The 72,089-nt window shown below is 43.7% G+C and overlaps 2 long non-coding RNA genes across 2 annotated transcripts; one reads left to right on the forward strand and one right to left on the reverse strand.

Annotated features, from left to right (window-relative positions):
• The first annotated feature begins 1,374 nt into the window (after positions 1–1,374).
• Positions 1,375–25,971, forward strand: LOC148136042 (uncharacterized). The gene is made up of 3 exons (XR_015754671.1): positions 1,375–1,635; positions 22,610–22,677; positions 25,901–25,971. It is a non-coding gene; the product is annotated as an uncharacterized LOC148136042 (long non-coding RNA).
• Positions 25,972–64,442: 38,471 nt separating this feature from the next.
• LOC148136043 (uncharacterized) lies at positions 64,443–65,602 on the reverse strand. Its single transcript, XR_015754776.1, has 2 exons — positions 65,560–65,602; positions 64,443–64,875 (listed from the first exon to the last, which is right to left on the reverse strand). It is a non-coding gene; the product is annotated as an uncharacterized LOC148136043 (long non-coding RNA).
• Positions 65,603–72,089: the final 6,487 nt, after the last annotated feature.

Here is a 72,089-nt window from a genome sequence, read left to right on the forward strand (position 1 = left end):
AGCTCAGCGAGCTAACGTACGGACTTAGCATCAACATGAGCTACAAATCTTCCCAGAAAAAGGAGTTGCTTTTCTTTTACATAAATTTATTCATTCCGTCAATGCTCAAGAAAATAAAGCCTTAGAAAAACTTAAAAAGGAGAAAAACATGGTTATCCTACCTACAGACCATGGGAGCATGACTGTTAATTGAGAAAAAAAACTACCTCTGACTCTACTGGCAGATTTATTATTATTACTGGGCAGAGTTTTGACATTGATGTAATCTTGGCCAATTGGTTATGCTCCCAACTGGGACAATGAGGCTTTTTTCAGACTTTGCAATATTACCGGATATTCACACCCGTTAATCTTGGGAGGAGATTTTAATTGTTGATTGAATCCTCCCTTAGACCGTTCTTCCTCTGTTCCAAGTGCCCAGCCCAAATCTGCTAAAATAACTTTTATGGAGGAGTTTAATGCTGTTGATCCCTGGCGGTTCTTTAATCCCTCTAAAAAGGATTTTTTTTTTGCATGTCCACCACACTTTTACGTGTATTGATTTTTCCTGGTGGATGACAGACTGCTCACATCCATTTCTGGTTGCAAATGTGATTCAATTGTTTTATCAGACCATGCATCTGTCTCTATGAATGTTTGTTTTCAGAAATTTCTTAATACATGCTCACAATGGTGTCTCAATACACACTTTCTCTCAGAGGGAGAGTTTGTTAATTTTGTCTTCAGCAGATCGATTTTCCAAAATAAATGAACAGAGCCCCATCTAGTACAGCTTCCATGCTGTGGGAAACCCTGAAGGCATTCACCAGGGGTGAAATAATTTCTTATGCAGCACATAAGAATAGACTTAGGAAAGAGAGATTGGCATGGTGAGCAGGGTGGCTGTCGCTATTAGACTCTCTTTATGCAATCTCTGAGTCTTTAGAAGTATCTCAAGAATGCATATCCCTCCAGGCCGAGGATGATGTTGTAATGTCACAATACACCACCAAGCTTTTACTTCACTCTAGGTCTATGTTTTATGAACAAGGAGATGGAACTCAGAAATTGTTAGCACATCAGTTGCACCAAATGTCCTCATCTCAAGTAATCCCATTAATTAAGGCTAATTCATGTATCCTGTCAGACCCATTAGAAATCAACAAGACATTGAAGGAATTTTACATTTCACGTTGTTCATCTGGATGTTACTCTGCTACAGCAGATTTGATCCTTTTTTGATAAGATTAACATTCCTACAATTGATCAAAATGTGGCAAAGGAATTAGACCAACCAATCACAGCAAGAGAACTTGAGGCTGCGGCTCGATCACTACAAAGTGGGAAAAGTCCTGGAACCGACGGTTTTCCGGTCAGGATTTATAAAATATTTCGGAAGAAGCTGGCTCTGCTTTTGGTAGATATGTTTGTTGAAGCATTTAATTCTGGCTGTCTTCCTCAAACTTTAACTCAGGCATCAATTTCTTTGCTTTTAAAGAAAGGCAAAGATCCCTGACTGTGTGGTTGATATTGTCCTATACGTCTGCTCAATGTTGACTTTAAATTATTGTCAAAGTTATTGGCCCACCATTTGGAAACCATCCTTCCATCTATCATATCCTTGGATCAACAGGCACTCCTTTTTTTCTTAGCCAGGTAATTTAACATTGTTTATAATTCTTCCCCATCCACCCTCCCTGTGGCTTTGATATCTTTAGATGCTGAAAAAGCCTTTGATAGAGTGAAATGGAATTAACTTTTTTTTAAATTTTGGAGAAATTTGACTTTGAGGAAAATTGTATTTCTGGGATCAAACTGCTCTATGCATCACCACAGGCCTCTGTTGGGACCAATTACATAAATTCTGATTATTTCTACCTTTATTGTTCCACGAGACAAGGTTGTTCTTTACGTCCACAGCTGTTTGCTGGTGTAATTGAACCTCTGTCTATTGCTCCACAGACCCCTCCTGATTTCTCTGACATTACTAGAAATGGGGTGGAGTTGAGGTGACCTTTTGCTATTTATCTCCAACTTATCTCTCTCCATTCCCACCACACTCTCAATTTTAGAATCTTTCAGTAAGGTTCCTGGGTATAAATTGAATTTTAGCAAAACTGAGATATTTGCTATCAATAAGCTTGCCAGCGAATACCCACTTGATAATTTACCATTTAAAATCGCCAACTTTGGTTTTGTTTATCTTGGTGTAAACGTGGCAGATACACAAGGCAATTTGGACAGGAAACATTTTGAACCACTACTGGTACAAATTAAATGAGACTTTGAACGATGGTCTCTCCTTAATTTGTCTGTTGCTGCTAGAATTAATTCCATTAAAATGAATATTTTTTTCTACAATTTAATTATTTATTTCAATGCATACCAATTTTTCTTACTCTTGCCTTTTTCCAAAAAGCAGATGGTCTCATTCTTGAATTTATTTGGAATAAATAAAACTCCTAGGTTACAAAAACAGCTGTTACACAGGCCTAAGATATTAGGTGGAATGGTGCTGCCAAATATTTGTTTGATTATTGAGCAGCAAACAGAAGAAATGAGAACTATTGTCTCCAACATGAGAAGCTTGATGCTTTCCCAATTTGGTTGACTATTGAGGCAACTCCCACCCACCCGGTAACATTGAAGGCTTTATTGAATTCACCTCTCCTTTCTTCAATCTCTATTTACACGAACAATGTAATTGTTTTATCCTGTCTTAAAATTTGGTTTCAATTTAGACGTTACTTTTTATTTCAGTCATTTTCTACAAAGGCGCCGTTGATGGCAAATCATATTTTTCCATCTTTAGTGGACAGTGCCTTTTCTGGTTGGGCTAAGTTAGGAATAAAAACTGTGAAAGATTATATGTTAATGGTGTTTCTGCATCTTTTCAACATCTTAGTCGGTACGTTTTCAGTTCTTAAAGGCCGCATCTTTAAATATCTCCAAGTTCGCAGTTTTGGCCTTAGTTCATAATGATTCCTAATGATTCTGATTTTGATATCTTTCTAGAACCACTTTCTTCATTAAAGGAGGTTATTTCAGCTAGTTATTCAAACATTCATAAAGTATTGTTATGATACGGGGTAAACTCTCCTGCTTTATTTAAAACCAGCAATACAGAAAAGATTTATCCCATACAGTAATATGTAAAACTTCGACTGGCCAAGAACTATTCAAAGTAAAAGATAAGTACTTTCTTAAAGTATAACAGAGAATAATTAACTAACAACTATGTATAAGTCCTTACTCTAACCTATCTTTACCTTCCCTTCTATACTAGTCCAATAAAACTCCCAATTAAGGTTTACAAAATAACACTTCTTAGCTCAAAACCAGGCAGCTTTCTGTTCATCTATTGGGATCTTCCTGTGACTTCTTAGGAATTTCTGCTTCACAGGTTACTGACTGATAAAGTTCCGTTTTTTAAGAGAGCTGTTTTTCTGGGCAATGTGCAGATGTTAGTTGTTGGCTTGGCAGTTGTCCTATCAACTGTTCAACTGTCCCAAGTCTTATATCCCAAAGCATCAGATTGTGTCATTGGCTTTTAAGATTGTCAATATATTCAATTCAAACTGGATTGGAGTTTGATATTTTTCGGGATATAATTGACACTGATTGGCCAAATTCAAATTTGTGTTTTTGTCTCCAGGCAACGAGCTAGTCGAGTTGTTCGAACGAGTGTTACGTTGTTACCTTACTGAGAACACTTGGTGCTGTGTCTGATAGTTCTGCTGCTTTTAACTCTCTTAAAGTACACCCTCATCTTCATAACACCTCCCCCCTTAAGAAAAAATGAATCATCATAATGAAAAGATGGCTTCATTTCTTTTTCTACCTTTTAAACACATTATCCGAACATACAGATAACTTTTATATCAGTTGACCTTAATTTATTCCCATATACTGATATATAAAACATTAAATAAAGACAAATCACATCTAAAAGCTATCAGTTAAATCCACGATAACGCATCTGTGATTACATTCTTCCGACCACAACATGTATGATTTTTAAATTGAAAGTCTGTAACATGAGACGACAATGAAATAGTCTCCGATTCTTATCTTTAAAACATTCCAAGAATGTAAGTGGATTGTGGTCAGTGTATACAGCCGTCTCCAGCACATTGTTCATGACATCCACATTAACATGTTGGAAGGCCGTACCAAACTCAACAGTTCCTTTTCGATTGTGGAGTGTTTTCTCTGGTGGATGGTGAAAAGTAACCACCTGGCAGTTCAATCCCATCCTCATCTTCCTGGAGGAGTACAGCTCCAACTCCACTGTCACTCACATCGATGGTGACTTTAAAAGGTTTTGAAACATTTGGTGTAGCTAAAGCTGGTTTGGTGGTTAATATCGATTTCAAATGGTCGAATGCCTCCTGGCATAGTTCTGTCCACTGAAGCTTTGTGTTCTTCGTCAGTAAATCGGTTAACAGTGCCACTACACTGCTACAGTTTGGAATAAATTTCCAATAGAATCCGTTGAGTCCAAAGAATCAAAGCATCTCTTTCTTCAAGGTTGGTTGTGGAAATTCCTCGATGACCATCGTCTTTGCATTCTGTGGGGTCACCTTCCATGACCGATGTTATGTCCCAAGAATGTCACCTCTGCTTTTGCAAGTTCCATTTTATTTCAGTCTGTCACGAGTTTTGCCTCTCGTAGTCAGAGAGTCACAGAGTCAGAGAGATGTACACCACAGAAACAGGCCCTTTGGTCCAACTCGTCCATGCTGACCAGATATCCCAACCCAATCTAGTCCCACCTGCCAGCACCTGTCCCATATCCCCCCAAACCCTTCCTATTCTTATACCCATCCAGATGCCTTTAAATGTTGCAATTGTACCAGCCTCCAACATTTCCTCTGGCAGCTCATTCCATACACTTGCCACCCTCTGTGAAAAGGTTGTCCCTTAGGTCTCTTCTTTACCTTTCCCTTCTCACTCTAAACCTGTGCCCTGTAGTTCTGGACACCCCCACCCCAGGGAAAAGACTTAGTCTCTTGATCCTATCCATGCCCCTCCTGATTTTATAAACCTCTTTTAGGTTATCCCTCAGCCTCCGACGCTCCTGGGAAAACAACCAGAGCATATTCAACCTCTCCTTACAGCTCAAATCCTCCAACCCTGGCAACATCCTTGTAAATCTTCACTGAACTCTTCAAGTTTCACAATATCTTTCACAATGTCATTCAAAGTGCTCTGCCAAATGTACCATGTGATCTTTCCAGGAATTACTAAAGATCACTACATCGTTCAAATAGACTGCACAGTTTGTGAATGTAGCCACAACTCTGTTCATGAGTCTTTGGAATGTGGTGGGCACATTCTTCATTCCAAAGTGCATCACTTTAAACTGATATAGGCCATTTGGAGTTACAAACACAGAAATTTCTTTCACCAACTCTGATAAAGGTACCTGCCAGTAACCACACATTAAGTCCAACTTGTCTCTGATACATAATCTAAGTGTGAGATCTCCAACTTTGGTCCTGTCAAATTTTCTTTAATTAATTTCAAAGGGCCTCTCACTTCATGACTGAATATTAACTCAAAGGGAGTAAACTGAATAGATTCATTTGGGGCAGTTCTAATGGCAAACAACATGAATGGGATACCTTTACCCCCATCATGCAGGTAATCCTGACAGTATATGCTTTCAACGTGGTCTTCAAGGTCTGATACCACCTTTCTAAAGCTCCCTGGGATTCAGGATGATATTTACTGGGATTAAAGTGCTGTATACCGAAGCTATCCATAACCTCCTTAAACAGCCTAGCAGTAAAATGTGACCCTTGGTAGGACTGAATCTCTCAGGGTAGCCCATACCGTGTGAAGAAAGATACTAACTCCCCTACTACCCTTTTTGCCTTGATACTCTGTAATGGAATTGCCCCTGGAAATCTGGTAGACACATCCATTATGGTTAACATCTACTGGTTCCCACTTTTAGTTCTCGGGAGGGGACCTACACAATCGATTCTAACCCACGTGAAAGGTTCTTCAAATGTGGGAATTGACAGCATGTGGTTTTATTACTGCCTGTGGCTTACCTACCATTTGGCATGTATGACAGGTATGGCCAAAGGTAACCATATCCTTGTGCATTCCAGGCCTTAGCCTGAGTCTTTCGTACCCCCACATGACCCCCTAAAGGTAGTTCATGTGCTACCCGTAACATCTCCTGTCTGTATACTACGGGCAACACAAGCTGGTGCACTTCGGCCTATTTCTCCTCTGCACTAAGCTGCCGTTTCTGTCTGAGGATTCTATCTTTTAGATAATAACCCTCCGGAATATTCTCTGCCTCCTTTTCAGAGTACGCATCCACATGTATATGTTTTATCATCTTGTCTTGCTATTGCAAGTCTCTTCATCTTTCAGGAGTAATCACGTCTGTCTATCCCTCTGGTCAGGTTTTTCCTGCACCATTACATCAAGCAGGGTATCCGCAAACTGAACCTCAACTCCTTCATCTTTCTCTTTACTTTTTGCTTTGTGCTGTGTTTTATGAGAGTGGGATCTGGTTACCACACAGACTGGGAAAATACCAGGATATTTCTGCTTTAACTCCTCAGTTTCTTGGTCTTCCTTGGGCTTCTCCACAACAAAGGGTGTCACTCCCACCTTGGATCCTGCCAAATCATTCCCAAGAACACCGTAAGTAATCTAATCTAATCTAACAAACTGAATTCCTGGAACTGACACTCTGTCAATCACTCCCACTGTAACTTCCCCAACCTTGGGTTGGCACTCCAACCTGATCTTACTCAGGGGAACACTAAATTTCTGTCCATCTATCCCCCAAATTACCACAATCTCAGGTAACAGATCAGAAAGAATACATATTCGCTCATCCCTTATTATCAGTGACTGGTTAGATCGTGTATCTCATACAAAATTATAACTTCTTGTCCTTCTCCCCTGTTCTTTCTGAGTAACCTTTACCCACAGAGGTGAAATTTTTGTGGAGATCCGATACGAACCCCATACCCAGCCCCTGCCTCGGCTGTGCACTCTCCTGCAGCTCCTCGGCTCTTATTGGGGTCTCCTTTTTTACCTTCACTAAGGCCACTGGCTCAGCTTCTTTTCCCACATCTTTTCCCATAGTGCCTTTCTTTAACAAGCAGCACTGTGTCTGTATGTGTCCTGCCTCCTGGCAGTGTAAACACCTTTTCCCAGTGCCCTTCTGAACCCACTGGCACTGTCATTTTCTGTGTCCCACTTCATTACAGTGAGGCCTTTCATCTCCTGTCCACCCTCTTGGGATTCTTTATCCTGTGGGAAAATCATACCAGTGTGCCCTCTACTCTGGGTTTCGTAGTGTACGATCTTCTGTTCTCCCAACTTCTATCCCTCACTGGACAAAATTCTGGCCAGAAGCTTGTCTTTTGCACCAACACGTACTCATCTGCTAATCCTGCTGTCGTTCTCACTTCCTGAACTTTCTCTACCTCCACGTGAATTCTTACCATCTCTGGAAGCAGGAGAAGACAAAGGCAGTCTGTATTGAACTATTTCTCTGACATCATTCCGTTTCTTTATTTGTTCCTTTCCATGAACCAGCTGATGCGTTGCCGGGGAATCCAAGCCCAACCAGAGGGATTTCTGGACTCCCTCCCTGCACCCATCCAATGACCCAGCTCCCTCCCCGATTTCAGATGCACCTTCAAATCTACCTCTTCATATAAGTTATTGTCACCTGACCCAATATCACATTCAGTGAATCAACATGAACTCTGTTTAATTTGTCATGATAAAGGTCTTTTTAACTGTATTTGGGGACTGTGTTGTGGTAAAGTGTACGGTGCTGGTGCTCTCGTGGTTAGTGTAGCTGTCCTCCAAGCAGGTGACCTGGGTTAGATTCCTGACAATTGCAAATTGAGATTTTTTACAATAATCAATAGGAAACCACAAAGACAAAAGGAATTTGATCAGTTTGAAATATATTTGGCTTTCATTCCAAGACAATAAAATGCAAAGCAGGAGTAGACAAAGGCAGAATGGATGAAACTGTTTACCTGCTGCATTCTCTCACACCTCCACCCTCCCTTCCTCCCTCCCCACTGTGATCCCACTGAGATGGCTCTGGCTGTGCTCCAGGCCTGGGGGGGGGGGGGGGGGGGGGAGGTATGCCCTGGGTCGAGGAATCTGGGACTTAAGCAGAGAGGGGGCTCTGAGTGAGAGACCTGCGGATGTTTCAAACAGGTTCTGGCAGCCATTGTCCCTTTCACCGGGTGCACTGAGCAGGGGGTGAGTATCGGTGTGTTTCTGTCTGTCTGTGTGTGAGAGTGTGGGCAGTGTTTGAATCTCAATCCCAGTTTTGATCCTTTAACCTCACCCCCTCCCTGAACCAACCCCTCCTAATGCAAGCCCCTGAAGCAGAGTCTGTCCCAAATGGGAGAGAGGAAGTGTGAGAGACCATCAAGAGAGCTCAGACCAACCGGAATGGTGAATATCCCCTCTTTAATCTCGCCACATCTTTCCTTATCTCCTGGTTGTACCTCTCTGATTTTTCCTCTTTTCACTCTCTTTGTCTCTCGCTTTGCCTCTGATTCTCACTCACTGTCTGTATCACTCCATCTCTCTCTCTCTCTCTCTCTCTTCCTCTCAGCCTTTCTCTCTCACATTATCTCTCTCTCTCTCTCCTACAGACTCTCTTTTTTTTCTTTTTCTCTCTTCCTTCTTCCTTTGTCTCTGTTCTTTCCCTCTCTCTTGCTTTCTTTCTTCTTCTCTCATTCTCTCTCTGTCTTTCCCTCTCTTCTTGATTTCTGTCTTTCAATCCTGAATCTGCATCCCACCCCCCCTTCAATTTTGGACAACCCCCCCCCCGCCACCGCAAATTTGGCCCCTGTCCCCCTCCATGGCCCATGTCCCTCTCCATGGCCCCTGTCTAATTGCCCTCCCCTGTGCAGCTCCATCTATCCTGATCTGTCCCTCTGTAGTTCCTCCATTATGCACCCACTGCATATAAAAACCCCTCGGTATCTCCGTCCATCAACAATACCCTTCCCCCCTGCTGTGTCCCAGCCCCTGGTATGGAGGACAAAGTGAGCGTGTGCAGAGACTAACGAGTCGTTTGACTGTGTACCATAATGTCATGGAGTCATAGAGTCATACAGCACGGAGACAGACCCTTCGGACCAACCAGACCACACCGACCATGTTCCAAAAGAGTTATCCAGAGTTGTTATCTCTGGTATGTTACCCGTGGCACATGATAGCAAGGCAAGGAATAGGGAGAGATATCAGCTGAACACGTGGCTGCAAGGATGGTGCGGGAGGGAGGGTTTCAGGTACTTGGATAATTGGGGCTCATTCTGGGGAAGGTGGGACTTGTACAAACAGGACAGTCTTCACTTGAACCAGAAGGATACTAATATCCTGGGTGGGAAATTTGCTGGTGCTATTTGGGTGGGTTTAGACTCGCTCAGTACGGGGAATGGGAACCGGAGGTTTAGTTGGAGTGCAAAGGAGGATGAGAGTAGGAAGGACAGGGACAGGATTTCAGGGTCACAGCAATGTGCTGGCAGACAGCAGACTGGTTTGAAGTGTGTCTACTTCAATGCTAGAAGTATCTGAAATAAGGTAGGTGAGCTTGCAGCATGGATAGGTACCTGGGACTTCAATGTTGTGGCCATTTCAGAGATATGGATAGAGCAGGGTGAGGAATGGATGTTGCAGGTTCCAGGGTTTAGATGTTTCATTCAGAACAGGCAAGATGATAAAAGGAGGGGAGGTGTGGCCTTGTTAGTCAAGGATAGTATAACAGTGGCTGAAAGAACTTTTGATGAGGACTCGTCTACTGAGGTAGTGTAGGCTGAGGTTAGAAACTGGAGAGGAGAGGTCACATTGCTGGGAATGTTTTATCGGCCTGCGCAGAGTTCCAGGGAAGTGGAAGAGAGGATTGGCAAAATTATTCTGGCTAGGAGTGAAAAAAACAGGGTAGTCATTATGGGGGACTTTAACTTCCCCAACATTGACTGGGAAACGCTATAACTCTGGTACGTTGGATGGGTCAGTTTGTGTCCAATGTGTACAGAAGGGTTTCCTGACACAGTATGTCAAAAGGCCAACAAGAGGGGAGGCCACACTCAATTTGGTAATGAACCAGGCCAGGTGTTTGATTTAGGGGCAGGTGAGCACTTTGGAGAGAGTGACCATAATTAAGTTATGTTTAGTTTAGTGATGGAAAGGGATAGGAACACGCCACAGGTCAAGAGTTATCAATGGGGCAAGTGCAATTATAATGTGATTCGGCAAGAATTAGGATGCATAGAATGGGGTAGCAAAATGCAGGGGATGCAGACAATGGAAATGCGGAGCTGGTTTAAGGAACAGATATTGCGTGTCCTTGATAGGTATGTCCCTGTCAGGCAGGGAGGAAGTGATAAGGTCAGGGGACGTGGTTTACCACAGAAATTACATCTCTTGTTAAGCAGAAGGAGGCTTATGTGTTGATGAGGCTAGATGGTTCAGATGGAGTTGATGGAGAGTTACAGATCAGCTGGGAAGGATTTAAAGAGAGAGTTAAGAAGAGCAAAGAGAGGACACGGGCAGTCTTTAGCAAATAGAATAAAGGATATCCCTAAAGCTTTCTATAGGTTTGTGAGAAATAAAAGGATGATGAGGGTAGGAAGAGGGCCAGTCAAAGACAGACGTGGGAAGTTGGGTGTGGACCCTGTGAAGATTGGAGAGGTGTTAAATGAACATTTCCCATTGGTTTTCACTCAGGAAAAGGAGAATATTGTAGAGGAGAAGAATGAGGTACGAGATATTAGACTAGAAAGGATCAAGGTTAGTTACGAACTGGTGTTATCAATTCTAGAAGGAGTGAAAGTAGGCAAGTCCCCTGGGCTGGATGGGATTTATCCAAGGATTCAGGGAAGTAGGGAGGAGATAGCAGAGCCTTTGGCTTTGTTATTTGAGTCATTATTGTCTACAGGTTTAGTACCAGAGGACTGGAAGATTGCAAATGTTGTGTCCTTGTTCAAGAAGGGCAGTAGAGATGACCCAGGTAATTATAGACCAGCGAGCCTTACTTCTGTTGTAGGAAAAGTTTTGGAAAGGATTAGAAGAGATAAGATTTATAATCATCTAGCAAGCAACAATTTGATTTCAGATAGTCAACATGGTTTCGTCAAGGCAGGGCATGTCTTGCAAACCTCATTGAGTTTTTTGAGAAGGTGAACAAGCATGTAGATGAGGGTAGGGCAGTTGACGTAGTATATATGGACTTCAGTAAAGCCTTTGATAAGGTTCCACATGGTAGGCCAATGGAGAAAATGCCGAGGCATGGAATTATGGGTGATTTAGCAGTTTGGATTAGAAACTGGCTTTCTGAAAGAAGGCAGCGCGTGGTGGTTGATGGAAAATATTCAGCCTGGAGTCCGGTTACTCGTGGTGTGCCACAAGGATCTGTTTTGGGACCACTGCCGTTTGTCATTTTTATAAATGACTTAGAAGCAGGCATAGGTGAATGGATTAGTAAATTTGCAGACGGCACTAAAGTCGGTGGAGTAGTAGACAGTGTGGAAGAATGTTACAGGTTGCAGGGGGATTTGGATAAACTGCAGAATTGGGCTGAGAGGTGGCAAATGGAGTTCAATGCAGATAAATGTGAGGTGATGCACTTTTGGAAGAATAACAGGAAGACAGAGTACTGTATCAATGGAAAGATTCTCGGTAGTGTGGATGTGCAGAGAGATCTTGGAGTCCATGTACATAGATCCTGAAAGTTGCCACCCAGATGGATAGTGCTGTTAAGAAGGCATACGGTGTGTTAGGTTTCATTGGTAGAGGGATTGAGTTCCAGTGCCGCAATATCATGCTGCAACTATACAAAATGCTGGGGTGGCCACACTTGGAATATTGTGTACAGTTCTGGTCACCATATTTTGGGAAGGATGTGGAAGCATTGGAAAGGTGCAGAGGAGATTTACCAGGTTGTTGCCTGGTCTGGAGGGAAGGTCTTATGAGGAAAGGCTGAGAGACTTGGGTCTATTCTCATTGGAAAGAATAAACCGACCGACTGACCGAATCAACACGGACATTTACTATAAACCGACCGACTGACCGAATCAACACGGACATTTACTATAAACCGACCGACTCCCACAGCCACCTAAACTACACCTCCTCCCACCCTGCCCCCTGTAAAAACGCCATTCCATATTCCCAATTCCTTCGTCTCCGCCGCATCTGCTCCCAGGAGGACCAGTTCCAATACCGTACAACCCAAATGGCCTCCTTCTTCAAAGACCGCAATTTCCCCTCCGACGTGATCGACGATGCCCTCCACTGCATCTCCTCCACTTCCCGCTCCTCTGCCCTTGAGCCCCGCCCCTCCAACCGCCACTAGGACAGAACCCCACTGGTCCTCACCTACCACCTCACCAACCTCCATATACAGCGTATCATCCTCCGTCATTTCCGCCACCTCCAAATGGACCCCACCATCAGGAATATATTTCCCTCCCCTTCCCTATCAGCGTTCCGAAAAGACCACTCCCTCCGTGACTCCCTCGTCAGGTCCACATCCCCCACCAACCCAACCTCCACTCCCGGGACCTTCCCCTGCAACCGCAAGAAATGCAAAACTTGCGCCCACACCTCCCCCCTTACTTCCCTCCAAGGCCCCAAGGGATACTTCCATATCCGCCACAAATTCACCTGCACCTCCACACACATCATTTATTGCATCCGCTGCACCCGATGTGGCCTCCTCTATATTGGGGAGACAGGCCGCCTACTTGCGGAGCGTTTCAGAAAACACCTCTGGGACATCCGGACCAACCAACCCAACCACCCCGTGGCACAACACTTCAACTCCCCCTCCCACTCCACCAAGGATAGCAACATGACGGTTGGAGGAAGAGCGCCTCATCTTCTGCCTAGGAACCCTCCAAACACAGGGGATGAACTCAGACTTCTCCAGTTTCCTCATTTCCCCTCCCCCCACCTTGTCTCAGTCTAATCCCTCAAACTCAGCACCGCCTTCCTAACCTGCAATCTTCTTCCTGACCTCTCCGCCCCCACCCCACTCCGGCCTATCACCCTCACCTTGACCTCCTTCCACCTATTGCATCTCCAACGCCCCTCCCCCAAGTCCCTCCTCTCTACCTTTTATCTTAGCCTGCTGGTAATGTGTTGCTGGAAAAGCGCAGCAGGTCAGGCAGCATCCAGGGAACAGGAGAATCGACGTTTCGGGCATAAGCCCTTCTTCAGGAATGAGGAAAGTTTGTCCAGCAGGCTAAGATAAATGGTAGGGAGGAGGGGCTTGGGGGTGGGGCGTCGGAAATGTGATAGGTGGAAAGAGGTCAAGGTGAGGGTGATAGGTCAGACTGGGGTGGGGGCGGAGAGGTCGGGAAGAAGATTGCAGGTTAGGAAGGCGGTGCTGAATTTGATGGATTTGACTGAGACAGGGTGGGGGGAGGGGAAATGAGGAAACTGGTGAAATCTGAGTTCATCCCTTGTGGTTGGAGGGTTCCTAGCCGGAAGATGAGGCATTCTTCCTCCAACCGTCGTTTCGCTGTGGTCTGATGATGGAGGAGTCCAAAGACCTGCATATCCTTGGTGGAGTGGGAGGGGGAATTGAAATGTTGAGCTACAGGGTGGTTGGGTTGGTTGGTCCGGGTGTCCCAGAAGTGTTCTCTGAAACGCTCCGCAAGTAGCCGGCCTGTCTCCCCAATATAGAGGAGGCCACATCGGGTGCAGAGGATGCAATAGATGATATGTGTGGAGGTGCAGGTGAATCTGTGGCGGATATGGAAGTTTCCTTTGGGGCCTTGGAGGGAGGTGAGGGGGGAGGTGTGGGCGCAAGTCTTGCACCTCCTGCGGTTGCAGGGGAAGGTGCCGGGAGTGGAGGTTGGGTTGGTGGGGGGTGTGGATTTGACGAGGGAGTCACGGAGGGAGTGGTCTTTACGGAATGCTGATAGGGGAGGGGAGGGAAATATATCCTTGGTGGTGGGGTCCGTTTGGAGGTGGCGGAAATGACGGCGGATGATGCGCTGTACATGGAGATTGGTGGGGTGGTAGGTGAGGACCAGTGGGGCTCTGTCCTAGTGGCGGTTGGAGGGGCGAGGTTCAAGGGCGGAGGAGCGGGAAGTGGAAGAGATGCGGTGGAGGGCATCGTCGACCACGTCGGGGGGGAAATTGCGGTCCTTGAAGAAGGAGGCCATCTGGGTTGTGCGTTTTTGGAACTGGTCCTCCTGGGAGCAGATGCAGCGGAGTCGAAGGAATTGGGAGAATGGGATGGCGTTTTTACAGGGGGCAGGATGGGAGGAGGTGTAGTCCAGGTAGCTGTGGGAGTCGGTCGGTTTGGAGGAGATGTCCGTGTTGATTCGGTCGCCTGAGATAGGTCACCTGAAACGCCTTGCGGAGCGTTTCAGAGAACACCTCTGGGACACCAACCCAACCACCCTGTAGCTCAACATTTCAATTCCCCCTCCCACTCCACCAAGGATATGCAGGTCTTTGGACTCCTCCATCGTCAGACCACAACAAAACGACGGTTGGAGGAAGAACGCCTCATCTTCCGGCTAGGAACCCTCCAACCACAAGGGATGAACTCAGATTTCACCAGTTTCCTCATTTCCCCTCCCCCCACCCTGTCTCAGTCAAATCCATCAAATTCAGCACCGCCTTCCTAACCTGCAATCTTCTTCCCGACCTCTCCGCCCCCACCCCAGTCTGACCTATCACCCTCACCTTGACCTCTTTCCACCTATCACATTTCCGACGCCCTCCCCCAAGTCCCTCCTCTCTACCTTTTATCTTAGCCTGCTGGACAAACTTTCCTCATTCCTGAAGAAGGGCTTATGCCCGAAACGTTGATTCTCCTGTTCCCTGGATGCTGCCTGACCTTTTCCTGCGCCTGACCTGCGCCTGACCTGCCTGACCTGCGCTTTTCCAGCAACACATTTCCAGCTCTGATCTCCAGCATCTGCAGACCTCACTTTCTCCTCTTAGCCTGCTGGACACACTTTCCTCATTCCTGAAGAAGGGCTTATGCCTGAAACGTCGATTCTCCTGTTTCTTGGATGCTGCCTGACCTGCAGCGCTTTTCCAGCAACACATTTTCAGCTCTGATCTCCAGCATCTGCAGTCCTCACTTTCTCCTCCTATTTGATTGAGACATACAAGATGATCAGAGGATTAGATAGGGTAGACAGTGACTGTCTTTTTTCCTAGGATGATGACATCAGCTTGTACAAGGGGGCATAACTACAAATTGAGGGGTGATAGATTTAAGACAGATGTCAGAGGCAGGTTCTTTACGCAGAGAGTGGTAAGGGCATGGAATGTACTACTTGCCAATGTCATCAACGCAGCCACATTAGGGAGATTTAAACAATCCTTAGATAAGCACATGGATGATTTTGGGATAGTGTAGGGGCTGAGAATAGTTCACAGGTCGGCGCAACATCGAGGGACGAAGGGCCTGTTCTGTGCTGGATTGTTCTATGTTCTAAAACTAAACTATTCCCACCTTCCTGCGCTTGGCCCATATCCCTCCAAACCTTTCCTAGTCATGAACTTATCCAAATGTATTTTAAACACTGTAACTCTACCTGTATCCATCACTTCCTCTGAGAGTTCATTCCACACATGAATCCAAAAAACATGGCCTCTCACGTCATTTTTCAATCTTTCTCCTCTCACCTTAAAAGTATACTCCCAGATTTGAACTCGCCCACCCTCGGGGGAAAAAAACCCTTGACATTCACCTTATCTATGCCACTTCATGATTTTTTTAAACACCAATAAGGTCACCCCTCACCCTCCAATGCCACAGTCCATGTTTATATCTCAAACCCTCCATTCCTGACAACATCTTGGTAAATCTTTACTGAACCCTCTCCAGTTTAATAATATCCTTCCTATAACAGGGCGATGAGAATTGCACACATTAATCCAGAAGAGGCCTCATCACTGTCCTGTACAAGTTCAATATAATGTTAGAACTCCTATACGCAAAGGTCTGAGCGATGAAGGCAAGCATGCTAAACACCTTCTTAACTACCCTGTCTAACTGTTAAGCAAATTTCAAAGAAGTATGTCCCTGACCCTGAGGTCTCTCTGCTCTCCCACACTACCCAGGGCCCTACCGTTAAGTCCTGACCTTGTTTGTATTACCACAATGCAATACCTCATGTTTATCCAAATGAAACTCCATCTGCTACTCCTCAGCCCATTGACCCAATTGATCAAGATCTCTTTGTGATCTTGGGTCACATTCTTCACTGTCTATTTTACCATTTTGGTGTCATCCACAAACTTACTAACCATTGCCTCCTACATTCCCACCCAAATCCTTTGTATAAATGACTAACAGAAGTGGAGCCAGTGCCGCTCCCTGTGGGACACCGCTGGTCACAGGCCTCCATCTGAAAAACAATGATCCACCATCACCTGCTGTCTTCTACCACCAAGCCCACCCTGAATCCCATGTGATCTAACTTTACTAATCTGTCTCCCATGCAGAATCTTATCAAAGGCTTTACTAAAGTCCAAGCAAACAACATCTAACACTATGTCCTCATCAATCATTTTGGTTACTTCTAAAAACAAACCCAATCAAGTGTGTGAGACATGACTTTCCTCACACTAAACTATACTGACTATCTCTAATCAATCCTTTCCTCTCCACCCTGTGTAAATCCTTCCTTTCAGGATCATCTCTAAAAACGTACCCACCACCAAAGTCAGACTCGCAGGTCAATAGTTCCCAGGCTTCTCCTCACATCCCTTCTTAAACATATTAACCACACCCCAGTTCTCCAGTTCTTCATATGTGTTTTTAGATGATACAAATATTTCTGCTCAGGCCCCTGCAATCTTCTCTCTAACTTCCCACAACGTCCTGGGACACACTTGATCAGGTCCTGGAGGTTTATTTATCTTTATGTTTTTTAGGATCTCCAGCACCTCCTCTTCTGTTTTCTGTGAACTGTTCTCAAAACATCAATATTTATATCCCTGATTTCTCCAGCCTCCATTTCTTTCTCAACAGTAAAAACTGATTCGAAATATTCATTTATATCTCTCCCATCTCTTGAGATTCAACACAAAGACAACATTGTTGGTCTTTAAGGGATCTTACTCTCTCTCCAGTTGCTCTCTCACTCTTAATATATTTATCGAGTCTCTGAATTATCTTTACCTTACCTACCAAGGCTATCTACTGTCCCCTCGTTGCCTTCCTCATCTCCTTCTGAAGAATGTCCCTACACTCTTTTAACTTTTCAAGACATTCAGTTGATCCTAATTGTCTCTCTAATAGATGATCATTTTTTATTCTTGACTTGAGTTTCAACATCTTTATTCATCCATTGTTCGCTAACCTTACCAGCCTTGCCTTTCACTCTAACAGGAACAGAATGTTTCTGGACTCTTGTTGTCACACTTTGGAAGGCCTCCCACTTGTCAGTCCTCCTTTTCCCTGCGATTAGTCTACTCCAATCAACTTTTGAAAGGTCTTGTTTCATATCCTGAAAATTTGCCCTATTCCAATTAGGAACTTTTACTTTTATGGAAGACTTATCCTTTTCCATAACTATTTTAAAATTATTTGTATTATGATCACTGGTCCAAAAGTGTTCCCTGACTAACAGGTGGAAGTGGGTACTGTAGATGCTGGAGATTAGAGTCAAGATTAAAGTGGTGCTGGAAAAGCACAGCAGGTCAAGCAGCATCCGAGGAGCAGGAAAATCAATTTTTTGGGCAAAAACCCTTCATTAAGAATTTCGGGCAAAAGCTGCTGCCTGATCTGCTGTGCTTTTCCAGCACCACTCTAATCTTCCCTGACTAACACATCAGTCACTTGCCCTGCCTTATTTCCCAAGAAAAGTTCAAGTTGTGATCCGTCTCTAGTGGGAACATTTATATACTGATAAAGAAAATTTTCTTGCAATTGAACAAATTCTTCACCATCGAATCCTTAACACCATGACAGTCTGAGTCAATGTTTGGAAAATTAAAATCCCCTGCTATTGCAACCTTATTATTCTTACGTACATTTGAGATCTCTCGACATATCTGCTTCTCAATTGCCGGTTGACTATTGGGGAGTCAATAGTGAAATCCCATCAAGGTGATCATCCCTTTCTTATTTCTAATTTGAACCCATATATTTTCACTAAATGATCCCTCAGAAATACCTTCTCTAATTACAGGAGTAATATTTTCCTTAATCAAAACTGCCAGTCCTTCCCCTGCCTTGCCTCTTTCTGTCCTTCCTGTACCATCTAAATCCCAGAACACTGAGCTGCCAGACTTTTCCAGTCCTCAGCCATGTTTCTGTGATAGCGATGACATCCCAGGCCCATGCTCCCTTACAGGCCCTGAGTTCATCAGCCTTATCCATGAGACCTCTTGCATTGAAATAAATGCAGTTTAAGTGTTCAGTGTTCCTTTGTTCTCTGACTTGTTCTTGACTGTCCTTTCTAAAGAACGTGCTGTTTTCAGATTCAGAATCATTGTCATCTTTCTTTCTATTTTCACTGTTGTTTAGAAAGCCCCAGCCCCACCTCTCCCAAATCTTACAATCTCCTGAAATAGAGCGAGCAAATCTCCCCACCAGGATATTGGTCTAGTTCAGGTGAAACCCATCCTTTTAAACAGGTCTTTTCTGTCCCAGAAGAGATCCCAATGTTTCAAGAAAGTGACTCCCTGCACATTGCAGCACCGCGTCAACCATTGATTTATCTTCGAGATTCCCCGACAGTGTGGAAACAGGCCCTTCGGCCCAACAAGTCCACACCGACTCTCCGAAGAGTAACCCACCCAGACCCATTTCCCTCTGACTAATGCACCTAACACTGTGGGCAACTTAGCATGGCCAATTCACCTGACCTGCACATCTTTGGACTGTGAGAGGAACCCGGAGCACCCGGAGGAAACCCATACAGACACAGAGAGAATGTGCAATCTCCACACAGACAGTCACCCGAGGCTGGAATCAAACCTGGTACCCTGGTGATGTGAAGCAGTAGTGCTAACCACTGAGCCACCATGCTGCCCCCGTGCCACTCTGTGAAGCTTTAACCCTATCTCTAACTATGTCATTCCTATCAATGTACAACAACTTCCGGTTTCTCACTCATCCACTTGACAATCTGCTTCATTCAAGTTGAGACATTCTTCACCCTGGCAGTGGGAAAGCAATACACTATCCTCGATTCACTCTCACTCCCGCAGAATCACCTGTCTGTGTCCCTCGCAGGAGAGTTCCTGAAAACATTTATTCTTTTAAATCTTGACAAACAAGTTTAACATGGTGCCCAAGATCTGATGACCATTTCTATTTTTCTCATTCAACAATATTCAAAATGGATTATCTGTGTGAGAGAGGAATGGCCACAGGAGACTTTGAAACCACCTTCAAACCCTTCCCAACGGACAGTTATCGATCTGAATGATCTTGCTGTGTAATCACTTCGCTAAATCTATTTGTCATCACACTCAATATCTCTTACAGGCCATCAGTAACATTAATCCGAAAAAGAAGAAGCTCTCAATAGCACATTAATTGTTAAGATTCGATTAGAATAGATTTGATTACTTACAGTGTGGAACCAGGCCCTTCGGCCCAACAAGTCCATACCGACCCGCCAAAGCGTAACCCACCCAGACCCGTTCTCCTGTATTTACCCCTTCACCTAACGCTACGGGCAATTTAGCATGGTCAATTCACCTGACCTGCACATTTTTGGATTGTGGGAGGAAACCGGAGCACCCGGAGGAAACCCACGCAGACACGGGGAGGATGTGCAAACTCCACACAGAGAGTCGCCTGAGGCGGGAATTGAACCCGGATCTCTGGTGCTGTGAGGCAGCAGTGCTAACCACTGCTAAACTAAACTACCTTTCCTTACCCACAGATTTAATATGAAGCATGGAAGGAAAAATTAACAATATAAAAAGAAATCAAACACTTAACTGAAAAAAATGAGAAAACAAGCTCCTCCTCAAATAATCCAACATTCAGCTTTCACTGTCCGGATACACAAACCTCTCCCGAGCCGTCCCTTTACAGGCCTCTCCATAAGCTCCGTGTATAAACAATCTGTTCTTCTTCATCTACTTTTTTAACTTGATTGTTTTTTCTCAAAACTCACCCACCACTGACAACAGGCTCACCAGTCTATAGTTCCCTGGCTTTTCCTTACCCCCTTCTTAAATAATGGCACCATGTTAGGAAGGGATCTTTCCCCTTTCTCCTTCCTGGGCCTCTCCATCTCCATTTCTGGCAACAGACTCAACATGGACATCGACTTCAAACCCAGTGACTCCCACAGCTACTTGGACTACACCTCCTCCCAACCCCACTCCCGTTAAAACACCTTCCCTGCTTCCCAATTCCTCCGCCTCTGCCTTTTTGCTCCCAGGTGGACCAATTCCACCATTGAACATCCCAGATGGCTTCCTTCTTCAATGACCACAGTTTCCCCTCCCACGTGGTTGACAATGCCCTCCAATGCATCTCCTCCACTTCCTGCACCTTTGCCCTTGAACCCCATCTCTCCAATCACACCAAGGACAGAACCCCCAAGTCCTCACCTTCTACTCCACCATCCTCCGGGTACAACGCATCATCCTCTGCCATTACTGCCACCTACAAACAGACCCCACTACCAGGGATATATTTCCCTCCCCACCCCTATCTGTATTCCGCAGAGACCGTTCCCTCCGTGACTCCCTTGTTAGGTCTACAGCTCCCACCAACCCACCCTCCCCTCCTGGTACCTTCCCTGGCCACTGCAAGAGGTGCAAAACCTGCACTTACACTTCCCCCCTCACCTCCATCCTAGCCCCCAATGGATCCTTCCAAATCCAGCTGAGATTTACCTGTACTTCCACACACATCATCCATTGTGTCCGTTGCTCTCGGTGTGGTTTCCTCTACATTAGGGAGACAGGGTGCCTAGTTGTGGAATATTGCAGAGAACATCTCTGGGATACATGCACTAAACAGCCCCCCCCCACTCTGTGGCTGAACACTTTACCTCCCCCTCCCACTCTGCCAAGGATATGCAATCCCAGGGCCTCCTCCACTGTGAAACTCAAGCCACCTGATACCTGGAGGAAGAATGCCTCATCTTCCACCTTGGGATCCTCCAACCACATCGGATTAATGTAGATTTCACCAGTTTCTTCATTTCACCTCCCCCACCTTATCCCAGATCATCTCCAACAACAGAGAATCAAGCCATCATCCTTTGATATTCAATGGGGTTACCGTTGCTGAATCCTCTCCTGTCAACATCTTGGGGTTACCAATGACCAGAAACTGAATTGTACTAGCGATATAAATACAGTGACAACAGAGTAGGTCAGAGGCTCGGAATACTGCAGTGAATGACTCACCTCCTGATCCCCCCCAGACCGTCCACCATCTACAATACACCAGTCAGGATTGTGATGGGATACTCCCCACAGGCTTGGATGGGGGCAGCTCCAACAGTATTTCAGAAGCTTGGCACCAGCCGGGATAAAAGACCCCACTTGATTGCCACGACATCCACAAACATCCATGTTATGTTTACCACTGACCTGCAGGAGCAGCAATGTGCACCAGCGACAAGGTACCCTGCAGAAATTCACAGAAGCTCCTTAGAGCACTTTCCAAACCCACAGCACATTCTCAACAACCACTAGGGATGGGCAATAATTGCCGGCCCAACCAGCGATGCCCAGGAATGGAGTAGAATTCATTTAAAATGTTACCCAATCACAACCAATGGTGGGCACTGGGTTTTAGGTTTTGTGAGTGTGTTTTAAAAAATTCTCAAGGTCAGGTTCGTAGGAGAGTAGTCTGACACAGAACAAATGACCAAGAGGCGAGTCTGCTAGAATATGAGCATTTTATTCCCCGCAGCGTCGCCACAACCAACGGGTCTGGCTTATACTCACTCTACATGTTACCGGAACTGGGAGCCGTCAGTTCTCGTAGAGCGGTTGCCAACAACCCACGCTCGGCGGTTAAACGCAACCCCGGAGCAGACTCCCCGAACTGGAGACTTTTCCAGCTGATATACTCTTTTCCAGATATAAACATTCATGTGAACAGCAGAGCAAGGCTAAAAAACACATTCCATTCTGGTTACATACAGATAAGAAGATTCACACGGGGAGGTGTGTAATAAGATTCACACGGGACTAAGCAACACCTCCATTCCGGTTAGATTCACACATGTATTGGGACATAATTTTTTAACCGTTTCACCACATTCCACTGCTTGGCCCAATACATGTGTTACATTATGATTCACACATGTATTGGGACATAATTTTACACCACAGAGTGTCAGCTGGTTGGGTCCAGGCAGTAACCTGTTTGCTGTGAAGAACTGAAGAGAAATGCTGTTTGGAACAATCTGTCAGTCTTTCAGAGGCATGGCCTACATACATAGCATCACACAGACACTGACCTTCATATACCAGATTACTCACACGGGACAGAGGTGGAAGCGATTTAAAATGTATTTGTATCTGGACTGAAGAATATTTGAAAACACAGTTAGTATCCAAATGAAATATTTTCAAAAGTGCTTGAACTTTATAATAATTTGATCTGGGTGTGATAACCAGGCACATTTGTGCACTTTGTGTTCAACAGATTTCAGTCTGAAAATTAAACCAAACAAATGGTGGACCTGTGTTTATTGGACAATTAAAGTGGACACGGTTAGTATTGAAGAACAATCTCTGGACACGAAAGGTTATCTCTGATTTCTCTTCACAGATGCTGCTGAGCTTTTCCAGCAAGTTTTGCTTTTGTTTCTGATTTAAAACATCTGCTGACATGTGCTGGATATGGTTGATGAGGGATTCAATGTAAGCCCTATGTGCTGCAGTATTCCATCACCTTTGTAACACCTTCATTAAGGATCTGGTCCAGGGGGCAGAATTACAGGGTGCCTTTCTTGATCAGTGCGTTGAGTGTAGGAGTGTGGCTGCACATGACATTGGTTCGGCCACTTTTGAAATATTACATTCAGTTCTGGTCTCCCTGCGAAAGGAAAGATGTTGTTAAAGTTGAAATGTTGCAGAAAAGATTAAAAAGGATGTTACTGGGGCTCAAGGGTTTGAGGTATCGGAGGCTGAGAGGTGACCTCATCGAGGTTTGTAAATCATGAAGGGCATGGAGAGGGTGATTGGCAAGGTCTTTTCTCCAGGGAAGAGGAGTTCAAACTAGAGCGCATCAGTTTCAGTTGAGATGGGAAAACTTAAGAGGACGTAAGTGGCAACTTTTCTTGTACAGAAGTTGGTGCGTGCATGGAATGAGCTGCCAGAGGAAGTGGTGGAGGCTGGTACACTTACAGCATTTGCAAAGGTATCTGGATGGGTATAGGAATAGGAAGGGTTTAGAGGGATATGGGCCAAATGCTGGCAAATAGGACTAAATCTGTTCACAGTGAATGGGTTGAATGAAAGGGTCAGTTTCTGTGCTGTACAAGTCTATGACAATTTAACCCTATGTCGTCAACACAGAGAAAACCGGGAGACATGGTTTTGGCAGATCATTGGTCTAAATGTTGAACAGTGTTTAGATCAATCCTGGGCCAATGCTTAGTTCACCTGCTCCATGCAGTTCCGAGCTTTAATAGAAACACAGTGTCAGAGAGACATACTGTCACAAAAGCACGGAAACAGACCCTTCGGATCAACCCATCCATACTGACCAGATATCCGAAATTAATCTAGTCCCATTCTCCAGCACTTAGCCCACATCCCTCTCAATCCTTACTATTAATCTACCCATCCAGATGCCTTTTCAATGTTAGAAGTGTGCCCGCTTTTAAAAACTTCCTCTAGCAGCTCATTCCATGCACACATCACTCTCTTCAAGAAGAAAACTGCCCCTGAGGTTCCTTTTAAATCTTTCCCCTCCAAACTTTACCTCTGACCTCTAGTCTTGGACTCCTCTCGCCTGGGAAATAGATATTGGCTATTTACCTTATCCCTGCCCCTCCTAATTTTATAAATCTCTATCAGGTTCTTTATCAGCCTCCGACACTCCAGGGAAAATACCCTCAGCCTATTCAGCACCTCCTGATAGCTCAATCCCTTCAACCCTGGCAACATTTTTGAAAACCTTTTCTGAACTCTTTCAAGTTTCACAACATCCTTCCTGTAGGAGGGAGACCAGAATTGAATGCAGTCTTCCAATAGTGGGCTAACCAATGTCCTTCACAGAAACAACTTGACCTCCCAACTCCTGTACTCAATGCACTGATCAAAAAAAAGCAAGCATTCCCCAGCACTGCAGAGGAGAGAGAGTGGGACCCGGTAGTGGAGAGGAGAGAGAGAAAGTGAGCAGGAGTGTCAGGGAGAGAGAGAGTGGGACCTAGCAGTGTGAGGGAGAGAGAGAGTGGGAGCGGGCATTGTGAGGGAGAGAGAGAGAGTGGTAGCCGGCAGTGTGAGGGAGAGAGAGAGTGGGAGCCAGCAGTGTGAGGGAGGGAGAGAGTGGGAGCCGGTAGTGTGAGAGAGAGAGTGGGGGTGGGCAGTGTGAGGTCGAGAGAGTGTGAGCTGGCAGTGTGAGGGAGAGAGAGAGTGGGAGCTGGCAGTGTGAGGGAGAGAGAGAGTGGGAGCTGGAAGTGTGAGGGAGAGAGAGTGGGAGCTGGCAGTGTGAGGGAGAGAGAGAGTGGGAGCCGGCAGTGTGAGGGAGAGAGAGAGTGGGAGCTGGCAGTGTGAGGGAGAGAGAGAGTGGGAGCGAGCAGTGTGAGGGAGAGAGAGAGTGGGAGCGGGCAGTGTGAGGGAGAGAGAGAGTGGGAGCCGGCAGAGTGAGGGAGAGAGAGAGTGGGAGCCGGCAGAGTGAGGGAGAGAGAGAGTGGGAGCTGGCAGTGTGAGGGAGAGAGAGAGTGGGAGCTGTCAGTGTGAGGGAGAGAGAGAGTGGGAGCTGGCAGTGTGAGGGAGAGATTGAGCAAGTTATCCAAGATTGCGGAACAGGCACCTTCGGACCGTCTCTCCAGGCTGGCCATATTTTCTTTCCCTCTCTCTCCTAATATATATTTTCCTTCCCTTCTGGAGTTCTGTCGAGAGACAGCAGTGGTGATGCATTGTAGGAAGTGTGCCAGCGGCCGTGGGTCCTGAGTGCTGTTGGATGACCATCTGGGGTGTGGATGTGCCTGTGGGCCTGAGCCTAACATGGTCAGAGCAAGCCCGGAGTGGGACCATTGGCACCGAGCGATTTGGTGCGGCCTGTTTGGCGCAGCCCATTTTGCCGCAGAACCATTTTGGTGCAGATATATGGTTTCAAGTAGTTTGTAGTTATTATTAAAATAAAATATAACCCATTAAAGTAGATGGAAAGACATAGCGTCATTTCAAAGGTAAAAGTATGAGCTGCTGAAACTGTAGAGGGAAGTTTACAAGTGATTAACGAGTGCCTAGAAAATATGTTGGAAGCTTGCCAAGGAACGATGCCTAACAACAGAGCACTGAAGACAATGATTAGTTGGACAAGGAAAGAAATTGCTGATTACCCAGTAATTCCAAGAAATTTAGAAGAACTTGTAATTCCAGATTGCTTTAAAACATATTCTGTTCATGAATATAATGAAGAACAATTTTTACTATCTTGACAGCAGTAGCACCACCTGCAGATTTCTTATATTTTGAAGAAAAAGGAATGTCACGTTTCTGAAACAATCAAAAAAGTTATATGTTGATGGAACATTCAAAATTTCCCCAGCTCTATTTTCACAAGTTTATGTTATTTTAGGGGAAATACATAAAGGTGTGTTCCCATTGTTGTGTGCTTTACTCCCAAATAAGTTACAAACAACAGATGATAAATTATTTGAAATGGTTCTGGAAATACAGCCTGAATGCCACCCTGACATTATCAACTCTGACTTTGAACTTGCAAATTTCAAACGTTTACAGCAGCATTTTCCTTCTGCAGAAATCCGGGGATGTTTTTTTCACCCGGCTCAAAATATGAGAAAACATCCTGCCAGTTTGGGACACTTGAGTAAGTATAACATTGACTTGAAGTACACCGCTTTTTCCAGTTGGAATGTGGAATTTATATGAAAGAACTTTAAGCAATGTGGACAGAACAAACAATCATGCAGAAGCTGCCCACAGGAGATTACAATGTGAACTTGGAGTGAAACATCCAGTTATTAGGAAATTTATTGGCAGTTTACGAAAAGTTCAGAGAAGAAGGGACATTTACTATGAGCATCTTGTAGCAGGGCATGATATTCCATTGAAATTAAAGAAATTCAGGGAAGCAGATGTTAGAATACAAACACTTATAAGAAAATTTAGTGAGAGAAATGATGTTGAGTATTTACGAGGGATTGCCGATAATTTGGAATAAAGGTCATATTTTAGATTTTTTGTAATTAACTTATTTCTTTTATTTCTTTTACTTTTTAACATTTTTACTAAAGAGAATAACATTATTTTTATTTTTATTGCTTTCATTAATGCGTTAACTAAGCCTGAAAAGGAATAAATATGAGCTGCACTGATATAGTTCTGCTCCTAAATGGGTCTGCGGCAAATGGGCTGCACCAAACAGGCCGCGCCAAATCGCTCGGTGCCAAAATGGCTGCGCCGAATGGTCCTAAACCTGAGCAAGTCCGAAGTGTCGATGGGGGAGATACCCCCCACCCCTACCCCCAGCATCTGCAGCATCGAGAGCAGGGAGATGGAGGTTTCCCAAACAGCGGACCCAAGCAAAGGGGATCGAGCCTTCACAGGGAATGCACTTCAGAAACACTGGGCAACTTTTACTGTTATCCCTTCATTGTTCCACTTAACACTATGAAGGACTGCAATGTTAACATTTAACTTTATTTCTTGATTTTTCTACTTATACTAAGAAACACAGTCATGCTTTCCCTCTAACTTAGTTGTTGTATTACTACACGTACCGTGTTTGATGATGTTGTGCACATTTCACTGTACTCCTGTATCCCTGTACTTGAGAATATGTAACAATAAAGTTTACATCTGAATCTGGATACCAAACACCTTCTTCACTCCCCTGTCCACGCATGACTCCATTTTCAAACATCAATGAACCAGCACTTCAAGGTCTCTTTGTTTAGTAACACTCCCGAGGACCTTACCATTAAGTGCATATGTCCCACCCTGAGTTGCCTTCCCAAAATGCAGCACCTCACATTTATCTAAATTAAACTCCATCGGCCACTCCTCAGCCCAGTAACCCATCTGATCAAGGTCCTGTGGTACTCTGTGGGAATTTTTGCTGTCCACTACATATCCAATTTTGGTGTTGTGGGATATAGGTAAAGTAGTGTTACTTCTGCAATTACAATTACTTATACAAAGTAAATGAACTCACACCAAATTGTTTCAGCCAAGAGCTGAGTCAACAAGAATGGAAACTATGTGGAGGAAATACATAATTGTTTTTGTATTAGCTAAAATTGTATGCAAGAATGAAACGTGACAGCAAAACAGTGGTAGATATTACAGGCGAATAGATAAGATGCTGTGAGGGGAGGAAGTTAAGCTAGATACGCCTGTACAAACAGTAGGTATAAACATCTGTTTCCCACTTTTACAGAAACACAGGAACAAACCCCAATTAAAAGGGTCATAAGGATCAGTATGGTAGGGGAAGGTACAGATGGAGGGAGTAGATAATGGTGAAGAAAGGATAGGCCTAACAATGACCCACAGTGGGATGAGGTCAAACGGCCGTGTGAGGCCAGAAATAAGCATTTTGTCACAGACAAGGCCGGATAAGGCAAGAGATAAACAGGAGTAATGGGGGCCGGTCTTAGGGAAGTGGGAGATGTAAACAGGGGAGGAGCAATGAAAAACAAAAGAAACCAAATTATATAAATATCATGTATTAATTGAATTTAGTGTGTGTGTCCCTTGCCTTGTAGACAATGGACATCACACCCTCTTGCAAGAGTAAAATAAAGGACACTACTGATTCAGATTTTGTCTCGGACTGCAATTATTGAAGCGGGTGAGCTTTGTTTCTCACAATTGGGGGCTGTCCGGGATGTTCTTCCATCGCCGGGGGGAGTGGCTGGCCCTGGACAGTGGGAAGACGTGTCCCGTTCTCAATTGAGGAGCAGTCCCTGTCCCAGTTTGGTCCGCTCCCTTGGGCGACTGGTACAGATCCCACAAGAGGGACATCTGAATCAGACAGTGATAGGAGGTCGATAGAAAATACAGCGAAAAGGGGCCAGGCAACTCTGTGCACAGACCAAGGTAAGAAACCTGACTTTTAAGTATTGCCTTGGTGGCCGGGAAAAGGGGTATTTACTCGCTGAGGGACTGGCGAGGGCCCCGGGAAATGGGGGGTAGGCAGAGTAGCTGTCACGGAGTAAAGGAAGAAGAAAAAGTCCCTGGTAACATTCCTCCTGAAAGTCCGTTGGGGAGGATGTTGCGGAAATGGACAAGCAATACTTGTACAAGGGCAAAAGATAAAAAGAAAATGATTAAATATTATTGTTTAGTATGGACCAAAGAACCAATCCTTTGTCCGGCTGTCTTCTGGCCAAAGTATGGTTCGGACAAGGATTGGGTCTGTCAGTATTTAGGTTTGTATGTGAATAAAAAACAACCTTTTAGTCAAGAGGAGGCGGACTATGCGTCCTGTTGGAAGGGCAGTTTGGGAATGATGGGAGTAAAGACAAAGGATTCCCCCTCTGCCCCAACTAGTCCCTGGGATCCTCTTGGCTGTTTGCCCCCCCTCCCCTACCATAAAATCAGGTTAGGTGAAAATGGGGCAGGAGGAGAGACAGACAGACAGGGACTGGGAACAGATGACTCACAAGAGGAGGACAAAGGGGGGGTGGACGGGGATGTTGTTGTTCCTGACCCTCAATCCTCAGCAAAAGAAAGGAAAGCTACAGTAGATGTAGAGGAGGCCTCCGGAGGATCTAATCAAAGCCTAAGGGGGAAAAACAAAAAAAAAAGGAAGAACGTAACGACTTATCCCCTTTGGGAGGTACCAATAGGGGACAAAGAGATTGGGTTTATAAGTGCCCCCCTCACCAGTGGGGAAGTCAGAACATTTAAAAAGGAAATGAAGGTCCTGGTTGAGGATCTGGTGGGGTTGTCTGAACAAATTGATCAATTTTTGGGGCCCAGTCTGTAAACCTGGGCTGAGTTAATGTCTATTTTGAATATACTATTTACTGGGGAAGAAAGGGGACTTATACGAGGAGCTGCAATTAAAATATGGGACAGGGAACATCCGATTGGAGATGGGGATGCTGGACAGGGAGAGGTGAAGTTTCCCCTCAGAGACCCCCAGTGGGAAAATCAAATCATAGAGAAGAAATGAGGGAATTGAAAGACCTGATTCTAAAAGGAATAAGAGAGGCAGTTCCGAAGTCACAGAATTTGACTAAAGCCTTTGAAGTTATACAGGAGAAAGATGAGACTCCCTCAACTTTCTTGCAAAGATTAAGGGACTCAATGCGGAAATATTCTGGAATGAACCCTAAGGACCCAGTGGCACAGGGTCTTTTGAAAGTACATTTTGTGACAAAGGCATGGCTAGACATACAGAGAAAGATACAGAAGATAGAGGGGTGGAGTGAAAAACCATTAGATGAATTGTTAAGAGAGGCACAGAAAGTGTTTGTAAAGAGAGAGGATGAGAGACAAAAACAGAAGGTGAAAATGATGGTAGCTGCAGTTGATGAGGTAGTTAAGAAAAGAATGGAACCAATAGTGAGCAACCGGAGCAGCGGGTGGCAGCATGTAGGACAGAGAGGGAGAGGGAGAGGACAAGGGGTAGCATTTGATAGAGGGTTCGAGCGACAGGGGCAGTGATGGAAGTATCCACAGGAAGGATGCTATTATTGTGGAAAGTTAGGGCATTTTAGGTGGGAGTGTCCTGAACTACAAAGGGAAGAAAGGGCAATTCCGCTTATGAATTTTGATGAAGAATAGGGGTGTCAGGGACTCCTGCCCTCGGGGACCCACCAGGAACCCTTGATAAACTTGAAGGTGGGACCCTGTAGGGAAGAGGTAGTCTTCCTAGTAGATACGGGGGCAGCACGGTCATCGCTGAATTTTAAACCAAAGAAAGTAGAAATGTCAACACGATCAATTACTGTTTCGGGGGTAAAAGGGGAAGGATTTACTGTGCCAGTATTTAAACCTATGATGATAGAAGGTCCTAAGGATAGGGTCATAGGGGAACTGCTGTATATCCCTGATATAGGAAGTAACTTACTAGGGAGAGACTTAATTATCCTCTTAGGACTGGAGATTGGAATTCAGGAAAAAGAATTAGTTGTACAAATGGCAACGTTGACAGAGGATGTGGAGAGAGAGTTAGACCCTATTGTATGGGCTAGGGAAGGGAATCGTGGAGAACTACAGATCCCTCCCCTTCTAATAAATTTAAAACGGAAAGGGGACGTTGTCTGTGAGCGACAATATCCTATTTCCATAGAAGGTAAACGAGGACTGCAGCCAGTAATTGAAGGACTGATTAGAGATGGACTGTTGGAGCCATGTATGTCTCCTTATAATACCCCAATTCTACCAGTGCGGAAATCTGATGGAACTTATCGATTGGTGCAGGATTTGAGAACATTAAATTGAATAGTACAGATTAGGCACCCAGTGGTGCCAAACCCCTATACGTTATTAAGTAAGATCCCCCATGACCACAAATGGTTTAGTGTGATAGATTTAAAGGATGCCTTTTGGGCTTGTCCCCTGGTGGAGGAAAGATTTGGGACTATCCCCCTATGAAATTTTATTTGGATTACCTTATCTGGGAACGAATGGAGAATTGCCAATTCCCGAAACTAAAGATTTGTTTTTAAAGAAGTATATATTGGGCTTGTCCTCCTCTTTATCTTTCCTCAGGTAACAGGGTTTATTGGCACAGACTCCACCCCTTGAATTCACCGTTCACCCCATCCGGCCAGGCGATTGGATCTTAGTAAAATCATGGACAGAGACTAAATTGCAGCCGGACTGGGAAGGGTTGTACCAGGCTCTTTTGACCGAAATGGCAGTAAGGACGGCGGAGAAAGGCTGGACTCACTACACTCGGATCAAAGGGCCAGTGGACCCTCCAGTTGAGGAAGAAGTCTGGACAGCCGAATCAACGCAAGACCCTCTGAAACTCAAACTAAAGATACTTTGAGTAACTGATTATACAGTGGCGACGCGAGCGCGGGATTATTTCTGTAAGATTGTATATTAAGTCTTTTTATGCTTCAGCATGATGTTTAGAATACTGGGAACGCTTAGAGTTATGATGCTAGCCCTCTTAGTATTGGGATTTTGTCAAATATCATTTCATACGTGTTATTAACGGTTCCTGAGTCTGATAATCCACAAGTAATAGATGCTGATGCATGCAGCTTAGTAAATTGTGGGGATGTGGATAGTCAGAGACAGTACCGCAGCTCAGAGATACATCTTAAGTCCTATGGGGATGGCCTTGGGGATGGTACTTGGTATAATGGACTCGTCACTGTACAACGGGCCCCCTTTCGACCAGCTCGCGATTGTCCCGATAAAAAGTGTAACCCAATAGACCTGACAATAAGGAAAACCACATGACACGAAGCAATTCTGGGGCGGGGGGCACCTATGAGATACAATTAAATGAAACATTTGGGATAGAAATGAAAGCAAATGGGAAGGATTTCTTGGGCTGTTGTTTTCGAATTAGCGTAGGACAGGGAAAACCGGTAGAATTACTGGGTAATAAGATACAACATTTCACCCCTCCCGATGATCCTAAAGTAGTAAAAATTATAGAGGTAAAGGATTTGAAACAGACTATCGAAATAGAAACTGGGTACGGGGATGTAAATGCCTGGGTTGAATGGGTAAAGTGTACTGCAAACAGTCTGAACAAAAGCAATTGCTATGCATGTGCCTCCGGTAGGCCAGTGGCCCAGGTGGTTCCCTTTCCGCTCGGGTGGAAGCGAGACAGGAAGGGCATGAAATGTATGATAGCCCTGTACCAGGATGAGACTGTATGGAATGATAGGAATTGTACCTCCCTATCTCTGATGTTCCCTCCCTTGGAGAAGAAAGATGCAAAAGTCCCCCCCACATTTTCCACCGCAGTTGGAAATCACACGTCGTGTGTGTGTAGGCGAGGTACAAGTCGGTCGAGAGATTTGGGGGAGCTGAAATTATGTACAGAGATTAAGAATATTACCGAAACGGAGAAGGGAGGGAACTACTCAGCACTAAAGGTTCCCCAAGTGGATCTGTGGTGGTACTGTGGAGGCAAAATATTGAGACCCACGTTACCTCCGGATTGGAGAGGGATATGTGCAATTGTACAATTGGCAATTCCATTTACCCTGGCATTTGAGAAGGAAAAGATATTAGGGAAAAAGGGAACGGGTAAGAGATTACTGTTAGACACTTATTTCGATGACAGGATTTATCTCGACTCGGTAGGAGTCCCTAGGGGAGTACCTGATGAATTCAAGGCTCGTAACCAGATTGCACCAGGTTTTGAGTCAGCTCTCTTTTGGTGGGTAACAATTAATAAAAATGTAGATTACATTTTCTATAATCAACAGCGATTTATAAATTATACAAGAGATGCGGTTAAAGGAATATCAGAACAGCTTGATGCGACAAGTAGGATGGCATGGGAAAACAGAATAGCCCTTGATATGATTTTAGCAGAAAAAGGGTGTGTGTGTGTGATGTTAGGAGGAAGCTGTTGTACCTTTATTCCTAATAACACTGCACCTGATGGTTCAATTACTCGGGCCTTGAGGGGATTGACTACCTTAGCAGAGGAACTGGCTGAGAATTAAGGAGTAGACACATCTCTCACGGGATGGCTTGAATCATGGTTTGGAAAATGGAAGTGGGTGGTGGTTTCTATCCTTACTTCCCAGGTAGTTTTTTTTTGTTTTTTTTTTATCTGTTTTTTTTCTCTCTTTTTTTTGTGAAGGGGAGGGTAGGGACGACACTCCTGTTTATTTTTTTTTCTTTTAACCCCCGCACTACCACCTAAGTGCGGTAGTGCTTATTTTTTTCCCCAGCACCCATAGTGTGTGTGTGCAGGTGTGAGACACAGTGAGAGACACAAGGTGCACGAACCTTTATTCAAATTCCACCACCAGGAAGATAGGAAAACACCCAGGTGGCCAGTGACAAACACTGCCCTTCACATCAAAGGGCAGTGCTGTGTGATCAAAACAGTGAGGGGGAGGGTAGGGACTAAATCAAAATAGAGTACTTTCCTGATAGTAGTAGTTGGGGTATTGGTGGCCATTGACTGTTGTATCATACACTGTATACGAGGGCTCACCCAAAGACTGATTGAAACAGCCTTGATGAAACAGATGCCCCTAAAAAGGAATCAGACAGAGGAACTTTATCGACTAAATGATGAGGAGATGAGTGAGACCAAGATGGATGAAATCTCCGGAATGATGCTTGCGAATTTTGGGGGCGATGTTTAAAAGAAAAAGTGCAGAAGATAACAAATGGCAACAAAAGAAAAAGGGGAAATTGTGAGATATAGGTAAATTAATGTTTCTTCTGCAGTTCTGTAATTCTGCAATTATAATTTCTGGTACAAAGTAAATGAACTCACATCAGTGTGTAATTGTTTTGGCCAAGAGCTGAGTCAACAAGAATGGAAACTATGTGGAGGAAATATATAATTGTTTTTGTATTAGCTAAAGTGGTATGCCAGCATGAAACGTGATTGCAAAACAATGGTAGATATTATGGGCAAATAGATAAGATGTTGCGACAAACATCTGTTTCCCACTTTTACAGAGACACAGGAACAAACCCCAATTAAAGAGGTCATAGAGATCAGAATGGCCTCCAGAGAGGCCCAGATGGAGAGAATAGATAATGATGAAGAAAGAATTTGCCTAACAATGACCTGCAGTAGAATGAGGTCAAACGGCCTTGTGAGGCCAGAAAAAAGCATTTTGTCACAGACAAGGCCGGATAAGGCCGGAGATAAATGGGAGTAATGGAGTCAGTCTTAGGGAAGTGAAGGATGTAAACAGGGGGAGAAACAATGAAATAAGAAAAAAATATGTAGAAACCAAATTATATAAATATCGAGAATTTGTTGAATTCGGTGTTTTTTGTCCCTGCTTTGTGGACATCACACCCGCTTGCAAGTGTAAAATAAATGACACCACTGATTCAGATCTTGTCTTGGACTGAAATTATTGAAGTGAGTCAGCTTTGTTTCTCACAAGAAGATGGAAGGTAATTATGGAGGAGTGTTCTTCTGAGTGAAGGCCCATGGCTTTCTGTGAAGACCAGTGCTGGGACCTTGATTGTTTGCTCCCTCTCCCTCTAAATATGATTTGGCGGTGTGATTAATAAGTTTGCAGATGCCACAATAATTGAAGAATCATGGATAGTGAGGAGTTGATAAAATGTGGAGCTGGGAAAAGCACAGCATGTCAAGCAGCATCAGAGGAGCAGGAGAGTTGACGTTACGGACAGGACCATTCAACATGAGTCCTGATGAAAGGTTCTGCCCCAAACATCGACTACCCTGCTCTTCTGATGCTGCTGTGCTATTTCCAGCTCTATATTTTATCAATTCTGACTTTCCAGCATCTGCAGTCCTCACTTTCTGCGAGTGAATAGTGAGGAGGGTTGTCAGAGTAGACAGCAGAATATAATTCACCTGGAATGTTGGGTGGAGCAACAGCAGATGGAGTTTAATCTGGACAAGTATGAAGTGATGCATTTTAGGAGGTCAAATGCAAAATGAAAGTATACAATAAATTGCAGGACCCATTAGGAACATTGACATACAGGGGTATCTTGGGGTGCAGGTCTGTAGTTCTCTGTGAAGTGGCAACAGAAGTAAATAAGATGGGAAAAAGGCATACAGCATTCTTGCTTTCACTATTTGCAGTATAAAAGTTAGCAAGTCATGTTATAGTTGTTTAAAACTTTAGTTAGGACACATTTCTAGTACTGTGTGTTATTATGGTCACCAAACTACAAGCAAGATGCGGTGTTTTTGGAGTGGGTGCAAAAGAGATATACCAGGATATCGCTGAGACTGGAGTCTATTAGTTGAAAGGCACTGGTGGTCAAACTTGGGTTGTTTTCATTGCAATGTTGGTGGCTGAGGGGTGATGTGATAGAAGTAAATGAAATGGTGGATATTTGGAGTCTTTTTCCAAGGATGGAAGTGTAAAAGACTAGGAGACATCAGGACAAGGTGAGGGGGGAACGTTTAAAGGAGATGTGAGGTTAGCTTTTTATGTAGAGGTAGTAGGTCCCTGGAACATGATAACGTGGAAGTACTGGAAGCAGATACGATAGCAACATTTGAGCAGACACATGAACAAGCAGTGAATAGATTACTTTGGATTAACATTAAATAGCATCATAGTCAGTATAGATATGGTGTGCGGAAGTGCCTGTTCCTGTGCTATACTCTATGTTCTTTGTTCAGTGCCTGGCAGACTTTGCAAACTACAAACAGGCACAGCCATTTGAATTAAAAACAGCACAGCATCTGGGCATGTTACTTACACTAGTCAGAATCTGTTATTAGATCTTATAACATAAACACTTTTCCAACAATGACTGTTTGTTTATTCCAGCAAAATAAAGCTGACTCCACAAATCAAATTTTCACTGGATACGTATCAAACTGTTTAAATGTAAAATGCATTAACAGAACGCAATATGCCTTGTAAACGAGACCAGTCACATTGTAATTCTAAATATACCAGCGAGCTTCTTATTTTCAGCTGGTTGTAATGAACTACAAACAGAGAGATTTATTGCACAAGGAGATTGTACTGGTTGCAGTTATTAAAACATGTGGCAATAATTTTACACATGCAGATTATATATTAAAGATACAGTAAATGACAAATAATTCATGTATCTATAATGAGGCACAGAAAAGAGTAACATTACTCAACTGATGATGATAATAGAGTTAACATGAGACCTGAAGTTTGACGACATGTTTGGATGACAACAAATGTTTTTGTAGTTCGATTCAATAATTTCAGAGTTTTATTCTTTTAAAAACTGTCTTCATATTTTACACAGTTCACTTGGAAGGTTGTTTCTTAGCCAATGCTCTTTAAATTTGGTTACCTCATTTTTATGTAAGGAACATTAGCAATATCAGATCCATAGGCACAAGTAGGCCTACAATTGTTCAAAACCTCTTTGCCATTTAAAAAAAAGACGGATCCTAGTCTGATCATGAACTGTTTTCTGTCACCTCCCCATAAACTTGAACATAAAAACCGAAGAATCTGTAATAGTCACCTTGAACATGTATACTGCTATAATGTATTCTCTGGACTTCACTGGAATATATCATGCAAGTGATGGAGATGCCTCTGAAAGAATATGTTCCCGACTGCTCTGTCTATTGATTGGAGCTCATTACAAAAATGATTCCCCAGTCTAGGAGCTTCTGCCACTTGAAAAATCTTAAGTTGAACATTTAAAGCTTTCTGAGAAAGTCACATGTCCAATGCATGTTTGTTGAAAACTCCATGTTGAGAGGCTCAAGGTGTCAACATTTTCCATTGAACGTCCTTTCTGCTATGGTGTGATCTGAAGGATACTCCCTAATATCAAAATTGAAGAGATGCTGTGTTATTCTTTTAGATAAGTTCCTGTGGTGTTTGAATACTTTGGCTGAACTTAAACCAGAGTTTTCAGGGATTGAGATATGAGGACTTGATCTTTATTTGTGGACATGTAATGTTGGCACTGTTCAGAGAGAGAGCATGGAAGAGAGTGTGTGAAAGAGAGAGGGAGAGAGCCAAATAATCTGAAAAGTGGGAACCATTACAAAATCATCTCAGATATGAACACATGAATTCTAAGACCCTGCCAGAATGGGCATCCTAATGGTGAGGATCTTGTCGAGCTGGACCCTACTCCCACAAGCGATTTAGGACTTTTTCCTGCAAAGCAACACCAGACAATTTCAGATAATGACTGTGAGTGAAGGAGTGGTGTGAGGGTAAGAAGGGGGAAAGGAGCTAGCGAGGAAGGCATGGGAGGAGGAGTGTGGATGGAGGGATAGGGAGTGTTAGAGGGTGGATTGATGGTGTATTGGACTGGATGGCGGTCAGTTACTAGAGGCTAGAGGTGTGTGGGCTGTGTATGTGGGCAGCTGCTCCAGCCATTGGGCTGCACGGTGACCTCTGCAAAGTCAGCTCCCTTTGGGAGAATTGGTTGGTGGGAGGGGAGTGAGTTGGCAGCGGGGAACCCTCACTGCTCATTCATGGCCTCCATTCTACGGTGCCACCATAAATGTAAGTAAACTTGGATGTTCTGTGGAATAGTTTATCTAATTGGAGTGTGCCTGAATACTGAAAATGGTGGACTGAGAGTAATGCAGATATTGAGCTGCTCCTGAGATTCAGTTTTATTTGTAGAGTTACTTCTAGATTTCATAAAGTTATTGCATTTCAGCATAGAGATAGGTTGGTTAAATAGGCGTTCACACCCTTGCCTTCATTGCTTGGAGTGCAGGAGTTGGGATGCCATGTTGAGATTGTGCAGGACATTGGTGGGGCTCTTCTGTGTGGTCTGCGTCCAGTAATTGTGTCCAGTTCTGGTCGCCCAGTTATAGGAAGAATAATATCAAGCTGGAGAGGGCTCAAAAGAAATTCACTAGGATGTCATTGGAAATGGAAGGTCTGAGTTATAAGGAGAGGCTAGATCAACCAAAACGTTTTCCCTAGAGCATTGGAGGTTTCTGTGTGACCTTACTAAAGTTCATAAAAAATCATGAGGAGTACAGATAAGGAGAATGGCAGGTGTCCTTTCCCTAGAATGGGGGAATTTCAAGGATAGGGGGCATATTTTTAAGGTGAAAGAAGAAAGATTTCAAAAAGGCATGAAGGCCAATGTTTTTACAGATCGAGTGGTTTGTGTGTGGATTGAACTTCCGGAGGAAGTGGTGGATGCACGTATAGTTAGAACATTTAGAAGACATTTAACCAAGTACATGAATAATATTTGGAGGGATAGGGGTCAAGTGCAGGCAGGTGGGATTGTTTAGTTTGAGGTTATGGTTGGCATAGACTCATTGGACTGAAGGATGTGTTTCCATTGTATGACGCTTGTTACAATATGGTGGTGAACTCTTTTGTTAATTAAACCCAATACCCAGAAAAGCTCACCTCTGTTAAGATATGAGTGATAGAGAATTCCCAAATTCCACTATTTCAAGAAAATGATATCAATTTATTTTTTAACTCTAAAAGTGAACATTCAACAACAACTACGCACAACTCTAAGCACACACACCCCTTAACTGCTTATTATCTGCCTCCAACTCTACAACAATGTGCTGTTCTAATAAGACACATATTAAAATTACATCAACTTAATTTCAAAATCACACAGCGGCTGTCATCTTCGGTGCCTGTCTTCTTTCAGCTGATGATCTCCAATAGTCGTCGTCTTTCTTTTTACTGCGAGTATGTTTCATATGAAAAGGTACCTTTCATAGTGAGTGTTACCAAATTTCTTGGGTCTCTCTTGATGGCAGTTGCTCTTTCTGCAATTTTCAAAATATCCGCATTTTTGTACGCCAAATATCAGATCGCCTCATTGTTCCAATGTTGGCAAAACAATAAATTCAAAGTCGATTGGGTTTTTTCATTCTGGGGCGTAATTGAAACTGATTGGTTAAGTTTGAATTGTTGTCAAAACAGCAACTAAAACTCAGGTATATATTTCACAGCCAAATTAGCAAGGATCTGTTTTAGGGCCACTGCTGTTTGTCTTTTTTATAAATGACCTGGATGAGGGTGTAGAAAGATGGATTAGCAAATTTGTGGATGACTCTAATGTCGGTGGTGTTGTAGATAGTGATGAAAGATGTTGCAGGTTACAGAGAGACATAGATAAGCCGCAGAGCTGGGTTGAGAGATGGCAAATGGAGTTTAATATGGAAAAGTGTGAGATGATTCACTTTGGAAAGAGCAACAGGAATGCGGAGTTCTGGGTGAATGGTAAGATTCTTGGTAGTATAGATAAGCAGAGAGATCTCATTGTCCATGTACACAGATTCTTGAAAGTTGCCACCCACATTGATAGGGTTGTTAAGAAGGCATACAGTATGCTCGCTGTTATTGATAGAGGGATTGAGTTTCAAAGCTATGAGGTCATGCTGCATTTATACAAAACTCTGGTGCGGCCACACTTAGAATATTGTATACAATTCTGGTCACCATATTGTAAGAAGGATGTGTAAGCATTGGAAAGGGTTCAGAAGACATTTACGAGGATGTTGCCTGGTATGGAAGGAAGGTCTTGAGGAAAGGTCTTTGTACAAGACATTGGTTCGGCTGCATTTAGAATACTGTGTAGAGTTCTGGGCGCCACATTACCAAAGGATGTGGACGCTTTGGAGAGGGTGCAGAGAACGTTTACAAGGATGTTGCCTGGTATGGAAGGTGCTAGCTATGAAGAGAGGTTCAGTAGGTTAGATTTAGTTTCACTAGAAAAAAGGAGATTGAGGGGGGAACCTGATTTGAGGTTTACAAAATCATGAAGGGTATAGACAGGGTGGATAGAGACAAGTTTTTTCCCAGGGTGAAGAATTCAATAACAAGAGGTCATGCTTTCAAAGTGAGAGGTGGAAAGTCTAAGGGGATAACTTCACACAGAGGGTGGTGGGTGTTTGGAACGTGGTGCCAGCAGAGGTGGTAGAGGCAGGCACGGTAGATTCAGTTAAGATGCGACTGGACAGATGCATGAGTAGGTGGGGAGCAGAGGGATATAGATACTTAGGAATTGACCGACAGGTTTAGACACTACATTTGGATCTTCTCAGGCTTGGAGGGCTGAAGGGCCTGTTCCTGGGCTGTAAATTTTCTTTGTTCCTTGAAAGGCTGAACGACTTGAGGCTGTTTTCATTAGAGAGAAGAATGTTGAGAGGTGACTTAATTGAGACATATAAGATAATCAGAGGGTTAGATCAGGTGGACTGTGACAGCCTTTTTCCTTTGATGTTGATGGCTAGCACAAGGGGACATAGCTTTCAATTGAGGGCTGCTAGATATAGGACAGATGTTAGAGGTAGTTTCTTTACTCAGAGTAGTAGGGGCATGCAACACCCAGCCTGCAACAGTATTAGACTCACCAGCTTTAAGGGCATTTAAATAGTCATTGGATAGACATATGGGATGAAAGTGACATGTATTTTCAAACTGATCAAATTCATTTTTGCTTTAAGTTTTCCGTTTGGTCAATGTAAAAATCTCAATCGGCAATTGTCAGGAATCCAACCCAGGCCACCTGCTTAGAAGGCAGCTACACTCACTAGGATACCACCATCACTGCACACTTTAACACAACATCATTCTCAAACTGTGGAGAAGGATATAAAAGCTAGAGAGCTTGGAGAAATGTGTCGTGATATCTTGAAAAAAGTTTCCATATTCCAGAGAGGAGGTGCTGGGCATCTTAAAATGTATAAGGATGGATAAATCCGCAGGGCCTGATCAGGTATATCGCAGAACTTTGCAGGAAGTTAGGGAATTGCTGGGTCTCTTACTGAGATATTTATATCATCAATAACCACGGATCAGGTACCGGAAGACTAGAGGGTGGCGAATGTTGTGCAATTATTTAAGGAAGATGGTAACGAAAATGTAGGGGACTATTGACCAGTGAGCCTGACATCTGTGGTAGATAGGTTGTCAGAGGGGATTCTGCCAGTCAGGATTTATGCATATTTGGAAAGACAAGGATTGATTAGGGATAGTCAATATGGTTTTGTGCATAGGAAGTCATGTCTCAATAACTTAACTGAGTCTTTTGAAGAAGTCACAAAGAAGATTTATAAAGGAATAGAAGTTTACATTGTCTATATTGGCATTCAGCAAAGTGTTCGACATCGTCATCTGGAAAGCTAGGTTAGTTTACATGAAATACAAGACGAGCTAGCCATTTGGATTCTTAGTTGTTTTGAAGATAGGAGACAGAAGGTGGTGGTTGAGGATTTTTCTTTGGACTGAAGGCCTGTGACCAGCAGTGTGCCACAAGCATAAATGCTGGGTCATTGCTTTTTGTCATTTATTGAAATGATTTGGATGTGAATTTAGGAGGTATGGTCAGTGAGTTTGCAGATGACACCAAGTAAGTTGTGCATGGATAGTGAACAAGGTTATCTCAGTACAATTGGACATTGATCAGATGGGCCATGGAGTGGAAGATGGGAGCTTAATTAAGATAAATGTGGGCTTTACATTTTGGCAAGGCAAATCAGGGCAGAAATTACACATAATGATAAGATCCTGGGAAGTGGAGTTGCAGGTAGACAAGGAACTCAAGAAGGTGTTTGGTATGCTTGCCTTTTTTGGTCAGTGCATTGAAGATAGGAGTTGGGATGTCATGTTCAGGACATTGGAGAGGCCACTTTTGGAATACTTCCTTATCAATTCATTTTGTGATATGTGGGCATCACTGGCTGGCCAGTATTTTTTGCCTGTCTCTAGTTGCTCCTTGAGAAGGTGGTGATGAGCTGCCGTCTTGAACCGCTTCAATTCTCCTGCTGTGTGTTAACCCACAATGCCATTAAGGAGGGAATTCGAGGATTTTCACTCAGCGAGTAAAGTTACAGCAATATATTTCCAAGTTAGGATGGTGAGTGGCTTCATGTTCCCATTATCTGCTGCCCTTGTCCTTCCAGATGGAAGTGGTCATGCGTTTGGAAATCACTCTGTGCAGAACTTGGCTTAATTTCTGCAGTTCATCTTGTGGATAGTACATACTGCTGTTACTGAGCATCTGGTGGTGGAGGGAGTGAGTGCCTGTGGATGTGGTGCCAATCAAGGGGGCTGCTTTGGCAAGGATGGTGTCAAGCTTCTTGACTGTTGGAGCTGCATCCATCTGGGCATGTGGAGAATATTCCATTACACACCTGACTAGTGTTTTGTGGATGGTGGATAGGCTTTTGGGAGCCAGGAGGTGAGTTACTCGTCTTGCCTTTGCCCTGCTATTGCAACCACTGCATTTATGTGATGAGTCCAGTTGAGTTTCTGATCAATGCTAACTCTCAGGCTATTGGGAGTGGACGACTCAGTGTTGGTAACACCATTGAATGTCAAGGGATGGTTCTTAGTCTGTCTCTTATTCTTGATGATCATAGCCTGGTATTTGTGTAGTATGATTGTTACTTGCCACTTGTCAGCCCATGCCTGGATATTGTCCAGCTCTTGTTGAATTTGGAGACAGAGAGCATAGAACAATAGAGTGCATACAGGCCCTTCGGGCCTTGATGTTGGATCGATCTTTGAAATTGATCTGAAGCCATTACTCCATTATCATCTGTATATTTATCCAATGGTCACTGAAATGCCCTCAAAGTTGATGAGTCTACTACTCTTCCAAGCAGGGCATTCCACACCCTGACTACTGTCTGAGTAAATAACCGACCCCTGACATTTGTCCTTTATTTATCGCCTCTCAGTTTAAAGCTATGTACCCTCGTGCTTGCCATCACCAAAGGAAAAAGGCTTTCACTCTCCACCCTATCGAATCCTCTGATCATCTTGTTTGCATCTGTTAAGTCACCTCTTAACCTTCTTCTCTCTAGCCTCAAGTGGTTAGGACTGCTGCCTCACAGCGCCAGAGACCTGGGTTCAATTCCCGCCTCAGGCGACTGACTGTGTGGAGTTTGCACATTCTCCCCGTGTCTGCGTGGGTTTCCTCCGGGTGCTCCGGTTTCCTCCGGGTGCTCCGGTTTCCTCCCACAGTCCAAAGATGTGCAGGTCAGGTGAATTGGCCATGCTAAATTGTCCGTAGTGTTAGGTTAGGGGTATGGGTGGGTTGCGCTTCAGCGAGTCGGTGTGGACTTGTTGGGCCAAAGGGCTTGTTTCCACACTGTAAAGTAATCTAATCAAGTCTCTCATTCTTTCCTCATAAGACCTTCCCTCCATACCAGGCAACATCCTAGTAAATCTCTGTACCCTTTCCAAAGCTTCCACATTCTTCTTGTAATGCGATGACCAGAACTGTACGCAATCTCCAAGTGCGTTAAACCAATGTTTTGTACAGCTGCAACATGGCCTCATGGCTCCAAAACTCAATCCCTCTACCAATGAAAGCAACCACACCGTATGCATTCTTAACAATCCAACCAACCTGGGTGGTAACTTTCAGGGATGTGTATACATGGACACCAAGATCTCTCTGTTCATCCATACTACCAAGAATCTTACAATTAGCTCAGTACTCTGTATTTCTTTTGCTCCTTCCAAAGTGAATCACCTCACACTTTTCCGCATTAAACTCCATTTTCCAGCTCTGCAGCTTATCTTTTTCTCACTGTAACCTGCAACAGCTTTCCGCAATGTCCACGACTCCACTGACCTTTGTGTCATCCACAAATTTAGTAACCCATCTTTCCATGCCCTCATCCATGTCATTTATAAAAATGACAAACAGCAGTGACCTCAAAACAGATCCTTGTGGTACACCACTAGCAATTGAATCCCAGGATGAACATATCCCATCAAACACAACCCTCTGTCTTCTTACAGCTAGCCAATTTCTGATCTAAACCGTTTAATCATCCTCAATCCCATGCCTCCGTACTTTCTGGAGTAGCCTACCATGGGGAACTTTATCAAATACTTCACTCAAATCCATACACACATCAACCGCTTTACCCTCATCCACACACCTCGTCACATTTTCAATGAACTCAATAAGATTTCTGAGGCACAATCTACCCTTCACAAAACTGTGTTGGTGATCTTCAATCAAATTATTCCTTTCTAGACGATTATATATGTTATCTCTTACAATCCTTACCCACAACCAAAGTAAGGCTCATTGGTCTATAACTTTCAGGGTTGACTCTACTCCTCTTATTGAACAAGGGGACAACATTTGCTGTCATCCAGTCTTCTGGAACTATTCCTGTAGAGAATGGTGACAAAAAGATCAAAGCCAAAGGCTCTGAAATCTTCTGCATAGCTTCCCAGAGAATCCCATCTGGCCCAGGGGACTTACCTATTTTCACAATTTCCAGAATTCCTAACACCACCTTCTGAACCTCAATCCCATCTAGTCTAAGAGCCTGTATCTCAGTATTCTCCTTGAAAACATTGTCTTTTTCCTGTGTGAATACTGATGAAAATTATTAATTTAGTGCCTCTCCTTTCTCTTCGGACCCCACACTCAAATTCCCAGTGTTGTCCTTGACAGGCCTTAGTCTTACTCTGGTCATTCTTTTATTCCTGACATCCCTCTCAAAAGCTTTAGGGTTTTCCTTGATCCTACCTACCAAAGACTTCTCATGTCCCCACCTGGCTCTTCTGAGCTCTCACTTTAGGTTCTTCCTGGCTAACTTTTACCTCTCAATCACCCTAACTGACCTTTCACGTCTCTTCTTTTCATAAGCCTCCTCCTTCCCTTGAAAAGAGATTCAACTTCTTTAGTAAACCACAGTTGCCTCACTTGACAACCTCCTCCCTATCTGACAGGTACATACTTATCAAGGACACGCAGTAGTTCTCCCTTGAACAAGCTCAACTTTCAATTGTGCTCATCCCCTCAATTTCCTTTCCCATCTATGGATTCTAACTGTTGCCTAATCGCATCATAAAAACCTTTGTCCCAGTTGTAACTCTTTCCCTGTGGTGTATACCTGTCCCTATCTATCGCTAATGTAAACATAACCAAATTGCGGTCACTATCACCAAAGTGCTCACCTCCCTCCAAAACTAACACCTGGCTTGGTTCATTACCCAGTACCAAATGCAATGTGGCATCGCCTCTTTGTTGGCCTGTTTACATACTGTGTCAGGAAACCCTCCTGCACACATTGCACAAAACTGATCCATCGAAGTTTCTCAAACTACAGCATTTTGAAGCAATAGTCAGAATGTTAAAGACCCCTTAACAAATACCCTGTGACTTTCACTCCTATCCAGAATCATCTTTGCAATCCTTTCCTCTACATCTCTGTAAATATTTGGAGGCATACAGAAAACACCCAACAGGATGACCTCTTCTTCCCTGTAACTAACCTCAGTCCATACTACCTTAGTAGATGAGTCCTCATCAAACGTCCTTTCTGCCGCTGTAATACTGCCCTTGACTAAAAATGCCATGCCTCCCTCTCGTTTATAACCTTCCCTGTTCTTACTGAAATATCTAAACCCCAAAATCTGCAACAACCATTTCTGTCCCTACTCCATCCATGTCTCCAAAATAGCCACAAAATCAAAGTCCCAGGTACCAATCCATGCTGCAAGTTCACCCACCTCTTTCTGGATGATCCTGGTGTTGAAGTAGAAACACTTCAAAGCACCTTCCTGCCTGCCGCTACACTCCTGAAACCTTATTTATGACCTCACTACTCTCAACCTTCTGGACACTGGAGCTACAATTCTAGTTCCCATTCCCCTGATGAATTCATTTAAATCCTGCCAAAGAGCATTAACAAAAAAACCCTTGGATATTGTTACTGTCCTGGTTCAGGTGTAGACCATTCTGTTTGTAGAGGTCCCACCTACCCCAGAATGAGCCCCAATTATTCAGATATTTGAATCCCTCCCTCCTGCACCATCCCTGTCGCCATGTGTTCAACTCCTCTCTCTCTCCCTATTCCTCGCCTTGCAAGCATGTGGCATGAGTAACAAAGGTTTACTGACCCCGCACGGACTCCAGACTACGTTCAGACCGTCAGGTCATCTCCTCTGCCCAGAAGCTCTTCAGCCACGTTCTCAAACAGACTCGCTACCACAGCCACATCTCCTTCCTCAGCACCTGCCTACGGAACCGATTCACCCCGCACGGACTCTGGACTACGTTCAGACCATCCCATATTCCCAATTCCTTCGTCTCCGCTGCATCTGCTCCCAGGAGGACCAGTTCAAATACCGAACAACCCAGATGGCCTCCTTCTTCAAGGACTGCAATTTCCCCCCAGATGTGATCGACAATGCTCTCCACTGCATCTCCTCCGCCCTTGAGCCCCGCCCCTCCAATCGCCACCAGGACAGAACCCCACCTACCACCCCACCAACCTCCATATACATCATATCATCCGTTGTCATTTCCACCACCTCCAAACAGACCCCACCACCAGGGATATATTTCCCTCCCCTCCCCCATTAGCGTTCCGAAAAGACCACTCCCTCGTAGATCCACACCCCCCACCAACCCAACCTCCACTCCCGGGACCTTCCCCTGCAACCGCAAGAAATGCAAAACCTGCGCCCACACCTCCCCCCTTACTTCCCTCCAAGGCCCCAAGGCATCCTTCCATATCCACCACAAATTCACCTGCACCTCCACATACATCATTTACTGCATCCGCTGCACCCGATGTGGCCTCCTCTATATTGGGGACACAGGCCGTCTACTTGAGGAACGTTTAAGAGAACACCTCTGGGACACCCGGACAAACCAACCCAACCACCCTGTGGCTCAACACTTCAACTCCCCCTCCCACTCCACCAAGGACATGCAGGTTCTTGGACTCCTCCATCACCAGACCATAGCAACACAACGGCTGGAGGAAGAGCACCTCATCTTCCACCTAGGAACCCTCCAACCACAAGGGATGAACTCAGATTTCTCCAGTTTCCTCCTTTCCCCTCCCCCCACCTTGTCTCAGTCCCAACCCTCAAACTCAGCACCACCTTCCTAACCTGCAATCTTCTTCCTGACCTCTCCGCCCCCACGCTGAAACTTTATTGCTGGAACAGCACAGCAGGTCAGGCAGCATCTAGGGAACAGAAGATTCGACGTTTCGGGCACATGCCCTTCTACGCCCCCACCCCCACTCCAGCCTATCACCCTCACCTTATCACCCTCACCTTAAGCTCCTTCCACCTATTGCATTTCCAACGCCCCTCCCCCAAGTTCCTCCTCCCTTCCTTTTATCTTAGCCTGCTTGGCACACTTTTCTCATTCCTGAATGAGGCTCATGCCCGAAATGTCAATTCTCCTGCTCCTTGGATGCTGCCTGACCTGCTGCGCTTTTCCAGCAACTCAATTTCAGCACAAGTAACAAACCAGAGATAACAACTCTGTTTGTTCTCGCTCTCAGCTTCCACACTAGCTTCTCGAATTTCTCCCTTACATCCCATTCTGTTTCTCACTAATGTTGTTGGTGCCTACATGTGCCATGACTTGGAGCTGCTGCACATCCACGCCCCTGTTTAGGATCCCAAAACCATGATACTGTACATCACGAACTCTGGCACCTGGGAGGCAACACATCAAACATGAGTCTCTCTCATTCCCACAGAACATCCTATCTCCTCCCCCTAACGATGGAGTCCCCAATGATTAATGTTCTGCTCCTCTTCTCCGTTCATTTCTGAGCAACAGGGACAGACTCTGTGCCAGAGACCTGTGCCCCATGGCTTACATGTGCTAATTCATTCCCCCTCAACAGTATCCAAAACAGTATACTTGTTATTGAAGGAACCAACCACAGGGATCACTTCACTGTCTACCTTTTCCCTTTCCATTCCCTGACTGTAACCCATCTACCTTTTTCCTGTATCTGAGATGTGACTACCTCCCCTGTAACTCCTCTCAATAACCCCCTCAGCCTCCCAAATGATCTGAATTTCATCTAGCTCAAGCTTCAGTTCCTTAACTGGGCGGCACGGTAGCACAGTGGTTTACTCCCACAGTCCAAAGATGTGCAGGTCAGGTGAAATGGCCGTAGTGTTAGGTGAAGGGGTAAATGTCGTGGTATGGATGGCTTGTGAGTTGGTGTGGACTTGTTGTTTCCACACAGTTAGTAATCTAATCTGAGATACTTCACACATAGTAAAATGATTCCAAATATTAATCGGTAAAAGCCATGTTATCATGCAAATATCATGGTCAGGTTCTGTGGGTGGCACGGTGGCACAGTGGTTAGCACTGCTGCCTCACAGCGCCATAGACCTGGGTTCAATTCCTGCCTCAAGTGACTGACTGTGGAGTTTGCACATCCTCTTCATGTCTGTGTGGGTTTCCTCCGGGTGCTCCGATTTCCTCCCACAGTCCAAAAATGTGCAGGTTAGGTGAATTGGCCATGCTAAATTGCCCGTAGTGTTAGGTGTAGGGGAATGGGTCTGGGTGGGTGCGCTTTGGTGGGTCGGTGTGGACTTGTTGGGCTGAAGGGCCTGTTTCCACACTGTATGTCATCTAATCTAACGCGGTATGCAAAAAGCTGGAGTTGGGTGCACTTCCTGTAGATGCAGTCAGCAGGGATACTCATGGTGATCCTTATCTCTCACATTCTGGAGGGGGAGCATTCAGCTGCCCTGAACTCCATTCCCATCATTCTAAATTCCCAAAGAGACTATTGAAAAATAAAACTAATAACCTTACCAAATCGGTACACAAAACTTTTTCTGTTTTGAGGAGGAGAAGGAGGATGGGAGACAAGTACTGGAGTTAGGACATCATGTTGCGGCTGTACAGGATATTAGTTAGGCCACTGTTGGAATATTGCATGCAATTCTGGACTCCTTCTATTGGAAAGATGTTGTGAAACTTGAAAGAGTTCAGAAAAGATTTACAAGGATGGTGCCAGGGTTGGAGGATTTGAGCTATAGGGAGAGGCTGAACAGGCTGGAGATGTTTTCACTGGAGCATCAGAGGCTGAGGGGTGACCTTATAGAGGTTTACAAAATTATGAGGGGCACGGATAAGATAAATAGGCAAAGTCTTTTCCCTGGGGTCGGGGAGTCCAGACCTAGAGGGCATAGTTTTAGGGTGAGAGGGGCAAAGATATAAAAGAGCCCTAAGGGACAACGTTTTTGCGCAGGTGATGGTACGTGTATGGAATGAGCTGCCAAAGGAAGTGGTGGAGGCTGGTACAATTGCAACATTTAAGAGGCATTTGGATGGGTATATGAATAGGAAGGGTTTGGAGGGACATGGGCCGGGTGCTGGTCAGTGGGACGAGATTGGATTGGGATATCTGGTCTGCATGGATGAGTTGGACCGAAGGGTCTGTTTCCATGCTGTCCATCTCTGAATATGACTCTATGTTTCTAGTTAAGCAACCACCCAAATGTATAATCTCACTTATTGAGCCATCCCATTTTCCTCCTGTTCAGCATGAACTCTACCAGTTCATGAGGTAAATTTTTACAGAATTTATTTAATGCCCAGCAGCCCCTGGTCTTCGCTGCAAAAATGGTGACTGCAGATTCACAAGGTAAGCTTTTTAATACGATATGGAACGTCTGTGTCTGAGGAATCGTAAATAGTGTTGAACATTGCACAATCATTGGTGAACATACCTATTCCTCACCTTATGATGGAGGGAAGGTCATTGATGAAGCAGCTGAAGGTGTTTGGGTCTAGGAATTTCTGCAGGGATAGCCTGGAGCTGAGTTGACTGACCTCCAACTAACATTACCATTTTCCCATGTGTCAGGTATGACTCTGACTACTGGGGAGATTGCCCTCTGATAGCCACTGATTCCAGTTTTGCTCGGGATCCTTGATGTTACACTCGGTCGAAAGCAGCCTTGATGTTCCTCTGGAATTGAGTTATTTTGTCCATGTTTGAACCAAGGCTGTAATGAGTTCAGGAGCTCAATGGCTCCAGCAGCACCCAAACAGAATGTCACTGAGCAGGTTATTGATAAGCAGGTGCTGCTTGATAGTTAATGACAAATGTATTCAATTCTGGTCTCCCTGCTATGGAAAAGATGTGTGACTTGAAAGTGTTCAGAAAATATTGATAAGGAATGTCCACGTTTGGATAGTTTAAGCTATAGGGAGAAGCTGAATGGGCTGGGCTAAGTTTCGCTGGAATGTCTGAGTTGTGACTGTATGAAAGTTTATAAAATCATGAGGGACATGGATTGGATAAATCGTGTAAGTCTTCGTCCAGCGCAGGGGATTCTAAAACTAGAGGACATAAATATTTTTTCCCTCACCTTAAACTTAAAAGAGAACAAAGGGGCAACTTTTGCACCCTGAGGGTGATGCAAGTTTGGAATGAAATGCAAGTGGCGGAGTAGGTGCAATTACAATATTTATAAAGCATCCAGAAAGGTACATGAACAGGACAATTTCAGAGAGATAAGTGCGAAATGCTGGCATATGGGATTAGGTTAATAGAAGATATCTGATTGACATGGATGAGTCATACTGAAAGGGCTATTTCCATTCTATACAACTTTACCACCTCATAAACACACTTAAAAGGACCTTTATCATGCCAAATTCAATAGAGTTAATGTTGATCAATTGGTGAGAGGGAAAGATATAAAAGAGACCTGGGGGCAACTTTTTCACACAGAGGGTGGTACGTGTATGGAATGAGCTGCCAGAGGAAGTGGTGGAGTCTGGTACAATTGCCACATTTAAGAGGCATTTGGATGGGTATATGAATAGGAAGGGTTTGGAAGGATATGGGCCAGGTGCGGGCAGGTGGGACAAGATTGGGTCGGGACATGCGGACGGCCTGGATGGGTTGGACAAACGGTCTGTTTCCATGCTGTACATCTATGTCTCCATGACTCTAATTCTGGTCTCCCTGCTATAGAAATGATGTTGTGTGACTTGGAAGTGTTCAGAAAATTTGGATGAAGAATTTGCCACAGTTGGACAGTTTGAGCTATAGGGAGAGGCTGAATAGGCTGAGCTGATTTTGCCTGGAGTGTTGGAAGCTGAGTTGTGACTGTATGGAGGTTTATAAGATCATGAGGGACATGGACAGGGTGAGTATTGAACATTTTCACTAACAAAGGGGCAACTTTTTCACACACAGAATGGTGCAAGTTTGGAATTAAATGTCAGAGCAAGTGGTGGAGTTGGTACAATTACAATATTTAAAAAGCTTCCGGAAAGGTAAAAACAGGACAATTTTAGAGGGATAAGTGCCAAGTGCTAGCATATGGGACAAGATTAATGTTAGATATCTGATTGGCATAGATGAGTCACACTGAAGGGGCTATTTCCATTCTGTACAACTCTATCACTACATAAACATACTTAAACATACTTTTATCATGCCAAACTAAATAGAGTTAATGTTGATCCATAGCATGTGATACTAGGTCAGATGACAATAACTTGTGCATAAGGAAGATTTTAAGGAGCATTTTAAAAAGGAGCTCTTTAATCGGAAGGAGTAGAGATGAAGTCCAGACGTTGAGACAGTTCAGTAACAGGATTGTTCCCAATTGTCAAATGTACTTTTGTTTCTGGAATGCTTACCTTCCATTTCATTTGACTTAATTCGATGAAATCGGTAATTTCGTCTAACATTTCACCAGCTGGTAACATTTATATCACAGCTGAATATCTAACACTTTCAGATTGAGTTTATAACATGAGTCACACCAATCCAAGCAAGACAGTTGAGAATTCAACATCGATAATTTGGAGGACAGTATGCCTGTGTCGGTTATTACGTTAACTGGATGAGGAGGAAATAGGATTTGTTGTGAAAGCAAATCAGAATAGAGGAAGAAATCTGGATAAATCAAATGTGTGGAGTTAATAATCTGCTTTCAGAGCGAAATGGTGCTGGATATGAGGGTCCCGAGGTCACAATGGAATGAATGATTGATTTACCAAATAAGAGCTGAGGCAGCGATGGATATAGGGGCCATTTCACAGATGGAAACAATGACTCTTGGTGACGATGCGGACATGTGTTTGAATTGATCTCAGGCTCAATTCGGAAGTCACATGCAAACAGAAATCAGAGAAGTTCTCATTGACTCCATCAAGCTCACTGAGAGCCACAAAACATTTCCATGAAAGCACTGAGGATGTTGGCTCGTCTACGATATCCGACCCCATTCTTGAGCATGGGATCTCATCTGGCACTACGCTTTCTGATTGGAACCGATTCGTGGAAAGAAATGAATGACAAAGGGAAGTGATATCAGCATCATGCCGGGAGAACTGAATGGAAACACACAGTCTTGCTGAAAAAACGCTTATAACCAAAGTACACAGATTTCTTTCACAGTATGTTATTTAATCTTTAAAATAGGAAACTTCTCAATTTTAAATTGTGTCCAGATGTGTGTATCAGAGAATTCCATGAGCAGGAGTTCGCAGGAGCCTATCGTTGCTGTTCCCACATTAGCATGCAGTGAATGATGAGACTTTCCTTCAGATTTTTGTTTGGTATTGGTTCACTGTCTGAGAAGAAATTATTTGGAATGAATTTCTTTTCTCAGGCTCATCTAATTTCTCTTTTGGTTATGTTTTTTTGTTCAACTTTCTTCGAACTGTTGCTCATTGCTAACAGCACTTTACTTTGCACTCAGTCTTTTTCTTGTTGCATCTTAGGGTTATTCCCTTGCCCATTCGAAAAGGAGTGTTATCATGTTGCCTATCCTTTTCCTCTTTTCGGTCCCTTCCTCACGTTGACTCCTTGCTCCATTATCGGTTGTCAGTTACTTGGATTCATTCATCAATTGAATTATTTTTATCACTGGATAATTCATGACATACTTTAATTGCTCTGAATTTTTTCTGCATCATCACATAAATACATGCATTTGTGCAGCAGCTTAAGCTCCGCAGCATATATGAAAATTGTTCAAAGAGATAAAAATCATCCCAGTTCAAGGAAAAGCCAGCATTAAATGCATATGTAACATACACCGACCAGAGAAGGATAAAACTGGCGGATATCGCAAAGAGTAAAAAGACAGAATTGCGTCTGTTGTCTACCTCTGGTTCATTCTCTGTTTTTCTTTCACCCCTCAGTTCCTTACGTACTTTAATGGCCTCAAGGATATGTCTGACAGTCAGCATGTTAATAAAAAGAATAAAAGTGAATGGGAACAATGGTGTTAAAAAATATTCAAAGTATTTAAAACTTGCCCACCGAGGGTCGTTATAATAACTGTAGCTGGAATAACAATACCATGGAACATTGTTGATGATTGTTAGAGGTTCATATCAAAAATAGTTGGGAATGTTCTTCAAAGAAAAAAAAATGCACATTGTTGCTAGAACTCTCGTTGCAGTTTTCTCTGTGCAATACATAGCTTTCATCTGATGAAAACAAATGGCGACAAATCGATCAAAAGAAAAAGCGACAGTGAACCAGACAGAACAATCAGTTGCTATGAAGTTCAGGACATTGGTAACACGGCAAACAGGAACGATGGCCAGGAAACATTGTGGATAATAATAGTAGCGAAACCAACTAATTATGATTTCAAAGAAAATGAACAGTAGGTCAGACACTGCCATGGCTACCAGATAGCAAGTGCTGCATTTAGAAAGACCACACTTGTCCCGACACAGGAATATAATCACCACTAGACTAACTGTTAAGGAGATAAAGGAAACAATAGAGACTTGAAGTTACTGATCAAATATTCATTGGTTGAGTAGAAACTGTAAGGAATGGTTTTCACACAATGATAATTGTTGTTCCATGCCACATCAAGATAAAGAATTATAACCACAACATCAAAGCTTCTGAAAAATGAATCAAATGCACTTACAAAATGACAGGGAAGAACATTTACAACAATAAACCTCTGAATGATGGATTTCAGATAAAAGGAAAATTGAGAGGGATTAGGTTTATTCTTTGTGTTAGAGAAGATTAAGAGATGACCTTACAGAGGAGTTCATAATTCTGAACAATTTTGACAGGATAAACAATGATATTTCAATCATTGCTGTGTAAATAACTAGGGATTACATCTTCAGGATTATCAGCAAGAGAGATGGTAGTAACATTAGGAGAAAGTTCTTTACCCAAAGAGTTGATAGGAATTGGAATGTCCTGCCTGGGAGAGTGACGGAAGTGGATTACATTGGAGCTCTCAAAAAGGTGCAGAATATATTTGTGAAAGTGATGAAATTGGATTGCTACAGAGATACAGATGGATAATGGGACGTGCAGGGGAGCTCATTAGGTAGCCAGTACAGAAAAGGTGGGTAAAGTGGCCTCCCACAATTCTACGATTCTTTACCATGAGCAGCGGATCAATCCCAGAAACACGGTCATGTACTGGAGGTTTTATTGGAATCAGCAGTGGCGATTTCATCCAATATGAGGTGACTTCGAATGGCTGGAGATTCCCTTTACACCACCATCCACACAAAAACACTTGGATCTGTAAAATAAAGAAGGGGTGACACCTCATGCAGATATTGACTGCGAAATTTCTGCATTCAGTTTTGGAGCCTCCACAGCTCAGATCCCCTCTAGAATTGTACATCTGCACTGTAGGAACTAAAAGCATGGGCCATTGAAACACACTGCAGTGTCCAGAAATGCATGGCCTCTGCAATATGAAGAAACAAATGACGAGATATTGAGTTCTTCCTTCAGAATATCCTGACAATCTGAACTACAAGTATTCAGCAGTGAATACCACCACCATAGCCCAGATTGGATACCCAGCACAATCAGAAGTGCTTCAATATTTGCTATGGCCTTCCCTCGCCACCCCCCACCCCTCCCACACGTCAAAGACTGTACACCATAGCCCTCGTTCAAATAAAATATGATTTTATGTAGTATTGGTCATTGTAACTTCCCAGTTTAGAAATCACACTCTATGTCTGAGATTAAGCAAAGCTTTCTGCCTGATGTCCAGTCTCACACACCAAAGCTCCTCTGCTAGGCGTCACCTTGTGAATGGAAATCCCCCTCTCTGATTTAGAGCACATAACAGGGCTAAGAACCACAAGTTTTAACCAGCATTTTCAATGGAAATCACCAGAATTGGACCATAGCTTTTTCCAAGAAACCCCATTATATCATTGCTTGGTATCAGGATCTCCTTCCATGGATTCAGGCCAATGCTGAAAATTAGGGGGAACCGTGATTGACTGGTCTTATCAAGAGACTATAAATTCAGAGATCTAATGTCCCAGTGACAAATGATGTAAATTGAATTGATAAAAATATGGGTTTGAGAGTCTAAAGTCACCCGTTACACTGGTTCAGAGATACCCTTGTGCAGATATGGAAATAGTGATTATTTATAAAATGTAATCACGTCATGGCCTATAATCTGGCCAAATGTTCATTATCCAGCTCTATTTGCCTTTCTGAGGGTGCTGCAGATCTGCCTTTTTGAACGTCTGCATTAATTCTGGGTGCAGGACAACCCAGTGTTCTTGGAGGGAGTTGCAGAATTTTTGCCCAGCAAAGGTGATGGAACAACGATATATTCTGAATTCAGAATGAAAGCTAACAGGCATGTGATGGTGGTTCTATGCTACACTTGTTTGACGGGGTACTGGAGATCGTGCATTTGTGAGTTGAGACTTAAACTCTAACTATTTTGAATTTCGTAGGTGGTATTCATTGTTGGTCATGGTGTCGTTGGTGAAGGCAGTGACTACTGAATGTGGTGAGTGACATGCCAATGAATCAACTGTTTGTCCTACACAGTGTGGTACTTTGTGAATTGTTACAATTGAGCTGCTGTCAGCCAGACACATGGACAGCATTCCATTCCACCGCTGAGCTATGCATTCTGGGTGGCAGACATGGATTGGTGAGACAGGTAGGGAGCTTATTGCTATTGTAATTAAAGTGTCTAACATACTTCTGTTACTACAGCTCTTGTATTGGTCATCATGCATTCAGAGATAGTAATCCAATGGGAGATTAGTAGATTCTCACTGTTTGGAGACAATCATTGCCTACCACTTGTGGGATGTGAATGTTACTGTCTATTATCAGATCTTATCTCACTGTATCTGAACAAATTCAAACGTCAAACAACATCGGGTTATAGTACAACAGGCTTTCACAAGTTTCAGAGCACTACTCCTTCATCACGTGAAGCAGAGTAGCTTTCCTTCACTTCACCTGAAAAAGGAGCAACTCTCAAAATTCTTGGGATTGCAAATAAACCTGTTGAACAATAATCTTGTATTGTGGGACTTCAGTTTGTCCATCCCAGTCCAACACCGGCACCTTCACAACACTGTATAGGGACAGAGACCTCTTCATTATTTAAGAAAGTAAATGATGCTGAACATTGTACAATTATGAGCAAACATCTCCACTTTGGAAATTACAATGCGGGGAAGGGCACTGGCGAGGCAGCTGCAGATTTTGGGGTCTAGGACATGACTCTGAAGAATTCCGATGGAGATGTACAATGGCTGAGGTGATGGCACTCTAACAGACTGAACCATCTTCATTTGCAGTCCGTATGAAAACAATGAAATCTCATTGACTCTTTTTTGAGGGCTCATTATTGTGAATGTGTTAATTTTAAGAGCTGAATATTTTTCCAGTCATTAAAATGTAACTGTAAAAGTAGGTGCATCTGGTTGAGGAACAGACCAAGGTTCCGTGAATGCAATCAAACAATCCTGAGATTGGGGCATGACAGACTTAACATGTCATTATGTTGGAAAGTCAGAGGCTCTAGTACAATAAAAATAGCAACGAGAGACAGAATATTGGCTTGTTTGTAGAGAAGAGAATGTTTGCCATTATCACAAAGAGATCTGCTCACAATTCTGGAAATGAACATTGTGAGCTGAATTAGTGACAGAGAATACAGATTGCAGGCTGAATCGAATATTTATGATGAAGGTAAAATAATTAATTCACGAATTTCTAGATTTAGTTTGTCACATTCACAAGGTGTGTGAGAGTGTAAACATACACACACACACACATCTTGAATTTTGCTGAGAGAAATTTGAATACTGTACTAAAGTTGGATATGAAATGTCAAAGGATTTTCGGATGCAAAACATGGAAATGTTCCTTCCATGAATGAGAGAGACCATACTGGCGCCATTCATATGGAATGCTCATTCAGGGTTCGAAAATGTGGCAATAGAAGAGGCTTGGCTGATAGATTAATATTTAAAACTTTCAGAATTCTGGACTGTTAATCCTATGTAATGCTCTCCAACTCAATTATTAATCATAGTCATAAGATTACAGGCACTGAAGTTAGGTATTTGTTGAAACAATTTTATTCGACTTTAGTATTTTCATTTTGATACATTGCCTTAAAACTGGTTGGCGCACATTTCTCATTGAAACATCGTCCTCCCATGAAGGATATATATCACAAAACAAAAAGCAGAACTCACTGAAATTTTAGGTGTGGAAAGATTGTGAATTATCGATTGAGAAACTGTTTATCAAAACCTAATTAGGATCAGACTTGAAATAGTGTGAACACATCCAGCTCTATATCCATCCTTACTAATGTCAAGCCAATAAATTAGAGATACGAGGTCCCACAGCTTGCCCTAATCTTGCTTGAAGATTAATCAGTCCCAACTATTTGGACAATAGTTAACATGTCTATGGGACATTTCATTGAATTAACATTGCTGCTCTGCCATTTTCCCTTTCTGAAATTAATCACATCAGTTTATCTCCATTTTGGAAACTTTTACGAAATATAGGGGAAGAGTTTCCCATTTGTACTCCACGATGTTTCTGTGTTCTGGACCAGACCACAATTTCTCAAACCATATCAGGAAATAACCGAGACTCTAATTTTTATCTCATTTAAAAGGTAAGCATAAGACATTGTATTCCAGATGTGACTTGATTGGTCAAACACTCGGCTTTAAACAAAAGCTCAATTTATTCTTCCACCATAGTTAAAGTAGAAACCAAAAAAAGAATTGATATAACTTTAACTGTCGAAATTCTTAACAAATTGTTATATTATTTAATTATGACTCTTCAATCGTACCAACACATCAGCATTCCCACAAACATAGTTGGTGAAGGCAAGTTCATCAAAATAGATTTCCCTCATTTGCTATCTCCTCCAATCTCAGAGGCAACGCTAACGGAATGAATCTAGCAGCAGAGAGAGTGACTGCAAGCTTTTTACAGCAGCAGCAGCGGAGTGAAAGCTGTGTCCAGCAGTTTCAATCCAAAGCTCAAACTTCAATAATTGTCAGCCCTGGGTTTGTTAGAGTCTGATTCCACCCACTCACTCATTCTTCTTTTGCCTACTTGAAAAAAACATTTATTTACTGTTTTCTATGGAGCAGTCACCTTGGCACCAAATTTCCGAACACTTCTTCAAAAGAAACCAGACAGAACAAATTTCTCTTCAAGGCAGATGTCATGACAATTGTCAGCTCCATCAGTGGACACAACAGAATTATCAGTTTGGACAACATAAAAGGACAACAGCATCAAAGGGCAAAGTGAGAAACATTCTGTTTGTGAAAGTTATTTGATTCTCTTTGAGACAGCTACTGACACACCGCTCCAGATCTCAGCATTTGTACTTTTAAAGTCTGCACCACAGTATTGTGCATCTTTTGACAAATGGCGCAGTTTACATGATTTTTTGACAATCAAATAATTTCAAAAAAACACATCACAGTTGGAACTCTGCACTCAGTACCCCTCTGAGTGAACTGTTCTTACAAATATCACACCTCCTCACGTCTACTGACTGCTGCAAACATGCAAGATCATTGAAGCCATCCGTGCTGATCCCCACTTATCACTCCATAACCTGCTGAACCCTGTTTTATCTGGGCTCCTATTTGAAGCAAGCTGCCTAAGCAAGATCCACCAACACAATTCCTTTCCATCAAGGAATGGGAAACACCAGGTGTCACTAGGAAGTGGGTTGTTACAAAACCCATCTGACCGATAACAGGCATTAAACTAACACAGAGAGAGCGTGGTCTTGCTAAACACTTTCTCGAGCAGTCAGAACTGAAGCTCAGCAAAACTCTATCAACGTGGTATCAATGCAAACCGATTCTGCGCAGTACAGAGAAACACACAACGCTGCACATTACTGAGGAGCCTCCTAAACAGCAAAATATTCACTTTAAACTCCGTGAGCGAGGGAAATATCATCTGTCATTGAGATTTGCCTTGCTAAATGGAAATAAAATAATTAGCAATCGTACAGTGGAAATCAGCATGGTTTAGTCCAGGGATTCATACAATTGAAGTTGTTACAGGACTTACCAGGAATGCCAACAATGGCAAGAATGGTATAGTATATTTTTTCAATTACTTGTCTTACAGGATACATTTTGTACTTTGTGAAACAACCTTCCCTTCCTGCTGCTGACAAATTGTTGGAATCAGAAAATTGAGGAATTGGACTTTATATTGGGTGGTATCTCCGAAGGGGAAACTTTGAGTACACCTGGTTATGAGAACAGGTTTATTTTAATGACATGATGTCATTGAGATTTATGTCTGTGATTGAATATTCCAAAGACTGGATCCTATGGAGGTCTAAAACATTAATTGCAATTTGTCTTCAAACGACAATACTTGCATCATTTCATGTGCTATCAGCTCAATAAATATCTAATTTATTTGATATTCTTTTCAATGATGACCTTCATTTTGCTGAGGCTATTCAGCCACTCAATACCTCATGGTGTAGAGCTCCTTGAGAATTGTTGCACTGTTATAGCATTGCTTTCCTCGTTATTTCAGCTTTACATCTCATTTGGGAAATCCTCTGTGTGAATAAGCACTCAGATACAGAGCGTGAAGCTGATACTGACCACACCAATAACTGGAGTGAACACCGGGTCACATTTCCTCAAATCGAAGACAAAACAAGAATTCAGAACCTTAATCTCAGAATCATAGAATGATTGCATCATACAGAACAGAGCTGGCCCATAGATCCACTCAGCTTGTAAAATTACACAAAAAAGCTACAACAAATCTCACTTCCCAACATTTTGTCTTGAATTTTCAGTGTTCATCCAAGTGCATCTTAAAGGTTTTGAGTTTTCCCACCTTAGTTACTGTTATGATGCTGTCATGTTTTTTGAGAAGAGAGGTCATAAAGACAGAGGTTCTGAAGAGGTTTAGTTTAACAATGGAAGGGGAGTGGCCAGTTTTCTCAGTTCAGTAATTTTCTAGTTTTAAATTAAATCACACAAGATGTGTGATTCCAGGAGAGTGGCATGTTTCAGTAAAACAATCCTCTGACTTACTCTGAAACCACTTTCTGGATGTTATTCCCTCCTTCCTGTTTGAATCTGTTTGAATTAACCTTTATTTCCCCGAGTGTATTTATGTGATGTTCCTGTATTGGAACAGGTAATTAGTAATAGTTACTGTATCAGGTCACTTAAGCTTTCCAATAGTTATGTTTTCGAAATTCTGCTTTCATTTGTTCGTGTCTCAGCTGCAGTGTTTACATACATTCTGTTTTGCTAAAACCAAATAATTTGACCAATGACATCACACCTGGAGCACCCACTTCACATCTGCCTTTAAAATTAAAACAAAAGTTAGGGTCCAGGCTACCTTCTCAAAATATTTTGAGGTCTGGCATGGTCCGTAACAGTTACCCTCCCAGGCAAAATAGTGCTGACCCCTACCATCCTCTCGGTGTTGTGTCCCCTCAGGGGAAGGGCAAGGTTGTGAAGGTGGGACCCTCTTGGTAATCTCAGGCAGTATGGCAACTGATTTCCAGCATCCATAGTTCATTCGGTTTTTGTTTTGTCTCACTGTTAATTCTGTTTCTCGCTCTCCAGATGATGCCAGACCTGATGAATATCTGCAGCATTTTTTACTTTTGTTTCGGAGATCTCCTTGTGCTGGGAGTTGATATCTTTGCGATGACTAATGGAGTCCTTCGCTCCTATTTCCAGAACTGGGACTTTGTGCAGCACTCAACATCCTCAGGACCAGACATTCATTGAACGCCTAGCGTAATATTATGTATAACTTTATGAACAACAAACTCTCAGATCTAAGCCGTGAAAAGAAGATTGATCACCGCTAAAAAGGCTGTATCGTAACTCCATATAAATTAGAACACACCTTAATACTGGAGATTGAACACAATAAACCTGCTGTCAGATTTTTACTCACCAGAAAAACATTACAATCTACTTCTGTGAAATGCTGAGGAGAACGATGAAACATATCACACTGTGTTAACTGTTTGAAAATATTTCAAAATGATAACACTTTTTCACTTTGCCATTAATTAAATAACAAACCACAATAAACATTGAGAAAAGATTCCTTATATACTCAAACCAACAATTTCAATGAAGAACCAATTTTCTCCGCCCCCCCCCCCCCAGTGAGAGACAGTATAGTTCTGCAGTGATAGCTCGTTTCAGTACTGCATATTCTTCAAAAATGTGCCAATACTGTACTGTGCTCTGAAGCAACACGTTACTCCTGTGAGGATCTTAGCTTGATATTTTGTAGAATTCTTGGCTTACAAAAAGGATCATGTTTTCAACTTAGTCAATAAAACAAACGCTCTCAAAGATGGAATTCGGGAAATTTCCCTCAACCTGAGCAAGTGTTCACCATAGAGTAAATTCTTTGTCAATTTAAATCAAGACTTTTAAGAACAACTCAGTGTATTTAGCCACGTACCTGAAACACCAACCACAGGGAGAATCGTATAGATTATTTTTAGGATATGCTGAATTGGTCGATGTACTTTGTCAGTGAATTATTGTTCCCCTTTGTGCTGTTAACTCTCTTTCTGCAAAAGAAACTGAACTGTTTAATTGTCAGAGCCTTTAAGTTATCCAATGCAGGATTCCACAGTGAGATTCAGTTTGAAACATTTGGTAAACTTGGTATTTTAGGTAATTGACAAACTGGTTGCAAAAGTCCAATTCGTACTTGCTGAGGTATTGCATTTACTTCAGAGGTTGAACTGAGCAACCCAAAGCAGTGAACAATTCTCCTTGCAGTAAGCAACTAATGCTTACTGAATCTGAATGCTTATGATCCATTATTCATCACCAGACTTTCAATTAGATAGAGTCAGAGTCAGAGACATGTACAGCATGGAAACAGACCCTTCGGTTCAACCTGTCCATGCCGACCAGATATCCCAACCCAATAGAGTCCTACCTGCCAGCAACCGGCCCATAACTCTCCAAACCCTTCCCATTCGTATACCCATCCAAATGCCTCTTAAATGTTGCAATTGTATCAGCCTCCACCACTTCCTCTGGCAGCTCATTCCATATATGTATCACCCTGTGTGTGAAAAAGTTGCCCCCTAGGTCTCATTTACATCTTTCCCCTTTCACCCTAAACCTATGCCCTCTAGTTCTGGACTCCCCAAAACCAGGGGGACAAAAAAACTTTGTCTATTTATCCTATCCATGCCCTTCATAAATTTTGTAAACCTGTATAAGGTCACCTCTCAGCCGCCATCGCTCCAGGGAAAACAGCCTCAGACTGATCAGCTTCTCCCTTGGCAACATCCTTGTGAATCCCCTGCAAGTTTCACAACATCTTTCCAATAGGAAGTAGACCAAAATTGCACACAATATTCCAACAGTGGCCTAACCAATGTCCTGCACAGCCACAACATGACCTCCCAACTCTTGGACTCAATACTCTGACCAATAAAATAAAGCATACCAAACACATTCTTAATTATCCTATCTATATATCCTATTCAAATATCTCAGCAAGAGGCCCAGCAATTACTTCCCTCGCTTCTCCGAGAGTTCTAGGGTATACTTGACCAGGTCCTGGGGATTTATCCATCTTTATGCGTTTTAAGACATCCAGCTTCTCTTCCTCTGTAATATGGACATTTTTTGAAGATATCGAAGTCTATTTTCCCACATTCTATATGTTCCATGTCCTTCTGCACAGTAAACACTGATGCAACATAGTCCTTCAATATCTCCCCTCATCGCCTGCAGGTGCACAAAGATTGTTTTTGTGATCTTTGAGGAGCCCTATTCTCTCCTTGGTTACTCTTTTGTCCTTGATGCATTTATAGAATTCCTTTGGATTCTCCCCAGCTCTCTCACATCCCCTTTTTGCCCTCCTGATTTCCCTTATTAGGTATATTTGGGAATCTGAAACAAGGATAGAACGTCAGAGAAAGGGGCAGATTATTTGGGACAGATGAGCAGACAGCACTTCATTCTAACGTCAGTGAACCTTTAATATTGTCAATCCCTGAGGATACTCATCTGAATCCATTTCTCCGGTATCCTCACACAGTCCAAAGATGTGCAGATTAGATACCTCGGCCATACTAAATTACCCATAATATTCAGGGATGTGTAGGTAAAATGGATCATACATGGGAAATACAGGATTACAGGGTAAGGGGGTGAGTCTAGGCGGGATGCTGTTCGAAGAATTAGTGTGGACCTTTTGGGCCGAATCAAGTTTCCACATCAATTCTATGCTGCTTCACCTCTGCCTCCGAGGTAGATGATCATCTGACCCAGTATCCCCTTCAATGGGTCATAGAGCCGGAGAGATGTACAGCACGGAAATAGACCTTCGGTCCAACACGTCCATGCCTAACAGACATCCCAAGTTAATTTGCCAGCAGTTTGGCCAATATCCTTTTAAATCCTCCCAATCCATTTACCTATCCAGATGCCTTTTAAATGTTGTAATTGTACCAGCCTCCACCACTTCCTCTGGCAGCTCAATTCATACACGCACCATCCTCTGCATGAAAAGGTTGCCCCTAAGTTCCCTTTTAAACTTTTTCCCTCTCTTCTTAAACCTATAACCTCTAGATCTGAATCCCCAAATCCAAGAAAAATATTCGCCCTATTAATGCCCTTCACGATTTTATAAACTTCTAATGTCACCCCTCAGTCCCAACCTATTAAGCCTCTCCATATGGCTCAAACCCTCCAACCCTGGCAACATCCTGGTAAATCTTTTCTGAAACTTTTCAAGTTTTACAGTATCCTTTTGACAGGGAGACTGGAATTGCACACAATATTCAAAAAGTGGCCTAACCAATGTCCTGTACAGCTGCAACATGTCTTTGCAACTCCTGTACTCAATGCATCATCAGGTCTATTTGAAGGAAAGAACTGTCCATACTGGAGATTTCAAAACTAATAAAGAAAATGTTGGTGAAATTCGACAGGTCTGGCATCTGTGGGGAGAAAGCAGAGTCAAACTCTTGGGTGTAATGATTCTTTTTCAGAACTGAAGATTTCTGATGCTAATGATGGCTGGCCTGTTGAGTTTCGCCAGAAATTCGTGTTTTTATTTTCGTCACGTTCAATTACTTATGATCACGGTCTTGTTAAATGCGTTTGAGAATTGAGAGCCATTCAGTCGCACAGCGATGGTGGTATAGTGGTAAGTATAGCTCCCTTCCAAGCAGTTAACCCGCGTTTGATTCCCAGACATCACAGGGTGGTGCTTTCAAAGCCATTTTGCACAGAAGAACTTGAAGATGAACTGGCATTATCACCTTACTTTCTCTGAAAGTACATGAATGTTTTATTCTGAGAGAAAACAAAACCATCCAGATTGCTCCTCACTTGTCATGACGATGGTTTCTATGAATTGCAACGTGGAAGTGGGCAACAAAACTCAGCAACTCTGAAGTTTACCCCTCTGCAGCTTCCCAATTCTTATTTAAATGTTAATTGCAGCACAGCAATTTTTTTCGAAAAGTAAGACACTGCTCCTGTTGGGAACCTCAAATAATCACACAAGCTGCTGGAAACATTGAACAGTTCCAACAGCGTCTATTGAGAAGGGGAGGGAGGATTAATGTGTCATCTATTCAAGGTTAAAATAAACTCTAACAAGAGATCCTGAGTTTTACCTTTTTACATAAATTAACACTTTCTTTATTCCTACTAATGCTCTTTCACACTAATGCTCTTTCTTTACGAAATTCTGCTCAATTTTGAACAAAACGTATCCAAACAATATTCTTTATTTTGTACAATCGGTTGTTTTATTTCTCGGGGCAAAAGTGAGGACTGCAGATGCTGGAAACCAGAGTTTAGATCAGAGTGGTGCTGGAAAAGCCCAGCAGGTCAGGCAGCATCCGAGGAGCAGGAAAATCGACTTTTTGTCTGAAACGTCGATTTTCCGGTTTTATTTCCCAATCGTGTGCATCAATCTGAGTGCTTGGTGTACAGAGAGAGTCCGTTTGCTCACATGAGCCGCATCATTACCCCGACAGACCCTGAACATTTCCGTGAGTTGGTTGCAGTTCCCGCTTGCGGCCAGTAGCTGTCACTAACCTGTGGACAGTGAAGTTCCCGGATCAGAGATTAAAAACAACACAGTAATTATTCCCACTTTGTGTTGGACGGTGTGCAGGAGAAATAATAAGGGTGGGGACCACTGCTATTACAGTTTTAGGGGTGGGAAAGGGATTGGAAACGTCTGAAAGATAGTAGAAATGGACATATGGACAGCGTATATGGTAAAACTGAATATATAACCACAAATTAATACATGTGGAGATGTTACATAAGTGCAAGGTCTGGATTGCATGCTCGAGTCAGCCTTACCCGACTGCGGCCTGTCAGGTGACAAAAGGTGAAAAGATTACCACAGCACAATGTGGGGGTCAGCAGCAATCCAGAGGACAATTGTGGCAGAGTCTGATTAGTTAATGTAGGCTCAGTGCGATTGGTTATGTAAATATAACGGGGGTAGAGCCTGGCTTTTAGAACATAACTCACTGAGTACTCTCACTGTTGGCGGCTCTGATAGCTACAGCTTTTGTTTGCAAATAATGGCTTATTCTCTGCGTCTCCTGGTCATTCCTAAAAGGTATTATCAACCATAACATGCCTAATTAATCCAGGAGAATCAATGCATTTGTTAAGAATCCCGCCCAATTTAAATACAAACCTCGGGGCTGCGTGAGAGAGGAAAATATAAAATAAAATCAGTAGCGGCCGCCCGGCCCCATTTACCGGCAAGATGACATGTTCAGGGAAAGGAGTGGGGCCAAAGCGGAACCTCTCCTCTTCCCCCTCCACCCCCACCACCCCCCCCTCCACCCCCACCCCCCCCTCCACCCCCACCCCCCCTCCACCCCCACCCCCCCTCCACCCTCCCCCCCCTCCCCCCCTGCCCCCCCCTCCTCCCCCCCCCTCCCCTCCCCCCCTCCCCCCTCCTCTCCCCCCCTCCCCCCCCTCCCCCCCCCCTCCACCTCCCCTCCCCCTCCCCTCCCCCCCTCCACCTCCCCTCCCCCTCCCCTCCCCCCCTCCACCTCCCCTCCCCCCCTCCCCCCCCTCCACCTCCCCTCCCCCCCCTCCACCCCCCCTCCCCCCCTCCCCTCCCCCCCCCCCTCCACCCCCCCCTCCCCTCTCCCCCCCCCTCCCCTCTCCCCCCCCTCCCCTCTCCCCCCCCTCCACCCCCCCCTCCCCTCTCCCCCCCCTCCACCACCCCCCCCTCCCCCCCCTCCTCCCCCCCCCCTCCCCCTCCCTCCCCCCACCCCTCCCCCCCCCCCTCCCCCCCCCCTCCCCCCCCCCCCTCCCTCCCCCCTCCTCCCCCCCCTCCCCCCCCCTCCCCCACCCCCCCCTCCTCCCCCCCCCTCCCCACCCCTCCCCCCCCCCTCCCCCCACCCCTCCCCCCCCCTCCCCCTCCCCCCCCCTCCCACCACCCCTCCCCCCCTCCCCCACCCCTCCCCCCCCTCCCCCACCCCTCCCCCACCCCTCCCCCCCCCCTCCCCCCCTCCACCCTCCACCCCCCCCTCCCCTCCCCCCCCTCCCCTCCCCTCCTCCCCCCTCCTCCCCCCCCTCCCCTCCCCTCCTCCCCCCCCTCCCCCCCCTCCACCTCCCCTCCCCCCCCTCCCCCCCCCCCCTCCACCCCCACCCCCCCCCCCCTCCACCCCCACCCCCCCCCCCTCCACCCCCACCCCCACCCCCGTGACCGTTAGCAGCTGCTTCAGAAGATAAACTCTTTAAAGAGAAACAACCCTTTCAGGAGAGAAAACAGAAACACAAAAGGGCCGACTTCGGTGTCGCCAAACAAAATAATACGTTTTATAATGAAAAATACTCCTTCCCACAGGCAGAGAGGTGAAAGTGATGAAGAAATTGTGTGTCGCCGCATCAAGTCCCAAAGCGCGATCTTCCGAATGACGGCCGCCCCCGGACCCCAAACGTTGTCTCAGCTTTATCTCTCTCTGGGCAGATACTGCCAGACCTGAGGGCACTCGGGGGGAGTCCTCGTTCAGGACTTTCTTACAGTTCAGTTGCCAGGCGGAACACAATGTGTGAAAGTGTGTGAGGTTATGCACTGGGATTAGGAGAGAGGGAGAGACGGTTTTCTAAATGGGGAAAGGCTTCGGAAAACTGAAGCACAAAGGGACTTGTTAGTCCGTGTTCAGGATTCTCTTCATGTTAAAACGCAGCTTCAGTTAGCAGTTAGGAACGAAAATACAATGTTAGGGTTTGTTTGAGAATGTTAGAATGGAAGAGCAGAATGTACTGCTCAGGCTGTTTAAGGTATTTGAAATATTGCGAGCAGTTTTAGGTCTCATACCGAAGGAATGTTTTTTTTATTTCAAGAATATACTTTACTCATAAAAACAAGTATATATACATCTATAGTTAATAAAGAATTTCAATTCAGTACAACAGCATATGAAGAAAACAAAACAAACATTGAAGTTGGACTCTGTCCAGTAAACACTCTGCCGTGGAAGCAGCTGCAAGGTGAGTAGAGACTGTAAGCATCTCCTTCTGGAATGTGTCTTTGCAAAGGAAGTCTGAGGCAAGATGCAGTGTGTCTGTTAGGGTGTGTTCCCAGCACTTGTGTGATGCGGGACTCTGTGCTCTACTGTGTGTTGTCCAGGACACGCTCCGAGACAAACATTGATTGCGCTTGGAGGACCATGAATTCAGTAAAAGAGGCTCTTTTTGTCTGCCCGAAAATTGTTGGTCTTCCAGAACAAGGAGGTGACCTTGACTGTTGCAGACTGACACGTCTTAAGGTCCAGGACTACTTGCTGAAGAGCACACTAAAGCTTGGGATAGCTGCTACCAAGGCTCAGTGGGGCAAGACCACTGTCTGATATCTTCCTTCTGAAGGTAAATGGAAGTCATTTCAGTTATCGAATCCACCTTAAATGCATGTAAATATAATTGTATGTAAAGAGATGTCTTTGGTTCATTGTGACATGAAGGTGCCAGTGTTGGACTCGGGTGAACAAAGTTAGAAGTCGCACAACACTTTAGAGGCGGCACGGTGGCACAGTGGTTAGCACTGCTGCCTCACAGCACCAGAGACCTGGGTTCAAATCCCGCCACAGGTGACTGACTGTGTGGAGTTTGCACATTCTCCCCGTGTCTGCGTGGGTTTCCTCTGGGTGCTCCGGTTTCCTCCCAAAGTCCAAAGATGGGCAGGTCAGGTGAATTGGCCATACTAAATTGCCTGGCAGTGGTAGGTGAAGGGGCAAGTGTAGGGGTATGGGTGGGTTGCGCTTCGACGGGTCGGTGTGGACTTGTTGGGCCGAAGGGCCTGTTTCCACACTGTAGGTAATCTAATCTAAAACAACACTTGGTTATAGTCCAATAGGTTTATTAGAAATCACAAACTTTCTGGGTGGTGCTACTTCACTGACTGCAATCCATTTATTATTTCTCACCTTGGAACAATACATCAGCAATTACGTTAAGTTTTCCAGCAATGTGTACGATCTTTACATTAAATGGTTGCAGCAAAAGACTCCATTGGATTAGCCTTGCTTTCTTCATTTTAAACTTCTCAATGAAGGCTAGTTGGTCTTGATCAGTGTAACTTTGCATTTCATTAATCCTTGTCAGATGTAGACTTCAAAGTATTGAAAAGCCAACAGCAATCCCACAGCCTCTTCTTCTCAAGGACAGTGTTTTTCCTATAACTGATATTGTTCCCATGAGAAGTACCCTATGGGTTTCTCTACTCCTGATTCATCGTACTGGAACAAGACAGCACACAACTCCAAGTTATCAGCATCAAATGCCATTTTGAAAAGGCTGGAAAAATCAGGAATGGCCAACACTGGTTCATTCATTCAAATTGCTTTCATCCTTACAAAGGATACTTCGCATTCTGCTAACCAGAATACTTTTTTGTTAGTTTCCTTCACAGATTTGTTAAAGGTGTTACAACATGGGGTGAACCCTCTGCTAATTTAAACCTGTAATACAAAATGATTTACTCAGTGTGGTAATCTGCGAAAATTTGAGAGGCCAAGAACTAGTTAAAGTAAAAAGTAACAACTTTATTTCTGAAAGTATAACAGAAAATAATTAACTAATAACCATTTACATCTCCTATTGTTACTTTCCCTTTTATAATACTATTCCAATAAAACCTCTGATTAAGATTTACAAAAATCCAAATTTCAAAACCAGGCAGCTGTCAGATCTGCCATTTGTATCTTCCTCTGTAGATTTTCTTCTTAGAATTTCTCTTTCACAGGTCGTTGATAGATAAGTGTACCTTTAAGAGACCTATTGTGTGGGCAGTCTGCATTTATTGGTGGCTTGGCAGTTCTCTCTCAACTGTTCACGTTTTCCTGGTTTTATATCCTCAAGCACCAGATTTTGTCATCGGCTTTTAATATTGTCGATATACTAGATTCAAACTTGATTGGAGTTTGGGGTTTTTTTGGTGTATAATTTAAACTGATTGGCCTAATTCACATTTGTTTTTTTGTATCCAACCGACTATTCTAGCTGCTGGATTAAAAGGTTTCATTGTATCTTGTTCAGAACACTTGGTGCAGTCAGATACTTTCCTAAAGGTACAGTACACTTTAACACCTTCATAACAAAGGCACAGCTCTTTATTTGAAATTATGCACACATTTCCAGTAAACTCTCACATTCCAAAAAATCTACTGATTTCTCATTTAGTTTTTGGAATGAGGAATTTTATTAGTGGCTTCACTTTTGCTGTCCTTGACAATATCTGAGTCTGAATGTGTATGCCTGTGTGTGTTTGTTTCTGTATGTACGTGTCTGTGTGTCTGCAAGTATGTGTGTGTGTTTCTGTGTCAATCTGTGTAGGTTTCTATCTCTGTATCTGTGTGTGTGTCTGTGCATCTGTGTGAATGACTGTGTGTGTCTGAAGGTATATGTGTGTGTGTTCGTGTATATATTACAGTACATTTTTGATTATATGTATCTGTGTCTGTCTTTGTACCTATCTATGTGTTTGTGTCTAGTGTGTGTTCATGTTACTGCAGGAATCTATGTTTATGTGTATCTCTGCAATGGGGTCTCTGTTGTTTTCGGGATGAAGCCATTAAAATGGGATCAAACACCTCTCTCTCTGTCTGTCCCTTTTGTATTTAAGATAATACAATGTTGATGATAATGTTGACATGTGTGTGTGTATATGTCTGTCCGTCTCTGCCTGCAATGGTACTCACTTTGTCCTGATGGAATTTTGGATGAATGAATTAAAATATGGTGAATCAAAGGCACGAGTCTCTGTCTTTCTCTCTGTCTGCCCATCTTGTGTCTAAAGTGATACAATGCCACCCTCTAGTGAACTTTCCACAAGAATCAGATTTATTTTTGGAGAAAACATTTAAGTCTGTGAATCTCTCATATTGCGCATTTGTTTTGTTCTTCAAAGAATACCTTTGGAGACACAGAACAGTTTTGCTGGATGACTTGTGATACTGTCCTTGAAATATGAGGAGAAGGAGATGAACATGCCCAGTGCTGGTCTCACTGCTACCATTTTTGAATCCTTTCTCACTTAGAATTTGTGAGAGTACTTCAGAAAACACTGTAAGCAGCAGAAAGTATAATAAAATTCACACTGTCTCCTCACAAATTGGTTCACATGGAGTTGCCTGGATATAATTGCACTAGAAACACTCAGTTTTGAATAACGTCAGGAATACTACTCAAAGATAAATCATTTCCACATTGCAGGGGGTGCACAACATTTCTCCACATGAGCATCTTCACCGAGGGACCTCAGTCCAATTGCAACAATTTCCACACCGCAATGGTGTGCATTTGTATGTATGCGTGTGTGTGTGTATATCTGTGCATCTGTGTATGTGTATCTGTGCATGTGTTTGTGTGTGCTGTCAGTTTGGATAGTGCTGTGAGCTGTTGCCCTCCCTCTCTAACCCTTGACTGAATCCTTGAGGTTTTTCAGCCTCCACACCTGTCTGATGCCGAAAAACCGGGAGCCCAGAAATTTGTTCGGTGGGTGGGAACTGATAATGTCATATAATACCTGCCACACTTTCTTGATTCGAAACAGCTCATAGTTGGCTGTTTTTGCCATTAGTATGGGGTCTGTTGAATGGTCAAACATTTTCTGAAGAATTATTCTATGAAATTGTATCAGAACCCTCTGAAGTATTTGAATTTGATGGAGATGAATAGATGATTCCAAGCTGATAGGAATTACCCAATAGGAAATTCCATTTGGAATTACCCAATAGGAAATTTAACTTTCCCAGAAAATTCCTTTGGATTATGCAATGATGAGGAATCCGCAGGTTTGCAGCTCGACTCTCTTCCTGCACTGAGATAAGGATTCTTATCAGGGTGTCATAGAATACTCCCCACTTGCCTGGATGGGTGTTGCTCCAACAAACACTCAAGAAGCTTGACACCATCCAGGACAAAACAGTCCGCTTGATTGGTACCGCATCCACAAATATTCACTCTTGCCTCCACCGATGCTCAGTAGGCCAGTGTGTAGCATCTACAAGATGCACTGCAGAAATTCACAGCCCTGTACAATTCCTTCCAAACCCACAACCACTTCAACCTGGATGGAGAAGGTCAGCAGATACATGGGAACACCAGCACCTCCAAGTTTACCTTTAAGCTACTCATCATCCTGACTTGGAAATATGTCACCGCTCCTTCAGTATTGCTGCATTAAAATCCAAAAACTCCTTCCCTAACAACATTGTCGGTGAACCAAAGCACATGGACTGCAGCGATTCAAAAAGGAAGGAGACCACCACCTTTTCAAAGGACAACTAGGGACAGGGAGTAAATGCTGACCCAGCCAATGATGTCCATGTTGCACAAATTAATGAAACAAAAATCATTCAAGCCCAGGAACAACAAGTCCCTCCTATGTGCTTCACCGAGGAGTTTTATTTATTTATAACACAAAGAATTCATGTAACCAGGTATTTAGCTGTGTTACTGAACTTTGCTCTGAACCGAGAAAAAGTTGCTGCATAAATAAATGTGTTTGTGCAACAACTTAGAGTCTGCAGCATATAACCAACCTTATTGAGGTGAAGTTGAAAAGGTGGGTATTCGTCAATATTCATTCCTTGAATGACATAATATAAGAAATCCACAACATTGATTAACCACAGGAGGATGAAGCTCCCCGATATGGAGAAGAGGAAAATCACAGACTTCCTTCTGCTCTCCTTCTCTGGGTCTCTTCAGTTCTCTCCTTTGCTGTCACCCTTCAGCCTCTTTCGGACATGACTGGTCACTAAAATGTGTCT

This window comes from Chiloscyllium plagiosum, unplaced genomic scaffold (assembly GCF_037043375.1).
Source record: "Chiloscyllium plagiosum isolate Xiang-an unplaced genomic scaffold, Cpla_swu_hap1 HiC_scaffold_47, whole genome shotgun sequence".
NCBI lineage: Eukaryota > Metazoa > Chordata > Chondrichthyes > Orectolobiformes > Hemiscylliidae > Chiloscyllium > Chiloscyllium plagiosum.